The following is a 60,948-nucleotide window of genomic DNA, read 5'->3' as shown; positions in this document are numbered from 1 at the left end:
ATCTGATCTTTGACAAACCTAAGAAAAACAAGCAATGGGGAAAGGATTCCCTATTTAATAAATGGTGCTGGGAAAACTGGCTAGCCATATGTGGAAAGCTGAAACTGGATCCCTTCCTTACACCTTATACAAAAATCAATTCAAGATGGGTTAAAGACTTAAATGTTAGACCTAAAACCATAAAAACCCTAGAAGAAAACCTAGGCATTACCATTCAGGACATAGGCATGGGCAAGGACTTCATGTCTAAAACACCAAAAGCAATGGCAACAAAAGCCAAAAGTGACAAATGGGATCTAATTAAACTAAAGAGCTTCTGCACAGCAAAAGAATCTACCATCAGAGTGAACAGGCAACCTACAAAATGGGAGAAAAATTTTTCAACCTACTCATCTGACAAAGGGCTAATATCCAGAATCTACAAGGAACTCAAACAAATTTACAAGAAAAAAACAACCCCATCAAAAAGTGGGCAAAGGACATGAACAGACACTACTCAAAAGAAGACATTTATGCAGCCAAAAAACACATGAAAAATGCTCACCATCACTGGCCATCAGAGAAATGCAAATCAAAACCACAATGAGATATCATCTCACACCAGTTAGAATGGCAATCATTAAGAAGTCAGGAAACAACAGGTGCTGGAGAGGATGTGGAGAAATAGGAATACTTTTACACTGTTGGTGGGACTGTAAACTAGTTCAACCATTGTGGAAGTCAGTGTGGCGATTCCTCAGGGATCTAGAACTACAAATACCATTTGACCCAGCCATCCCATTACTGGGTATATACCCAAAGGACTATAAATCATGCTGCTATAAAGACACATGCACATGTATGTTTATTGCGGCATTATTCACAATAGTAAAGACTTGGAACCAACCCAAATGTCCAACAATGATAGACTGGATTAAGAAAATGTGGCACATATACACCATGGAATACTATGCAGCCATAAAAAATGATGAGTTCATGTCCTTTGTAGGGACATGGATGAAATTGGAAATCATCCTTCTCAGTAAACTATCACAAGAACAAAAAACCAAACACCGCATATTCTCACTCATAGGTGGGAATTGAACAATGAGAACACATGGACACAGGAAGGGAAATATCACACTCTGGGGACTGTTGTGGGGTGGGGGGAGGGGGGAGGGATAGCATCAGGAGATATACCTAATGCTAGATGACGAGTTAGTGGGTGCAGCGCACCAGCATGGCACATGTATACATATGTAACTAACCTGCACATTGTGCACATGTACCCTAAAACTTAAAGTATAATAATAATAAATAAAAAATAATAATAAATTTTTAAAAAGTGGTTTATTTTGAGCCAATATGAGTGACCATGGCTTGGGGAAACACAAAGTGTGATGGAGGAAGTCAGGTTATAATGTGGTTTTGTACATTTCTGGGAGACAGGAATTGCAGGTAAAATAATAAATCAATACATGAGAGTTATATATTGGTTTGGCCCTAAAAAGTGGGACATCTCAAAACAGGAACTTACAAGGCAAAGATGGCTTTTAGGGATTCTTTAGTTGGCAATTGGTTGAAAGGGTTAAGCTTTATCAAAAAACTTTAAGTCAGCAGAAAGGAATGCCCAAGTTAAGATAAGGCGGTTTGTTACCTGGCATGTGATGCCAAACTAGGGTCAGATTGGAAGTAAGCCACACTACACTGGACCAAAAAAATCTGTTTAAGGAGATTTTATGGCTTATAAGGTGTTAAGTTTTCCCAGACCCATTGAAAAGGATTTTGAGCCAGGAAAAAAGGTCAGAGTTCAGTCTTCACAAGCTTTCAGTACTGTGTGAATTTTTCCTTCCTCAGCCTCAAACTTCACCAATTTTTTTATGGGATGGAACTTTTCAGAGTGTACTCTGCTAAAGTTCTGCCCTTTATATGTCCTAATTGAGCTCTGAGATTTATCGTCCCTGCCTTAGAATTGAAAAGTGGAATGTGGAAGGAAGACTGAAGGATAAAGACAGTACTAATCTTTTAGGTACTGGTCCTAGTTCTTAAGTCTGCAGGAGATGATAAGGAATGAAAGAAACACCTACTATTTCGTTAAATATTGAACCAGGGCATGGCACAAACTGATCTTTTTTTAAGTATTATATTGAGTATGGACGCATTAGAAATCCTAACAGTAACGTGTCTATAAATTCCAGTTTCTAATTCTGGGAATTTTCTCTTATTCTGCTTCCTTATGAGTATTTTAGTGAGAAGCTGGGAGAATCTGCATTGGGAGCTACTTACCAAGCAGCATTCTGAAGAAGAATTTTATAATGATGGTTGTTAGTAACCCTTTCGTAAAGATGGTCAAAATCATCAAATCATCATGCATTGATCGGTAAGTAACCTTAAGTATTGTCCAGTCCAGTGCATATACCTGAGATATGGATCTAAAATTTTAGAGAAGACTCTAAAATTTCACTCTCAGCCCCTCTCTCTACTCCTTGCTATAGGTCAGGGCTGCATCTGCAATGTCTCAGGGAAGTTGGGTCCTGATTGTCCTGACAGCTTTCCTCAGGGATCCTGGTGCATTCTGTCACATCTCACAGTTGCATCCTCTGTTCACACCAGGAAATGAATTCGTGTCTCTACCTTTCCTTTCCTCCTCATTCCCCCTCCCTCCCCAACTCCCACCACCCCCAGCAAAACATGCTAATCTCTGACAAAATTATTTCCCATTCATAATTATTTCCATTCACACTTGCAACATTCATATGAGAAAGGGTAAGAAGAAAAGTTGAGGCAGATCCTTGAGCTCAGTTGTAGGAAAAGCAAGTGAAGTGACACATTTGTTTATCTGTGTACATTTCCATGTTCCTCTTCTCAATTAGACATGGGGATGGTGCTTAGGTTCTCAGGCTCGTGTGCTCTCTGTGTGTTCTTTCTGTCTCTCTCTCCCTCATTCTCTTTCTTTCTCTCTGTCTCTGTGTCTCATACACACATACATACACACAAAGAGTTATTAAGGATTGCCTATCCCTGTCATGACCTTGACTGTCTTATCAGAGCAGAATAAAGTATCCAGTGGATCGTAATCCAAAGTGCACGGGATGTTAATATATCTTACATGGAAGCAAAGAACAGTCTCTTAAACAACAACGAATGGTGGTAGAAAGAGGCATGATGGCAAAATACATTTAGGAAATGGTGATTAAGCAGGAACAGTCCTGGTAGCAGGACTATGCTAATATGCCTTGAGATGCTCCCAACCAGGGTGGAATGAACAATGCTTCCTAATTTATTGAACCATGAATACCTCACAGGGATTGGGGCTTTTGCCCAGGACAATCATTTTTCAAAGCAGTGGACTAAATATCTTCCCCAGTTTCCCCCAAACCTTCTATATTTTTGGACTTTAGAATGAGAAAGAGCTGCATTTAAAACCAGATTAAGCTACTTGCTAGCTATGTGACCTCTGGCATGTTGTTAAATCATGCTAAGCTTCAGTTTCCTTTTCTACAAGAATTTAAATAATAATATGTGTTTCATTGGTTATTGTGAGCATTAAATGATAAAAATTTCACTCAAGTACCTAGTAGAATGCTTTATTCCTTTTCCCTGAAGCAAACATTTCTGATTAAAAATTTTCAGATATAATAAATTTGGTTGACCCTGCTCAACACACAGATGTCCAACAAGCAGCTAGTCTTTGAAGAAAATCTCCCATGCTCCCTCAGACCTCTATGTATTTGCCAAGGTGCCTAGACACTTCATATACTGAACATTTGTGCTACAGCATTGAAAACGATGCTAAAAGGTAGAGGCCCTGGTGAACAATAACAGCACTTATGGGTGTCAGCTTCTCAGATCAACATCTACAAACCCACAAGGCCCCTACAGAGGGAAGTGGCTGAGAGATCCTCTGTGTGGGGCCAGCACTCGGGGGCAGATTTTAAATTCTTACTCTACAACTCACTGGGTGGGGATAGGGTGACCAGTTCTTCCTTGTCCGCCCAAGTCATTCCTGATTTCAGCATTGAAAGTCCTGCATTTCAGCAACCCCTCAGTCCCAGGCAAGAGGGAAAATTGGTTCATCCTAGATGGGGATCTGAGGCCCATCATTAAACTCCTGAAGTCTTGGTATCCCATGTGAAGATAGGGGTCTAAGCCAAACAACCTCCAGCAACCATTCGGGGGCTCAACTTTGATGTTCTGGGACTTTTTTTTTTTTTTTTTTGAGACAGAATCTGGCTGTTGCTGCCCCAGCTGGAGTACAATGGTGCAATCTCAGCTCACTACAACCTCAGCCTCCCGGGTTCTCACAATTCTCCTGTCTCAGCCTCCAGAGTAGCTGAGATTACAGGCGCCCGCCACCATGCCTGGCTAATTTTTGTATTTTTAGTAGAGACAGAGTTTCACCATGTTGGCCAGGCTGGTCCCCAACTCCTGACCTCAGGTGATCCACTAGTCTTGGCCTCCCAAAGTGCTGGGATTACAGGCGTGAGCCACCGCACCCAGCTGGGACTTTTTTTGTTGTTGTTGCAAACTAGAAAAGAATTCAAGTTTGTCAGGGCTCAGAACACGGTACCCCAAAAAGGATGGTGCTTTCGTATGTGGAATATTTTTAGCTGAAGGAGATTGGAAACATCTCAGAAGCAAGAAATTCTCTGATCTTCTCCTCAGACATACACCTCTTTCTCTTTTCCTCATCTCTCCCTGAAGTTGAGTCATAGAAACTAGAACTCCTCCCCGCTAAAGCAAGCCATAAAACCTGGGAAGGTAACTCTCTGACCTCCTCTTGTTTCCCTTGAAGGTTCTCATGTGACAGGCGTCCTACTCCATTCCTGGGGAGCAGTGGTGGGGAAAGGAATATCATACGGACATGCAGGAAACAGTCTGAAGAAACAAGCCTTGCAAAATTCCCCCCAGTTTACCATTAGATCATATCCTTTTTGTACAATCACATTTCTCTACAACTATCTGCTTCTTTCATCAGACTTAGCATAAAAATATAGTTTTCCCTGGGTGTTGGAGTCTTCATTTCTGTTGGCCCCTGTGCCACCTAAAACTTTGTACATAAATTTATTATGCTTTTCTCTTGTTAATCTAGCTGTTGTTTTAGCGGTGTCAGCTGTGGACCTTGTAATGGGTGAAGAAAAGATATTACTTTTTCCTCCTTACATGTTCTAGCAGAATTTATGAATATAGACAGGATATAAAGTGATTTACTTTCAAGAAAACCTCGTTGGCTTGTGCTCATCAGCATGATGGTTTAGAATAAAGCCTTGATCCTATGACGACTGCTCTGTGACACTGGACAATTCCCCTAGCCTTTGCATACTTTGTTTATGGAGACTGATTGATGTATAAAACTCTTTAGCGTACTACCTAGTACCTTGTAAGTACTAGATTTTAAAAGTATGTATGTATGTGTTATTATGTACTCACTGATCAATCAAATATTTATTGAGCAATAACTGTGTGCCAGGCACTGGGGATACAATTCTTGCTCTCATTATATGGAAGTGTTCACTGAGAAGTCCATGCACAGTTTGAATAGTATTAGAATATCCAATCTTAAGGTTGCTATAATTCACTCCCTACCATCCAATGATTGAATCCACTTCACATATTACCCCAAGGGGTCTCCCAGGCTCTGCAGGACATGTGAATGGAAATGGGGATCACTCCACTTTCCAAGACAGCTGATTCAAATGTAGAGGCTATGGTGGTGGTATCATCTCCCTGCCTTCAAGGGAATCCATACCTCCAACACTGCAGATTTTGCCTCGCAAAAATAACTGGCATGTGCATGTCAAATACCCTTGACCCATGTTAAAAATCACAGCCAGCATATTCCTTCCTATCTTTTTTTAACAGTAATTCATAGCCAAGACATTATCTTTACCACCTTTCCTTTTGTGTGGTACCACTAGGGACCTCTGCCCTTCTTTTGTGTCAAATAGAGCTGATGCCACAATTTCTGACTTGATTAACTACAATGTCCACATGGCTGTTTGATTAACTGCAAAGTCCGCTTGCCCTCCTGCACAGCAAGGACTTCCCGTTATCATCATAGGATGCAGCAGAGAGTGTTTATGCTCACATCAGCGGTGAGGTCCGCTTCCCTAGGGGACAAGGTAGCTGTTTACTGCTGTGGAGCCAGAACAACAGAAGGAGAGCCGTTGTCCTTTGCTTATTCAGGGTCCTCATGGCCTCCATCAAAAGGAGCCCCAGGATTTCTATCTTCCCCTTTAGTGAAGGTATGGAAAAGCTAAGGTGGAGAAACAGGGTAGACATGCTAAGGATCTGGAAAAACTTTTTTTTTTCCATATTTGGAAGGGACAAAGATTATTCAAAATATTTTTTATGAGCACAAATGTTGATGTGCTGCATCATCTCCTGTCTTCTTTTTTCTCTACACTCAGACTCAGCACCCACTGGTGGCCAAGAACTTAGATCAAGTCTCTTTTCCTTCCCTTACACTTCCTCATTTCTTCTAACAATGATTGGCCAAACATTAAGGTTGGTTGATTGGGCAAATGAGATTTAGGAAGATTTGAGAATTTCAGGGCTGTTATCTCATAGGGCCAATGTGACTATCAGTGACTGGGATCAAATTCTGGTTTGCTCTTGGCTAACTATCTCATCTTGAATTGTAGTTCCCATAATCTCATGTGTCATGGGAGGGGCCCAGTGGGAGGTAATTGAATCATGGGGGTAGTTACCCTCATGCTGTTCTCGTGAACTCTCGTGAGTTCTCACGAGATCTGATGGTTTTACAAGGGGCTTTTCCCCCTTTGCTGGGCAATTCTCTTTGCTGCCACTATGTGAAGAAAGACATGTTTGCTTCCTCTTCTGCCATGATTGTAAGTTTCCTGAGGCCTTCCCAGTCCTGCAGAACTCTGAGTCAATTAAACCTCTTTCCTTAATAAATTATCGAGTCTTGAGTGTGTCTTTACTAGCAGAGTGAGAACAAACTAATATCCCCTCTAACACTCTCTGTTTCCTCACCTTCAAAGTGGGGGTAATGAGAGTACACTTCATAGAGTTGACCTAAATTTTAAATATGGTAATTGGTGTAAAACACTTAGAATGGGACCTGCCACTCAGTGAAAGAGTAGTAAATACATGTGCTTAATTCCTCCAAGAAGCTAGAGTTGAATTTGGAATCTCTTATCCTTTTACCTATATGCACCAGCTGCTTTCCCCTTTTAAACCTCAATAACATTTATAGAAGTTCATGGGCATGATTGATGCTGAGCAAATAAGTGTGGCCTCAAGGTCAGGATGAGGTTAGAATTAAGCCAAGATCACTAGGCTGCCTCCCATACCTCTCGAGTACAGGGCAAGGAGCTTCTGCCTGGCCTGGGCTCCCCTTCCTCCTCACAGCTCAGAGTGGACTGTTATTTAAAAATCTAGCTTATTTTGGGTTGATACTGTCTCCAGTCTCATAAAGGGGATGTGAAGTGGCTTATAAAATGAAAGCATGCAAGTGGGACAAGAGGAGGAGAACTAACATTTGTGGAGCACCTATTATGTGACAAATACTTCCATGTATATTGTGATATTTTATTCTCAAAATGACTCTGGAAGCTGTGTTTTAATAACCCCATTCAAGAGAAGAGAGAACAGTGGCGTGAGAGAAATGTTACTTGCCTGAAATAAAAAAGAAACTGTGTTCCAGAGTGAGGCTTTTTGTGGTTGTTGTTGTTTTTCTTTTTCTTTTCTTTCTTTCTTTTTTTTTTTTTTTTTTTTTTAGAGACAGGGCCTCACTCTGTCACCCAGGCTGGTGTGCAGTGGCGTCGTCGCAGCTCACTGCAGCCTCAACCTTGCGGGCTCAGGTGATGCTCCCTTCTCAGTCTCCCAAGTAGCTCAGACTACAGGCATGTGCCAACATGCCTGGCTAATTTTTGTATTTTTTGTAGGCATGGGGTTTCACCATGTTGCCCAGGCAGTTCTCAACCTCCTGGGCTCAAGTGATCCACCCACCTCAGCCTCCCAAAGGTCTTAAATTTAAGTCTGAGTCCAAAGTCCAAATTTTTGTCACCGACCAAGCTGCCTGACCAACTAAAAGATACTGAATGAAGCCATGCCAATTGCTAGAAAAGACTGAACTGTGAGGAGCCAGGAGAGCTGTATTTGTGCAGCTATTATCTCTTAATCCTGACACTGTCCCATAAGAGAAGTGTTTGTTGTCTCGTAGATGAGGATACTGAGGTTCAAAGAGGTTAGGTGACTTGCTCCGTAGGCAAAATGGAACTTGGTCTCAAAGCCAGTCCCCTTGAGAGCTGTTTCCTGGATCAGTGCTACTAAAAAGTTATATAGATTACTCCAGGAAAAAATCTGTCACTGACAAGGAAAATCCACGCATGGGAGGCCTCAACTTCCTTATCTGAGACAAGAAAATAACACTTCTCTCATGGGAGAGTGTCAGGATTAAGAGATGATAACTGCACAAATAGTTTTAATCCCTAAAGCACTTTATATGAGCATAAAGGATTACTAGTACCATTGCCATTGTGGTGACTCATCTGGGAGTCTGGGGGCAACAGCTGTTACACAACAACAGGAGCTCCCTTTTTGCCAAAAAGATAAGGAACGTGTAGAGGAAGTGGCCAAGTCCCCACTTTCAGATGCAAATAGAAAAGGAGTGGCCTCAGTTCATCATGGAAGAACTATTCCTGTTGCAATGTGCAAAGAACAATGAGGAAACAAAGAGGCTTTGAGGAAATGGCATAAATGAGCATGCCTCAGCCCAGCAGTCTGAGTTCTTCAGAATGCAAAAATTTGACTGGTGATTCAACCAGGGGCAGGAGCAACGGGAATTTCTCCTCATATACTTACAGTTCAGGTATTCATTTGATGGCATCCTTGATCATATTACCTCTTACTCAATTACTCTGCCATCATTGTACATGCAGCAGATATTTAACAAGTATTTGTTATGCTCCAGGTTTGGAGTAAGGGAAGTGAACAAGGCCAACAAAGTTCCTGGCCTCATAGAATGTACCTTCTAGTAGGGGAGGATGAACAGGAAACAACCAAGCAAATAAATAAGAAGAGGGTTTCAGGTGATAGTAAGAGTTATGGAGAAAACACAAGATGGTGGAGTTGAATCCAACAAGGGATTGGTGAAAGTCCTCTGCATCCTGAGGAGATGGGAGCTAAGCAATGGGCAGGAACTTGACCAGTGAACTGGCAATGCTCCACTCGCCCCATGCATGTGCCTTCCCTGCTCTTCTCTAACTCCACAAATAGCACCATTGCCTGGATCACTTACCAGCTGGTTTCCAGTGACTTTGGTCAATGAGAGACTCCAGGAGGCAGGAGGAGGGACAGGTGAGGACCTTGTTTCTCCTCCTCTTCCCTGCTTAGGAGTGTTTGGAGAGACTGTGGCCCTCTGGGACTGTAGCTCCCATTGAGTGACCCCTCCTCTGTGACTCCAGCTCTTTCTGGGCTCCAGTGGCATAGGTCCTCCCACTGCTACCCTAGGCCCTCTGACCATAGAGGGAGTAATGGCTTCTCACTGTTGTTACTCTCTGGGCTCTCTCCTTTCCTGGTTGTTCCCTTAACCCTACCCACACTTCTATCCCTTCATTACAGTATCTGCCTTAAAAACTGTGGAGTAGATTCTGCTTCTTGCTGGAATCTGGACTCATACCCCTTGTGAAGGAATAGGGATGAGCATTCCAGAGAGGAAACTATTATTTTATGGACAAAATAAAGAGGATAACTAACCTTTGTGTATTTTTTTTATAGATTATGAAGCATTTCCATAATGGTATCTCATTTAAATCTCATGACAACATAGAGAGCTTGGGCAGGTGTTATTCCTGTTTGTTTATTTATTTATTTATTTAGATGGAGTCTCACTCTGTAGCCCAGGCTGGAGTGCCGTGGCACGATCTCGGCTCACTGCAACCTCCACCCTCCGAGTTCAAGCGGTTCTTTTGTCTCAGCCTCCTGAGTAGATGGGATTACAGGCGCCCGGCTAATTTTTTTTTTTTTTTTTTTTTTGTATTTTTAGTAGAGACAGGGTTTCACCATCTTGGCTAGGCTGATCTTGAACTCCTGACCTCGTAATCCACCTGCCTTGGCCTCCCCAACTGCTGGGATTACAGGCATGAGCCACCACACCCGGCCCGTTATTCCTGTTTTACAAACAAGGTACCAGAGGTTCTGAGAAGTAAATTATTCACCAGATGCTATGAGTGGTCAATGCTAGAACCTAATCTCAAACCCAGGTTTCTGGCTCCAAGCCCAGGTTTCTTCCCCCGACACTGTGACCTAGCAGGCAGGTGGTAAGGAGAATCTAAGGACACTTAAGAGACCAGCTTACCAGTTTCAGTAACAGCTTATGGGATCTGTCACAGACAACAAATCACCAACTAGACTCTAGTTTAGTCATAGGTCACATGGATAGGAAACTCCTCTCAAGCTCAAAAGTGATCAAGACAACTATCAATTCTAATTATGGGGAAAGCCATATGATTAAACCTCACAAGTTGACACTTTTGTTTCAGAGTACCTGCATCTCCACCTTACTCAAAACATTTCTTTCTCCTAACAGGTATGAATTGTCACAAATCACCTATTTCAGAGGAACCAGAGAAGCTAGAAGTTTATAAGAATCATTTGGCCTGGTGCGGTGGCTCATGCCTGTAATCCTAGCACTTTGGGAGGCTGAGATGGGCACATTGCCTGAGCTCAGGATTTTGAGACCAGCCTGGGCAACATGGTGAAACTCTGTCTCTACTAAAACACAAAAAATTAACAAGGCATGGTGGTGCGTGCCTGTAGTCCCAGTTACTGACTGAGGCTGAGGCAGGAGAATCGCTTGAACCCAGGAGACAGGGGTTGCAGTGAGCCGAGATGGCACCATGCACTCCAGCCTGGGTGACAGAGTGAGACTCCACCTCAAAAAAAAAAAAAAAAAAGAATCATTTGATTAAAAATTATTAATAGAACTTTAAAATTCAAACAACTACCGTATGTTAAATTTATTTTGAACTTAAGATTTTTGTATAAATAGTTTTCATAAAGTGGGTCATATCTTCATAATTATAAGGCTGCCTTTATGAGCAATAGAGTATAGATCTAGGATTAACAGAAGAATTTATTCTTAAAAGCAAAGCCACAGAAAAATCCAATTTTCAGCAGTAGATCATTCCTTCTAAGATGTCCAGAAGCCACCGTCCAAATGAACTTATCATTTGCAGTTTAAAATATCTACATGCACCTCTGCAATACACCAATAGTTAGTCCTCTGGGGGTTTAAGAGCCAGATTGAACATCTGGATTTTGCAGCAAATCCTAAAGGTCACCAGCTTCAGTGTGGTGGAAGTAGATGGATAGATGGGCACATGACAATATGCAGCCACTGGGACAAACTGCTCCTGCTGGCCCAGGCCAGCCTCTGAAAGCTTAGATGCATCAGACCACATGGATGTCTGCTGAAGGATGAATTGTTATATGGCTTTGGAAAAAGTCAGTGTTTCCATTTCTTTCTCTCCCACTTGGCATTTTGGAGCCTGCTGTCAGGATTCACACCGATTTTTGGCTTGGTTTCTAAAGGCTTTTATTTTTTTTCCTACTACAGTTGAGCTTAAAGAAAAATAGCACAAAGAAATTGTTCAGAAGAAAGAAAATTATGCTCCAGATGGTTTTAAAGAACTCTAAACTGACCCAGAGCCCAAGTAAAGGCCTTTCCTTTATAAAACATCGAGGAAAATGGTATTGCTTTCATTTGGTCATAAAAGCAACAACTGAAATTGCCCTGTACATCCATAAGAATGCACCCTAGCATGTGTGTATATGTGTGCACTTGTACATCTATGAAGAGACAATACATATGTCCTATCCCAGGGACCTCATAGAATCTGTGGAGAATACCAACTTACAGTCTTCCAATTCCTTAACTGCTGCTCTGATAAAGGCCATCTCAAAAAATTGAGAGACAGTCAAATTCAGTTTCCCAGTAGTAGAAGTTTCTGACAAACATGCTTTGGAAAACATGGACTTTTCTTCAGCATATTTAAAATATGTCAGGGAAGATGAAGTCCCAGGCAATGTGGGAATATGGGAAAGGGTGATCCCTGGAGGTCGTGAGGAGACTGGGAAGCTGCATTTTTAACATGTTTTTAATTACAGATCACAGAACCTGAACTCAAACAGGCTTAAGCAAAACAGTAAGTAATATGGACTTATCAGAAGGTTTCTGGCGTAATGCACGGAATGAAGGAAGCAGGGCAGCATCCCAGGGCCAGAGCCTGGGACGGGAAACTCACCACCATTCCAGCTTTCCATCCATCCAACCTTTCTATCAGCCAGCCTGTTGTTTATTTCATTCTCTCCCAGTGTGTACACATTTTCTCCTTGAGGCAGGGAATCTGGCCGCAGGGAGTTTGGGGTCCAATTACGAAAGAGGCATCATCTTTCCTGTTGGTTCCGGTTAGAGTAAACCTCAGGGAAGTAATCTGATGCGTTCAACTTGGGTCCCAGTTTCTTCTGTTGACCCATCACTAAGTCCAAGCCATGACTGCCCAGCCTGGGTTCCCCAGGGACAGAGATCAGTCAGCACACAAAAAAGCGACAATGTGAGAGAAGCAGTCACAAAGGATGGTGGTGGAAGTGCACAGCAGACATAAAAACAAGTGTCCAGGCCAGATGCAGTGTCTCACACCTGTAATCCCAGCACTTTGGGAGGCCAAGGCAGGCAGATCACCCGAGGTCAGGAGTTCAAGACCAGCCTTGCCAACATGGTAAAACCCCATCTCTACTAAAAATACATAAATTAGCTGGGCATGGTGGCACATGCCTGTAGTCCCAGCTACTTGGGACGCTGAGGCAGGATAATCACTTGAACACGGGAGGCAGAGGTTGCAGTGAGCTGAGATCGCACCACTGCACTCCAGCCTGGGCCACAGAGTGAGATTCCATCTCAAACAACAACAACAACAAAAAAACCAAGTGTCCACCATGGCAGCTAAAGGAGGCATCTCTGGCAGAGTGGGATTGTGCTAATCACACTCAATATCCCAAATCATATACAATTCAAATATGGTGCACATGTTTTGAAGTAGGGAGCATACGTCTCACCGTGGCTTACAGATGCTGCATGATGTGGCATGCTACCTCGTCAATCTTGCATGGCATGTTCCCCTCTGCCTAATGACACTGCTCTCCATTCAGGTCCTGGACCACACACAGCAGGCTCTTTCCCTCCTAGGACTTTAATGCATTTCATTTCTTCTGCCTATCAGGGTTTCTCACTTGTTATTTGAATTGTTAAGACCTTGTCATCCTTTAGGGATGGTGTCCTCAGGAAGGGCTTTCCTGAACACCCGATTTAAGTAAACCTTATTCTCTTCTTGTTTATCAGAACACTTAGTTTAGTTTTCCTAACACTTCACAAGTTTGATACATTTATTTGTTTGCTTAATTGTTCATTTTGCCCTTTCCACTAGACTGTAAGCTCCTTAAGGGTAGGTACCCTGTCAGATTTCATGGATCGCTACTCCCAGCATCTGAGAATGTGCCCTACCCATAGTAGAGGCTCGATAAGTATTTGTTGAATTAATAGATAGACAGATGAATTCATTGTCCAGATGAATGCAGCAGCAAGTGAGAAAGAAAAAGCAAAAATGAAACCGCCCCCGCAAAAAAGTTAAGTGGGGTATACCGAGTGGATGGGCCAGGAGGGCCTGCTGCAGGACTCGCACAGGGCTGCTGCGCCCCCGAACACCAGGGGGCGCCATTGACATGGACTACAATGATACCCGGGCTCCTTGGAGTTAGTATGTCCAGCCCACATCCTTTCACGGTTCGGTACATCTCAGTTAGAAACAAATGAATCAATCCTAGAAAACCACAGAGCTTCGGGGTTGCGTTGAATTTCAGAGCAGTGCTTCCTAAGCCATCTGTGATGAAGGAACATTTTTGTAAAATTATTTCTAATCCATTGCTCACCAAAACTCTTGTAAACTGCGATACTAAAAAGAAATTGCTTAAAAAAAGGAAATAACAGAAGACATACAAAATTAAAGCCCAAATTTGCAAATGGGTGGAACACACATAAAATCATTCTGGCCAATTACTATTAAAATATAGAAACACTTTGACCTTCTGTATATTCCAGGCCAACTACAGTTTATAGAGTGCCACTGGTCACTAATGACCAGTAATGTAATGTCAATGAGAAGGGCAGCAAGTGAGGTGAGTCGGGTAAGAGCAGAGTCGGGTCAGATACTGTCTTTATTTACAATTTTAAAATTTTGTTCATCATGGATTTTTTTCACCAATTTTGATTTTTCCAAAAAATATTGTATTAAGATATTTTCTTGATTACTGAATTTTTGGTGCTTCCTTAATTTTTGTGTCCAAGGTAAATCCCTCAGTCACCATTCCCTAGTCCCAGCTGTGGGAAGAGCATAAGATTTTCTATTATACACAGAGAAAATTAGGCTAAAAGAGGTTAATTGCTCAATATCAGTGGATAAGTTTCAGGGGCCTTAACACAGGTCTAACCCCAAATCTATACAGGTTCCATTGCATCATACAACCTCCCATGCTGAGCAAGCGCTATTCATTCATTCATTCACTAGCAGTGCCCCCGAAGATCTACTTTCAGTGTGCAGGACCTGTGTAACTGGGAATGAGTACATCTGGAGCAGTAAGTAATGGGTAAGTGACAGGTGACCTTGAATGTGAAGCTGAGGAATATGGATTTTATCTGGAGTTTGTAGGTTCTAGCTACTGCATTCCAGAAGTGGTAGGTCAGATTTATATTTAGAAAGTTCATTCTGAGAGCAGTAGGGTGAATGAGTAGACTGGAGTGGGCAGAACTAGAGGCAGGTGCCCAAATAAAAGGATACAGTAATCCAGGGGAAAGATGACAAGGGAAGTAAAGATGTTGGCCATATTGGAAAGGACCCTTATCATTGGTATCATGAGGGTTCAAGAGAAGAATGAGAATGAATCACCCCTGCTACCCCCAGGCTGTGCCCGGGCATGCTCATTGTGGTAAGGAAACACAGCATAGGTCTGTTGGAGAAACCAAGCAATATATAACTATGTGTATAGGGGGTGGGGAGGGATAAGAAGGAAAACACAGTAATGAGAATCTGAAGTAAGGAAAACGGGTACAAGGAGACATGGAAATGCAAGAAAATGGTGAAGGAGAGAGCAGAAGGCAGGCAGCATCTGCGTGCTCAAGGACAGGAGGAAGGAGGAAGGCGGGAGTGGGCGGAAACAGCAGTCAGATTCTCAGCAGCACTAAAATTGTCCCTGCCACTTGGCAGGAGGCAGTTCAGACATCGCAGATCCAAGAGCCTTGTCCTTTCCTCATTCATGTAACTGCACAGGGAGCCAATTGGTGAGATTCATGGACCAAAGGATCCCTTGGCAAATATCAGTTCTATCCTCGGTGATGTTTTAAGCCCTCAAAGCTTTGTTTATCAAAGTGATGACAATGACAATGAGTTATTTCTGCTAGAGTAGACTATAAAAAATTTAGTCTGGCTGATAAAAAAGTTTATGAAGTGCAGTTCAAACATATTTATAATATCTCTTAGGAAAAATTAATTTAGAATAAAAATAAATACATAATAGATACTGTGAGTCAATCTTTAGAGACCCAAATGGCACTCTTGATTAATGACCATTTTTCACCCATATTATGCATTTGATTCTTTCAACAGTATTATAAAATAGAAAGGGCAGGGATTATTACTTCCATTTTGTGGAAATGAAAACTGATGCCTAGCAGGGTGCAGAGATTTGCCCAAGGTTACACATATGCAAGGTGGCAGAACTGGCCCTAGGACCTGGCTGTCTTGACCAGAGCATTTCTTCCACTAATTTCCAGGATTCCACCCAAAGCAGCCTGAGTTTGTGGCTTTCTGGGAAGTGCATCATGATGATCATTCATTATCCTCTCCCGAGGATCTGCTGAGTAATAGTTTTTAAAGGATCACATTGCTCCCAGGGAGGCAGCTGCAGAACCATGGACTCACAGTCAAAAGGCTTAGATGCTCCCACACTGTAACTTACCATCCCTATGGCTTAGGGCAAGACACTAAACCCTGGACTCTCAGTTTTCTTCTCTGCAAAAGAGTGGCAGTTGTCCCTATCTCATTAGGTTGTTATAAAGTGCTATTTTCCATCATAATAGCAAATAGGGGACAAAGCGGTGGAACAAAGGACCCAGCAAATATGATTGGGGGAAAAAAAAGCGAGAAACCCAGCATATTTAGGGCCCCCAGGGAGAGGCAGACCACCCTAGGTGTATGAGTGGGGAAGGAGGCACTCAGAAATATGGTTTGGAATGAGCATGAGTCTTGTGATCATCTGGAGGACAGAAGGAAAGCATACTTCCTGAGTACCTACTGTGTGCAGGGACTGTGCTAGACACTTTCGAGTACATTTTTTTAAAAAAGTATTTATTTCAATAGGATTTTAGGGAGCAGGTGGTGTTTGGTTCCATGAATAAGTTCTTTAGTGGTGATTTCTGGGATTTTGGTGTACCCATCACTCAAGCAGTGTACACTGTACCCAATATGCAGTCTTTTATCTCTCACCCCCTCCCACCCTTCCCCCAGTCCCCAAAATCCAATGTATTATTCTTATGTCTTTTTGTCCTCATAGCTTAGCTCCCACTTATGAGTGAGAGCTTACGATGTTTAATTTTTCATTCCTGAGTTACTTCACTTCGAATAATGGTCTCCAATTCCATCAAAATTGCTGTGAATGCCATTATTTCTATCCTTTTTATGGCTAATAGTATTCCACAGCGTATACATATATATCTCACATTTTCTTTATCCACTCATTCATTGATGGGCATAAAGGCTGGCTCCATATTTTTCAATTGCAAATTGTGCTGCTATAAACATGTGTGTGCCTACCTGACTTCAAACTATACTACAAGGCTACAGTAACCAAAACAGCATGGTACTGGTACCAAAACAGAGATATAGATCAATGGAACAGAACAGAGCCCTCAGAAATAATGCCGCATATCTACAACTATCTGATCTTTGACAAACCTGAGAAAAACAAGCAATGGGGAAAGGATTCCCTATTTAATAAATGGTGCTGGGAAAACTGGCTAGCCATATGTAGAAAGCTGAAACTGGATCCCTTCCTTACACCTTATACAAAAATCAATTCAAGATGGATTAAAGATTTAAACGTTAAACCTAAAACCATAAAAACCCTAGAAGAAAACCTAGGCATTACCATTCAGGACATAGGCATGGGCAAGGACTTCATGTCCAAAACACCAAAAGCAATGGCAACAAAAGACAAAATTGACAAATGGGATCTAATTAAACTAAAGAGCTTCTGCACAGCAAAAGAAACTACCATCAGAGTGAACAGGCAACCTACAACATGGGAGAAAATTTTTGCAACCTACTCATCTGACAAAGGGCTAATATCCAGAATCTACAATGAACTCAAACAAATTTACAAGAAAAAAACAAACAACCCCATCAAAAAGTGGGCGAAGGACATGAACAGACACTTCTCAAAAGAAGACATTTATGCAGCCAAAAAACACATGAAGAAATGCTCATCATCACTGGCCATCAGAGAAATGCAAATCAAAACCACTATGAGATATCATCTCACACCATTTAGAATGGCAATCATTAAAAAGTCAGGAAACAACAGGTGCTGGAGAGGATGCGGAGAAATAGGAACACTTTTACACTGTTGGTGGGACTGTAAACTAGTTCAACCATTGTGGAAGTCAGTGTGGCGATTCCTCAGGGATCTAGAACTAGAAATACCATTTGACCCAGCCATCCCATTACTGGGTATATACCCAAATGAGTATAAATCATACTGCTATAAAGACACATGCACACGTATGTTTATTGCGGCACTATTCACAATGGCAAAGACTTGGAACCAACCCAAATGTCCAACAATGATAGACTGGATTAAGAAAATGTGGCACATATACACCATGGAATACTATGCAGCCATAAAAAATGATGAGTTCATATCCTTTGTAGGGACATGGATGAAATTGGAAACCATCATTCTCAGTAAACTATCGCAAGAACAAAAAACCAAACACCGCATATTCTCACTCATAGGTGGGAATTGAACAATGAGATCACATGGACACAGGAAGGGGAATATCACACTCTGGGGACTGTGGTGGGGTCGGGGGAGGGGGGAGGGATAGCATTGGGAGATATACCTAATGCTAGATGACACATTAGTGGGTGCAGCGCACCAGCATGGCACATGTATACATATGTAACTAACCTGCACAATGTGCACATGTACCCTAAAACTTAGAGTATAATAAAAAAAAAAAAAAAAAAAAAAAAAAAATAGGAGAGCAAAAAAAAAAAAAAAAAAAACATGTGTGTGCAAGTATCTTTTTCATATAATGACTTCTTTTTCTCTGAGTAGAGATGCAGTAATGCATTGCTGGATCAAACAGTTTGAGTACATTATTTATTCAATGACTGCTTTTTGACAACTTACCATGTGCTGAGCTCTGTTGTGAGCACTGGCAATACCCAAGTTGGGAGAGAGGGGTTGGGATGGCCCTGGAGGCCCCCCTCTTCCCCTTGCTGTGGGTTAGCAAAGAGAGGTTGTTCCTGAGACAGTGACCAAAGCACACAGCCAAGCACTCTGGAGGCTCCACCTCTCTGATGAGGCTGCTTCTCTATTAGGGAGCTTTTACTTTACAAGATCACCCATTCTTACAAATATGCAGGACAAGGTGGGAGTGGAGGCTTTCCCTCTGCCAGAGACCTGTCTATAGTCAACCTGACCTGGGCACCCTTCTTCTCTGTGGAATAATGAACTTGGAGGATTATGAACACGCAACAACTCTCCTGCTTGTGATTTTCTTTCCAAGGGGTTGCTGTCTTGCTACAAGTCATAGGAATGGCTATCTAAGACTTTGATTATTTCAATAATTCTATAAAATAGAAAAGGCAAGGATTATTATTTCCATTTTGCAGAAATGAAAACTGAGGCCTTAGATAGAAGGTCCTATTTCTATCACATGCTATCAGTGGCAAGTGTGTCTATGCCTTTGTTGTAGAAAACAAAGCTAACATGAAGCTAATATCCCTGTGGATGAGGCAGACATTCAGCAGTTAAGTGAAATATACCATGCCATAAAAACCTCTCGTCTTTACAACTGTGCAGGTTTGAACCCCCTCAGGTGAGAGTTGTAACTCTCACCCAGCTACGTCCAACGCAAAAGCACAAACTTTCTTTCCCCTGCACTAGCCAATGCCAAGGGGTTCAGGTCTTGTTGCGGATAGTTTGGAGACCCTAAGGACAACCTCTGCCAACCTGACAATTTGGTGGCCAACTGACCCTGAAGAGCACACTGCAAGGCCTCCTAGGAGCATCTCTAAAATGGTCATTTATTTGTGGGCAGCAGATTTAAACACTCTCAGAGCTTGGACCTCAAGTCACCTCAATGATCATTGTATATGAGGAATAAAGTGGCCAAGACATGACTAGTGCATGAACAGTTTACAAGCTAGTAAAGAGAAATCATGTGATTTGAATCTCCATGTTCTTCACATTTCTGCCTCAGGTCCCCAGGTCCCCTGGGCATTCTCAGCTGCTCCTATGACTTCTGCTGTCATCTACAGGCTTGATGAATTCCCAAAACCTTTATCCCCAGCCTAGGTCTCTCTTCTGCACACCAGACCCATCCACTCAGCGGCCTCCCAGGTATTTCCACGTGTATTCCAGAGACACTGCAAATTCTGCCCTCTCCCTATTTTCAGTCTTCCCTTACATAGTCACCGTCAATCCTGCCACCAAGCTAAGAACCAAGAATCAATTACCCTCAATTTTTCCCTCACCCTTTCTTCCTCCAGCCACTCCGTTACCAAGCCCTGCCAAGTCTTGCATCTCTGGACTCGTCCTCTCCCTTTCCACACCTCCTCTGCCTTAGATCCAGCCCTAGCCCTCTGACCTCAGGCTCAGAATAGTTTGCTGACTGATGTTAAAGAAAAAATTATTCATGACACTTGTTACAGATGTCAAGAAAGACTTTATTCGGAGGTGGGGGATTGCGGGGTAGGTAGGACATTTCTGCAATGAGGTCTCACAGTTGGGGAGAGAGACTGGGCTCAACTCCAAATACAACAAGGACAAGTGGAGATTTATAGCCAGGGAGCAGGGTGGCAGTCAGTGCATGACAAATTACTAAGAGGAGACATCCATGTAAGGGGGATTCCAGCTAAGCTGAGGACAGGATGATTGCTGAAGACAGGCCAGGATAATAAGATATCAAGAGAAGGGCAACAAGAAATTTGATGAGATTACCAAGGGTGGTCAGACACCAAGATGTGGGGGATTTTTGCTCAACCAACCCAGCATCTTGCTTTGCTAAACCAACCCAGTATCTTGCCCAAACTGGACAAAATGGACAAAGCCACTGGATTAAGGGTCAAGCCCACTTCAGTTACCCCACTCTAGTCCCCCCTCCACCGTGCGCCACTGGGATCATCCTGTAGTGTACCTTTAGCAGTTATTCTCCTGTGCCCAGAAGCTTGTAGAAAGGCCACACTCCCAAATATGGCTCAGCAGTCTCTCTCTTTCATCTCCTCTCTCATTCTTCTTCTGGAAGGGACCTATGTCTGGCTCCATTAAACCCCTCACCGATCTCCAAACATAACTTGCCATTTGGGGGCAAGTTATGTTTGGAGCTATATTTGCAGACTTAACTTGCCATTTAAGTCTGCAAACCCTTCCTAGAAGGCCTACCCTCTCATCAGCCTGAAGAACTCCTCCCATCTTCTAAGACCCAGCACCATCCCATGGCTACTAAAATGCCTTTCCCATTCTCCCCCTGGCTAGGGAGAGTTGGGCTTCTCAAAAATCTCAGAAAAACATAGTTTAATTTATCTTCTTAACATGCTTGTTCCTATTCAACTTTGAGCTGTGTAAAGAGCTCTTTGTATCTTTAGGGCCTAGAAGTTTTTATATAATAATAATATTAATAGGAGCTGTAATAACCATAATGTCTATCACTTATATAATAATAGACTACTGTGTTCCCGGCAACATATATGTGCAGGCATGCATATATATTCAAGTAATCTTGTGAGGCATGATTCCCATTTTACAGATGAAGAAACTGAGGCAAAGATGTTACCTGACTAGGAGAATATCACACAGCTAGTATGTGACAAAACTGAATTTCTAAGTCAAGACCAGCATCCCTGCTCTTTAGTAAGAAGTTTTACTACATCACACAGGGGTGCTCTGTGACTGTATCTAAGATACAGCTGGCTGTCTGAGCAACTAAAACATGAGCCACAGGGCGATGAGGATAATGAAAATGGTTAAAGCCAAGAGACCAGGAGCTATGATGCACCTCAACAGTGGCACGTAAGTGGGTGACATTAGAGTGTTTGCCGAGTGGAGAAGATGGTGTAGACAGAAGGAATGGGGCAAACAGGCAAAACTTGGGAAAGATTGCAGCACATTTAGGAGAACATTAGGGAATCAAGTGTGGCTGCAGAACTACAGAGCAATATTTAATTCAATAAAGGGAATGTCTCCCTTGGAAGTTAGAAGTGTTTTCATTGCTTGGCACTTCTCTCAAGCCTGCGGTATGACTTTCGTGGGCCCTGGGCGCTTTTGCCTTTGTGGGCCCTTCTCCTATAAAGAGCATTAAAAATTATATTTTGTGACTGCATTGGTATGAAGATAAACATATTAAAATTATATATTAGGGGCTGGGTGCTATGGCTCATGCCTGTAATCCTACCACTTTGGGAGGATAAGGTGGGAGGATCACTTGAACCCAGAAGTCCGAGACCAGCCTGGTCTATACCATAAGACCTTATCTCAACAAAAAAATTAAAAAGTAATAATCAATTAAAATTATATATTAAAATATTATATTTAACTTAAAAGTTCATTTTTTCCCTGATGTTAAAATAATTTAAAATGGGCCCTGAAAAGATTGTAAGCCCTAGATACTTTGTCTTTTGTGCCTAATGAACAAATTGGCCCTGACTTCTCTCTTAATGGTACAAATTGACAAGGCCCTCAGTTGTGTCTCAGGACTGAACTGAAGGTAACTCTGACTGAGTTAGTGTCCTCAAAGGTCATTGCTTATTATTAATGTTATTACTCACAAAGTAAGAAAATAGGCTGTCTCAGCTCTGTGGAGCTTTCTGACTAAAATGTCTCCTTTGTCATTTGTGAGGTACTTACCCGCTCATAAATCTCTTTTAAGCTTATCGTCCAATGTAATTCTCACAAATTCCCATTATTCATGTAAGGAAACTGAGGCTGAAGAAGGTAGGCTGCCTGGTTTCACAGCTCGCATGTGGCAGAGGATGAGGCAAGCCCAGGTCTTCTCACTCTCACCCCACGCTCAACATCAGTGGGTTTGTCCCAAGAAATAACCACTGGGATAGAAGAGCAGCTGTTTAAATCCACACATGGTTTTAGGTCATGAACTTGGAGCCGGCCACGTGGTATAGGGGAAATCGACCTGGGATTGGTGTCGGGGCCCTCAGCTTCTACAATATCATAGCCATGTGCCCTGGGGCATGTTGCTTAACCATTCAGGGTACCATTTTGTCTTAGTCTGCTTAGGCTGGAAATCTGAGATCAAGGTGCTAAACGATTGGCTTCTGGTTGGGAGCTGTCTTCCTGGTTTACAGGTGGCTGCCTTCTCTCCGTGTCCTCACATGGCCTTCCTCAGTGCGTGACCTGAGGGACAGAGACAGCTTGCCTCTCTTCCTCTTCCTACAAAGCCACTAATCCCAGCATGAAGACCCTACATTTATAACCTAATCGAATAAGGTTACATTACCTCCCAAAGGCTCCATTTCCAAATACCATCACATTGGGAGTCAGCTCTTCAACATATATAGTTGTGAATTCACATATATATATGAATTGTGTCCCCCCCTGCCGGCCCCAACATATTTGGGGGTGGGGCCCACAATTCAGTTCACATTGCTTAACATTCTGAGCATCACTTCTTGTGTTGGTCAGGGTGAGCCAATTAGCACTTCTTGAATCCAAGATGCGGGCATAACAGAACATTTGGGAAAAAAATAAACTGAAATTCAATGAGCAAATAGATATTTTTAAAACTACCTTACTAAAGAGTAGATATTTGACTTTAAAATGATTAATTTCTTAGACTTTATCTTTGCTGGTGTTCTCGTGGCCTGCCCACCGGCAGGTGATAAACTGAACTCAGGTACTAATCCCTCATCTAGTCTTCTTCCAGACCAAATGCACCTGTCCAAATCCTCAAACATTTCACTTTACAGTACTTAAAATGTATCGGGCACCATGCTGGACCGAAGCAGGGCAGGGGAAGGAGAGAAAGGTACACAGCCGCACACTAACACTGGCATGAGAGTCTACACAGAAAGCAGGTTTTGACAAGAAGAGAATGACCAGGATTATATTGGGTGCTGGAGCCGAGCTGGAATAAGGAGGAAGGAAGAGCAGTGAGAAGGAAAGCCCGAGGTCTTCTCTCCTTTCTCTGGGGCTGGTATGCTCTTCCTCCTTGCTTCTTCACCTCACAGAAAGAGAAATCAGGAACAGAAACTACTAATACAAAAAGAAAGATTTGTTTCTATCATTTCCTACGAAAACCGTAAAAGCTGGCCTGATCTGAATCAGCTGAATGCTCCTCCCCCTCACTGTTGGCTGGGCTAATAACAAAAGCATTGTATTGAGGAAGTTTAGGCATGAATTTTATCACTCCCTAGACATTTCTAAGCAATAGAAAGGGAGGCATTACTATGAAGTTTTAAAACGCATACTACTTTGAAATTATCACGTAAGAATAGTCACAAGGGAACCCAGTAAGACTGCAATTTCTCCTTGTTTTACACCACAGGACTGAAAAGGGAGTTGAAGGAGATTAATTACATTCCCTGCTAATCAATGCAAAGACATATTTTTCTGCTTCTCCATCTCATAATTTTTATTTCATCTAGTTTGGGCTTTTTTAGGGTTGCCAGATGTCCCAGTTTCAGTGGGACAATCCTGCGTTTTGAAGGTACGTCCCATCTGCTCTTGAAAATATTTCTGTTCACTGATCTCTCATCGACTGTAGGGTTTTTAGAGCTGCCAGCCAGAGTACGGCTGCTGGAAAGAGGATGATAAATTATTGTAACACTATAAAAAAAAAAATCACTCACATCTACCGCTACCCCACCTCAGCAATGCTGTGAATTAATTCTGCAAGAATGTTTGTCATGAAAGGTGAATCTCCACGTCTCCATATGGGAATTTGAAGCTCTTTTCACAATGGCTTTGAGAAGATGCTACCAGGCAGGAAAGAATGCATGGAATGAGTCCTGGACTAGTCCTCAGAACATCTGGCTCTGCCATTTTCCTGAAAAGTAACAGTGGGCCAGTTACTTAAGAGATTGTTTTCTGAGCACCTACTCTCTACTCAACGCTAGGCACTTTAGATAAAATATCCAATTCATGTCTATAATAACTTGCATAGCAAGTTTATAGATAAGGGTGTTGAGGCTCAGATCCGCTGAATCCAGAACTCACTGGTGCTTTTTCCACTACAGACGTCTCACTTGCTTCATCTGTTAAGCAGCAATAATAATAACAGTAATAATAATTTATACCTTATAAGATTTGAAACAGAGGTTGATGAACAGACTCTCTAAAGGTTTCTTCTAGGGCTTCTATAACAGGGAGTAGGGGAACTTATCAATTAAGTTCCTGTCCATGGGAGGTTTTAAGTGGACAGGTTCCACTGAGCCAACATTCTTAGTGCTGGTCTACGTACTTTTTAACTTGGCCTCAGGGTAGATGCCAAGGCCAGCTCCATCACAGATAAACTGAGTCACCTTAGTTAGGACCATGGAACCACAGTGTCTTCATGCTTGGTATTCTCATATTCCTCATTTCTCATAATTGAAGCATTGAAACTGCCGCTTCAATTCAGCTGTCCTCTGAATCAGGCCACTTATTACATTATTAACAGCCACCGTAACTTACTGAGAGTGAGTTTATCATAATTATTCTAACAGAACAAGGCCCTGACAGCAGAGGCCAGGCAGGGCAAACACTAGCGGTGCTTGCTGTCCCGGGCAATGGGGTAATGTCTGGGAGGCACACTTTGCAGGGAAAGCTCGTTACGCCAAGAGGCAAATGAAAATGTTCCAGAATCCTGAGAAAAAGCACTGGATGATTTCACTAATATTCATTGCCTAGTTTTCATCACACCAATAGCTTGGTGTTCTTTTCCGGGCCCATAGCTTTTTTTATTGCCATGCTTTAATAGGCCTCAATGGAAGGAGAGTTGATAATCATCTCAAATATGAGCCTTTGTCAGTGTATCTAAGTAACAAACACGCAGGAGGAGAGATCCTAAAATACTACAAGCACGTCAGCTGTCATCACTTAGGATGTTTTGCTGGTAGCGGCATCACACGGCCTACTCATTTTGTTGTTTTTCCTCTTGCCCTTCACAAAGGCATTTTCTCCCAGTAATGATGAAAATCTTTTTTCTTAGATTTCAGTTCCTTAAACTCTTACCTGGTCTCTCTCTGCTCCTTATTGGGGGCAAGGAGTTTTTGTCTTATGAACTATGGAAGACGCTTCAGGAGGTCAATAGACCCCTTGCAATCTTTTCAAAAGCATGCATACATGTGCATATGCACATTTCATCAAATTCTCAGAGGGATGCATGATATCAAAATGTTTAGAAATGAGTGCAGTAAAATATCCCTTTCTCTGGGGTTACAGGGCCAGATATAAGAATCTGGATGGGAGGTTGAAACCACAGCTAATGTTCTACTGGTAAAGAGATGAGGAGTTATTTCGAATCCTCATTGCCTATGTTACTATAAGCAAATTAGTTTAATTCCTCTGTTTTCTCAGCTGTAAAATGGGCTCCATCTGTCTCTCCCACGGACTCCACGGCCCTTTGTTTTCCCTGTAGCTGTGTTCCTGGCACATGAATTTTCTCACCAATTGTGAATACTCCATGCCTCATGGCCCACGCTGTCACATGGTGGTTTCTCTACTCCAGCACAGGGTGAGAAAACTACACTTTTCACATGTTCCCAGCTGGTCCTCTGGCATGGTTTGGTTAGGTTAGGCAGAGATCTGGCTATTAGTGGGTTGGAAGAAAACTGAAAACTCTTCCTGAGATCAGAAGAGGGTCTGTCAGGGCAGGACAGAAGCTGAAGAGCTGAGGGAACTGTTCATTTCCTTGAGTGTCCTCTGGCAGTACCGTGCAGATGCCTCCACCAACAGATGGCAGTGCCCCTCTGGGCTCTTGAAAACTCATTTCTCAGGGTTAGCCCTGGGATGGGCTTCTGCTGTGGGGTAAGACTGCCAATGCCAGGGATTTACACTAGGTGACCTCTGGCAAGCACATGGTTCTCCACCCTATTTCTCAGCTCATCCTGATTTGTGGAGAGAAGGTCGTTTCAAAGGCAGGACGATGTGTCTGGGTCTCCAGGGCAGTTGTTGCTTCTCACACAAAGAGTGAGATTACAATGGCGGGATGTTCAGTGACTCGACGAGTCACGTTCCTCCTTGACTTGTTTTTAATTACAGAGGCAATACATGTTTTTGTAGATGATTTCAAAAAAGGCATATAAACAAAAATAATTTTTAAAAGTCACCTGAAATCACACTACCCACAGATAACCACTGTTAACATTTAATGCATATCCTCAAAATGATACTGTTTGGTAACCTGCTTTTTCTAACTTAACAATATAACAAGAAGAGATTCCAGGCTAGGAAGTGCATATAAATCATTTTGGAAAGTTACATAGTGTTATCGTAGTTCATTTACAGATAGACAGTGGTTTATTTAACAAACCCCACATTGTGGGACAGTAAAGTCATCTCTCTCTCTCTCTCTCTCTCTCTGTGTGTTTCTTTTTCCTTCCCCCCCTCTTTAAGTGTCTTTGTCTTTTATGGCCAACTCTGGCAAAGGCATTCTTACAGTTAGTTACATTCCTGAGTTAGTTACTTAGTTGCCCTTTCTATCCTTGTCCAATCATTTCCTAGAGTGTAAATTCCTAGAAGTAGAATGTCTGGGACAAAGTTATATAGAAAATTACAAATGCTTATCACCTTCTGGAAAGTTTGCCCTTTTTACCCACACCACCAGTGAATGAGAGGGCCCTCCCTAAAGGGACCCTCTGAAGTCTTCTGAGAATCTGTCCTGCTCCTAGTCTGGCAGAATTCTGTGCTAAATCAGCTAAAGGAGACAGGAATGGTGGCTGTGGAATGCCTCCACAGAGGGGCCGTCAGTCCTGCCAGATCCTCACCAAGGATTCTGCAGGGCCAGTCTTCTCATCCCCTCCCACCCCTACCCTTGGTGAGGGGCTTGGGAGCCTGGAAATTTACTGGAAGTCCTCCAGAATTAGTCTGAGAGAAGAAATGTGGGCAAGGCAGTGTCACCCTAAGCAGTGGCTGATGTAAATTTGATGTCCACTATATCGCCTCGTCATCTTTCTTTTGGAGAACAATTATGACGATTTTTCCTTCCTGCCACTCTCAAGTCCCCAGGAATGGGCAGTGGGAGAGTGACCAGGACTTTGTGCATTGCCCCATTGTAGGTTATGAGGGTCCCAACAACATTTATAGACAAACTGTTGGACTATGTTTTATCCCAACGAAAAAGGGACAGGGGATGCAGGGAAGATATGTTTACCCTGGCAGGAACTGAAATTCCATATGGCCATGAGGTTAGGATAAAGGAAATGCACAAGGTAACAGAAAACAGCAAAAGTCATAGGAATGAACCAGCCAAAGACCAAGAAGTAAAAAGAGGCAAGAAAGTTGCCAGAGGATATCAGAGGCAGCCGTCAATGTTGGATAGAGAGTCCAAAACCTGAAGCCAAGAGTCCAGGAGAAAGGACAAGTGGTTGGAAGCCCTGGGCACAGTCTAGAGTGTCTTGTTGCTTAGAGTTTGCTTTAATCAGCCCACATGGACTCAGTGCTTGGATGGATTATGCACTGCCTGGCTTACACAAGCTCACAGGCCCGCCTGTGCAAAGGCATCACGGCAGAACAAACTGGCAGATACAGCTGGATCCTCCACATGCATAATGCAATGGTCATAATGAAATCACCAAGTAGTGGAACTGACCTTTGGTAGCCAGGGTACCTGGGGTGGGAGTAGGGGGCAGGATATTTTATAGAGTTAGGCAAAAACTAGCAAGGAAGAAATGTCTCTGGCTAAGGAGAAAATCATTTCTAGATCAAGAGAGGTCATGTACAAGCACTCCTATCCAATTCTGCAGCTCAGCTACAGGACATTGGCCCCAAGGAACAGGCCCCAGAGAGTCAGAGATTTACCCTAACAGCAAGAGGTGTTACTCAGGCCAGGCATTTTTGCAAAGTGTGCTGGAGACGAGACAGGGCTGGGTGTGGGTAGGGAGAGTCCAGGCCCTTGTATACCCCTGAGTAGTCTTCCATATGAATATATATTTCTCACAATTAAAAAAAAACAATTAAATTGGTTTCCCAAACTGTTTTCATAGAATTTCATATAATTTTGCATGCTGTAACAACATATTGTTGAGAAAAACAAAGCAGAGTATAAAATTATGTATATGGTATAATTTCAACTCAGCAGAAATGTTTATACATGTATATAGAAAGGGTCTTAGCAGGAAATAAACTAATATTTTAACAGGTTGGGCAAAATATTGAACTTTGATCTATTTTATCCACTGATACAAACCATTCTCTACCATGGGTGATAAGTCTCCTGTTTAAGGAAGAAGGAAGCAATAGCCCCGTGCTGCCATCCACCTGTGATAAGAACTGAGTTGAGCCCAAGCAGAAGCATTTGTCGGACCTGGGAAATGAACAAAGAGGCACAGTGCTCTGCCAGACAAAGCCACATCCTTGGTGAAGTATGAATGAGAACTGCTGTGTTTTCCTGAGCTTTTTCTTATGTCTTATTTTTGCTCCCTCTGATTTCTTCCATAATATTTTCAGCTTGTTAAACTGTTTGTACCTTTTTATAACCAAGCTAGATATCAATTAACTAATTGATTACAATGAGGCAGATGTGGCAAATGATGTCAGCAGGAATATAACGATTACACTTAAGTTAATTGAAGAGTCAACTGCAGCTAGCTCTTATCCCATGATGCAGATTCAGCCACTTTCACATAATCTGTCTTTGTAATTCTCTGTTTAAAAGACAACTCCAAGGGTTGTTAGAGATATCTGGACTGGGAGGGGAGGCAGAACTGTGTGATGAGAAGCAGCTTGGATAGAGCAGAAAAGATCATGCATGAAGAGGAAAGATTTGGGGTTTGATCCCAGCCCCACCCACTCCTGCCAAATTAACAGCTGTGTGACCTGGGACAAGTCCCAGACAGTCTCTGAGCCTCCATTTTCTTATTTTTGTAATGGGGATATAGTACCTATTCTCTGGGTAAATAAAATTTATATAAAATGAGAGCTAGAGCAGGGGTCCTCAGCCCCCATGCCACAGATCAGTACCAGGGCGTACTGGGTCACACAGAAGGAGGTGAGCGGCAGGTGAGTGAGCAAAGCTTCATCACCACCTGAGCTCCGCCTCTTGTCAGATCAGTGGATGGCATTAGATTCTCATAGAAGGGCACACCCTATTGGGAACTGCGCATGTGAGGGATCTAGGTTGCATACTCCTTATGAGTATCTAATGCCTAATGATCTGTCACTGTCTCCCATTATTTCCAGATGGGACAGTCTAGTTCCAGGAAAACAAGCTCAGGGCTCCCACTGATTCTACATTATGGTGAGTGGCATAATTATTTCATTATATATTACAATGCAATATTAGGAATAAAGTGCACAATAAATGTCATGTACTGGAATCATCCGGAAACCATCCCCCACCCCCTAACCCTCCCAAGTCCACGGAAAAATTATTGGTCCCTGGTGCCAAAAAGGTTGGGGACCACTGAGCCCCACACACATAGCAATTTCCCCTCCAAGTTATTGAAGTTAAGACTATTCCTGAGAAGACAGCCCTCTGTTCAAAGTACAACTCCTTGGCCCAGAGCTTCAAAATGGGAGCCTTCCCTCTCTGCTCCTGTGTGCACCTGGGGCTGGATTTCTCCCTGTGGAATTCACTATGAACTAGTTTTACCCCCCGTAGGCTGAAGCTTTAGCTTTGCTAAGTCCTACGTGTCAGGCCTCTGAGCCCAAGCTAAGCCATCATATCCACTGTGACCTGCACGTACACATCCAGATGGCCAGTTCCTGCCTTAACTGATGACATTCCACCACAAAAGAAGTGAAAATGGCCTGTTCCTGCCTTAACTGATGACATTATCTTCTGAAATTCCTTCTCCTGGCTCATCCTGGCTCAAAAGCTCCCCTACTGAGCACCTTGTGACCCCCCACTCCTGCCCGCCAGCGAACAACCCCCCTTTTTCCTTTACCTACCCAAATCCTGTAAGATGGCCCCACCCCTATCTCCCTTCTCTGACTCTCTTTTCGGACTCAGCCCGCCTGCACCCAGGTGAAATAAACAGCTTTATTGCTCACACAAATCCTGTTTGGTGGTCTCTTCATATGGACACGAGTGAAATTTGGTGCCCTGACTTGGATCGGGGGACCTCCCTTGGGAGATCAATCCCCTGTCCTCCTGCTCTTTGCTCCATGAGAAAGATCCACCTACGACCTCAGGTCCTCAGACCGACCAGCCCAAGAAACACCTCACCAATTTCAAATCTGGTAAGCGGCCTCTTTTTACTCTCTTCTCCAACTTCCCTCACTATCCCTCAACCTCTTTCTCCTTTCAATCTTGGCGCCACACTTCAATCTCTCCCTTCTCTTAATTTCAATTCCTTTCATTTTCTGGTAGAGACAAAGGAGACACATTTTATCCGTGGACCCAAAACTCTGGCGCGGGTCACAGACTAGGGAAGGCAGCCTTCCCCTTATTTCCATGCTGCAACCCCTTCTCTGCTTTTCTGGAGGGCAAGAACCCCCCACCCCTTCTCCGTGTCTCTACTCTTTTCTCTGGGCTTGCCTCCTTCACTATGGGCAAGCTTCCACCTTCCATTCCTCCTTCTTCTCCCTTAGCCTGTGTTCTTAAGAACTTAAAACCTCTTCTACTCTCACCTGGCCTAAAATCTAAGCATCTTATTTTCTTCTGCAATGCTGCTTGACCCCAATACAAATTTGACAGTAGTTCCAAATAGCTGGAAAACAGCACTTTCAATTTTTCCATCCTACAAGATCTAAATAATTCTTGTCGTAAAATAGGCAAACAGTCTGAGGTGCCTGACGTCCAGGCATTCTTTTACACATCCGTCCCTCTCTAGTCTCTGTTCCCAATGCAACTCATCCCAAATCTTCCTTCTTTCCCTCCCACCTGTCCCCTCAGTCCCAACCCCAAGCGTCGCTGTGTCTTTCTAATCTTCCTTTTTTACAGACGCATCTGACCTCTCCCCTCCTCGCCAGGCCGAGCTAAGTCCCAATTCTTTCTCAGCCTCCACTCCTCCACCCTATAATCCTTTTATCACCTCCCCTTCTCACACCTGGTCCGGCTTACAGTTTCCTTCCATGACTAGCCCTCCCCCACTTGCCCAGCAATTTACTCTTAAAAAGGTGGCTGGAGCTAAAGGCATAGTCAAGGTTAATGCTCCTTTTTCTTTATCCCAAATCAGATAGTGTTTAGGCTCTTTTTCATCAAATATAAAAACCCAGCCCAGTTCATGGCTCGTTCGGCAGCAACCCTGAGACGCTTTATAGCCCTAGACCCTAAAAGGTCAAAAGGCTGTCTTATTCTCAATATACATTTTATTACCCAATCTGCTCCTAACATTAAATAAAACTCCAAAAGTTAAATTCCGGCCCTCAAACCCCACAACAGGACTTAATTAACCTCACCTTCAAAGTGTACAATGATAGAGCAGATGCAGCCAAGAAGCAACATATTTCTGAGTTGCAATTCCTTGCCTCCACTGTGAGACAAACCCCAGCCACATCTCCAGCACACAAGAACTTCCAAACGCCTAAACCGCAGTGGCCAGGCTTCCTCCAGAACCACCTCCCCCAGGAGCTTGCTACAAGTGCAAGAAATCTGGCCACCAGGCCAAGGAATGCCCACAGCCTGGGATTCCTCCTAAGCCATGTCCCATCTGTGCGGGACCCTACTGGAAATTGGACTGTTCAACTCACCTGCCAGCCACTCCCAGAGCCCCTGGAACTCTGGCCCAAGGCTCTCTGACTGACTCCTTCCCAGATCTTCTCGGCTTAGCGGCTGAAGACTGACGCTGCCCGATCGCCTCAGAAGCCCCATAGACCATCGTGGACGCCGAGCTTTAGGTAACTCTCACAGTGAAGGGTAAGTCCGTCCTCTTCTTAATCAATACGGAGGCTACCCACTCATTACCTTCTTTTCAAGGGCCTGTTTCCCTTGCTTCCATAACTGTTGTGGGTATTGACAGCCAGGCTTCTAAACCTCTTAAAACTCCCCAACTCTGGTGCCAACTTTAACAATACTCTTTTAAGCACTCCTTTTTAGTTATCCCCACCTGCCCAGTTCCCTTATTAGGCCGAGACACTTTAACTAAATTATCTGCTTCCCTGACAATTCCTGGACTACAGCTACATCTCATTGCCGCCCTTCTTCCCAATCCAAACCCTCCTTTGCGTCCTCCTCTTGTATCCGCCCACCTTAACCCACAAGTATAAGATACCTCTACTCCCTCCTTGGGATCATGCACCCCTTACCATCTCATTAAAACCTAATCACCCTTACCCCGCTCAATGCCAATATCCCATCCCACAGCATGCTTTGAAAGGATTAAAGCCTGCTATCACTCGCCTGCTACAGCATGGCCTTTTAAAGCCTATAAACTCTCCTTACAATTCCCCCATTTTACCTGTCCTAAAACCAGATAAGCCTTACAAGTTAGTTCAGGATCTATGCCTTATCAACCAAATTGTTTTTCCTATCCACCCCGTGGTGCCAAACCCATATACTCTCCTATCCTCAATACCTCCCTCCACAATCCATTATTCTGTTCTGGATCTCAAACTTGCTTTCTTTACTATTCCTTTGCATGCTTCATCCCAGCCTCTCTCCGCTTTCACTTGGGCTGACCCTGACACCCATCAGGTTCAGCAAATTACCTGGGCTGTACTGCCACAAAGCTTCACAGACAGCCCCCATTACTTCAGTCAAGCCCAAATTTCTTCCTTATCTGTTACCTATCTCAGCATAATTCTCATAAAAACACACGTGCTCTCCCTGCCGATTGTGTCTGACTAATCTCTCAAACCCCAACCCCTTCTACAAAACAACAGCTCCTTTCCTTCCTGGGCATAGTTGGATACTTTCGCCTTTGGATACCTGGTTTTGCCATCCTAACAAAACCATTATATAAACTCACAAAAGGAAACCTAGCTGACCCCATAGATCCTAAATCCTTTCCCCACTCCTCTTTCCGTTCCTTGAAGACAGCTTTAGAGACTGCCCCCACCCTAGCTCTCCCTGACTCATCTCAACCTTTTCATTACACACAGCTGAAGTGCAGGACTATGCAGTCGGAATTCTTACACAAGGACTGGGATCATGTCCAGTAGCCATTTTGTCCAAACAACTTGACCTTACTGTTTTAGGCTGGCCATCATGTCTCCGTGCAGCGGCTGCTGCTGCCCTAATACTTTTAGAGGCCCTTAAAATCACAAACTATGCTCAACTCACTCTCTACAGCTCTCATAATTTCCAAAATCTATTTTCTTCCTCACACCTGATGCATATACTTTCTGCTCCCTGGCTCCTTCAGCTGTACTCACTCTTTGTTGAGTCTCCCACAATTACCATTGTTCCTGGCCTGGACTTCAATCCAGCCTCCCACATTATCCCAGATACCACACCTGACCCTCATGACTGCATCTCTCTGATCCACCTGACGTTCACCCCATTTCCCCACATTTCCTTCTTCCCTGTTTCTCACCCTGATCACACTTGGTTTATTGATGGCAGTTCCACCAGGCCTAATCGCCACACACCAGCAAAGGCAGGCTATGCTATAGCACAAGCCACTAGCCTGCCTCTTAGAACCTCTCATTTCCTTTCCATTGTAGAGATCTATTCTCAAGGAAATAACTTCTCAGTGTTCCATCTGCTATTCTACTACTCCTCAGGGATTATTCAGGCCCCCTCCCTTCCCTACACTTCAAGCTCAGGGATTTGCCCCTGCCCAGGACTGGCAAATTAGCTTTACTCAACATGCCCCGAGTCAGGAAACTAAAATACCTCTTGGTCTAGGTAGACACTTTCACTGGATAGGTAGAAGCCTTTCCCACAGGATCTAAGAGGGCCACCACGGTCATTTCTTCCCTTCTGTCAGACATAATTCCTCAGTTCGGCCTTCCCACCTCTATACAGTCTGATAGCAGACCGGCCTTTATTAGTCAAATCAGCCAAGCATTTTTTCAGACTCTTAGTATTCAGTGAAACCTTTATATCCCTTACAGTCCTCAGTCTTCAGGAAAGGTAGAACAGACTAATGGTCTTTTAAAAACACACCTCACCAAGCTCAGCCACCAATTTAAAAAGGACTGGACAATACTTTTACCACTTTCCCTTCTCAGAATTCAGGCCTGTCCTCAGAATGCTACAAGGTACAGCCCATTTGAGCTCCTGTATAGATGCTCCTTTTTATTAGGCCCCAGTCTCATTCCAGACACCAGACCAACTTGGACTGTGCCCCAAAAAACTTGTCATCCCTACTATCTTCTGTCTAGTCATACTGCTATTCACCGTTCTCAACTACTCATACATGCCCTGCTCTTGTTTACACTGCCAGTTTACACTGTTTCTCCAAGCCATCACAGCTGATATCTGCTGGTGCTATCCCCAAACCGCCACTCTGAACTCTTAAAGTAAATAAATACTCTTTGCTGGCAAGGCTATGTTGAACCTCCTTAGGCACTAATTAGATGTCCTAGGTCCTCCCAATTCTTAGTCCTTTAATACTGTTTTTCTCCTTCTCTTATTCCGTTTAGTTTTTCAATTCATACAAAACTGTATCCAGGTCATCACCAATAATTCTAAATGACAAATGTTTCTTCTAACAACCCCACAATATCACCCCTTACCACAAAATCTTCCTTCAGCTTAATCTCTCCCACTCTAGGTTCCCACGCCGCCCCTAATCCCACTCAAAGAAGCCCTGAGAAACATCGCCCATTATCTCTCCATACCACCCCCCAGAAATTTTCACCGTCCCAACACTTTACCACTATTTCATTTTATTTTTCTTATTAATATAAGAAGACAGGAATGTCAGGCCTCCGAGCCCAATCTAAGCCATCATATCCCCTGTGACCTGCATGTACACATCCAGATGGCCAGTTCCTGCCTTAACTGATGACATTCCACCACAAAAGAAGTGAAAATGGCCTGTTCCTGCCTTAACTGATGACATTATCTTCTGAAATTCCTTCTCCTGGCTCATCCTGGCTCAAAAGCTACCCTACTGAGCACCTTGTGACCCCCACTCCTGCCCACCGGAGAAAAACCCCCCTTTTTCCTTTACCTACCCAAATCCTACAGAAGGGCCCCACCCCATCTCCCTTCGCTGACTCTCTTTTTGGATTCAGCCCGCCTGCACCCAGGTGAAATAAACAGCTTTATTGCTCACACAAAGCCTGTTTGGTGGTCTCTTCACACGGACGCGAGTGAATTAGTCCAGGGTGAGTGCCACTATCTTTCAGGTAGGTAGAATGCCTTTTCGAAGAAATAAATTGGTACTCAGAAATACCAAAACTTACTGTGAATATTTTCTTTATTTGACAATACTAAAAAGTAGTAAAGCTGTCATTGCTACTAAAATATATATTAAAATACATATTCCATCAGCTAAAATATATATTTCATCAGCTCTGAATTTCCAAAGACTAGTTCACCTGGTATGAATAATCATGTCCAGTAATTTACCCTTTCTTTTAGCAATTTTTTTTCCTGTGGAAAGTTGGAGTTTTCTGCCCAATCATCAAGCTAGATGTTTTTTCCCTCCTTTTTCCAGAGACTCCAGTCTTAGCCCCCAAACTCTAATTCTAGTTGATAAGCAATGGAACTGCTAATATCCCTTGTGGGCTGGCTACAGTTCTGTAGTTTGAAATGTAATTCACAAAGCAACCTTCAACAGTCCCATTTGCTTACAGAAATACTGAGAGCTAGCCTTGCCTATGTATCAAGTGCCTGAAGACAGTTTCCAACTGGTCCTGATTGTTTGAATAACAATGACGTTGACATGAATAGTGCTGCAACAGTTATTTTATCACCATATCAAGTACCTTTTAAAGAACAATAGAGGGTTGGCATTCAAGACACTTCTAGCAATTAGGAAGACAATCACCTCTTTCTCATTCTCCATCACTGCTTTCTTTCACATTCAGTTTCTACAGGCAGTTCTGCTTTAGTGATCATTGTCAAATCCACTCAGAGGTAGAGACCAATCCAAACCTCTTGGATTGTTTTAAGGCTCTGGTATATTAAAAGATGTATCAATAAATGTCAAAATAGGTCACAGATATGATGGTATTTTTAAAATATTTACATTTAACAAATTGATGTTTCATACCCGAAATATGATCTAATATAATCATGCTGTTGTTCACAAGTGTCTGGTAGAAATAAAAATAAAAACAGCTTACATTTACTGAGTGCTTACTGTATGTTAGACGCTGCTCAAAGTACTTTTTATATATTATGTCATTTAATTTTCCCCTCAATCTTATCAAGTAGATTCTATTACCGGTATTTCAAAGACAAGGAAGCTGAGGCAGAGATGTTCATCAGCTTGCCTGGGCTGATAAGCAACAAAACAGATTTTCAGTTTTCAGCTGACTTTTTTCCAGTCCTGCTTGTATACTTCTGAGGCTGTGATTTTGGACTCAGTGAGAGTCAGTGATGTAAGTTCAAATTTGAGACTGAATGTGAAACCTGCGCCTCCATGGGCTCTGGTCATTTGCAATAACCAGGAGGCCACTTACTTTGCAGTAATGCCAGGACCTCACCCTAGTCCCCAGTTGGCACGTGACCTCTCAGTGGAGAGCACACCAGCCACACACTTCCTCTTGGTTCTGAGTCCTGGCATGGACACACGAATTAGGTCTTCCCCACATGAGACCACAAATACTGCACTGAAACTCTTTGCCTTCTCAAAAGGAAACACTTTAGCCCATTTCCTCAGTGGCTTTCCCAACTCCAAGCATCATTCCCAAAGACTTGGAGCTGAAACTGAGTCCAGGGAAGTCACCTTTTCTGTCTCACCTTTTTTCATCAATCCAGCAGGAAAATTGTTTCTTCCTAGACACCTCGAGATATGTCTCAAGCTTTCTCAACAAAGTGAGTGAGCAAAATGGAGAATGGCATGGTTTGATTCTTTGTAGCTTTCAACCAGAGAAGGAGGGAGAGAAAGAGGCAGAACAACAGCAAGAGTGCATTTCTGCCGTTTTTATCCCACCCACTCCTCAACCTACCCCAGCCTGTCTCTTTCCTGATGACCTCTGTGATACTTAATCTAATGAACATGTCTCTGTTCTCATCTTATTGTACCTACTTGTAGCTCTTGACTCCACTATTGCTTCTTCTTAAAATAATCTTTTCCCTCAGCATCTGTTCCTGACATAGTTCAGGTTCTTCTTCCCCAGCTCTCTGCCCCCAGCCCTTCTCAGTCACACAAGCAGACCTATCTATTCTACAAGGATTGGTGGCTGCCTCTTTTCTTCTCTCTCCCGTATTTTCTTTGCTTAGGTGATCTCATTGATGACTAAGACCTCAATCACTGATTACACACAGGTAATTCTTTCAAATTCTTGTCTCCAGACCAGACATTTCCTTTTATCTCCAAATGCATGTGTCAAAAAGATTACTTATTACATCTCCTTTAAAGCACTTGGGATTCAACATTTTATGTGCTTCTGAAATCAGACTTATAATATTCCCACCATAAACCGAGTTCCTTTTTGATGTTTCCTTTACCAGTCAATGGCCAGAATTTACCATGTTCCTTTCTTTCCCAAGATGCTTGACACATGCTATTCCCTCTTCCACATTAATATATGTTACGTAAATATATGCATGCATAAATATACGCATAAACACAAATGTCTACATACAAAATGGCAGATCAGTAGAAATAAGTCCCATTTTATCACTTGCTAAATTTCAGTCTTAATGACCACTTTCATTTATGTACTGAGGTAGTTAAAAATCATTTATTACCAAAAAGTAAATGTAAACTTGGTGTTGAATTCTACACACATAAAACGTTGATCTCAGCACACATTGCAATTCTTTCCATCATAATCATCATAATTTCAGCTGAAATTATAATCTGCTATTGCAAACAACTGGTTGAATTTTTTTTTCTATTTCTTGTTTTCCCACTCAGTGGACAGCTGTTTACACTGATGTTTTTCTGATGGAATTATACCAATAATTTTTTTGCTGCCACAGGTCAGCTGTCAGTCTGTTTCCTAATCTAAAAATAAGGATTAGAAAGGAATGTATGTACTGGCTTATTTCAGTTTAAATAGAAGCACATGAAAAAAAGATTCCAAAGGCCCAATTTCTCACTTTTATCCAGATGTAACCCTCAAGTGCAACTTCATCCTTCCAAACACTTTCTAAATATTTAATTTCCCATTTACTTCCACCATCTGTACACAGGACTGGCTAAGTAATTTGCAGGGCCCAGTGCAAAATGAAAATGTAGGACCCTTGTTAAAAAAAAGTATTAAGAATTTCAGAATCCCAACAGCCGAGCATTAAACTAAACGTGAAACCTTCCAAAGCCTGGGGCCCTGTGTGAGTGCACGTCACTACCCATGAAGCAAACACTGCCAAAACTTATACAGAGTTTTCTTTTAATTCCTTATATTGCAAACCTCATGTTTCCAATTCTTTTGAAATTTTCATACCTTCTTCAGCTCCTTCCTATATTAATGTACCCACATTTTATTTATTCATTCAACAAACACTGAATTAATGAATAGTTTTCATATGTTAGGACAAAGTATCTGAGTGCTGCAGATGCAGAGATAATAGTTTTCGTATGTTAGGACTAAGTAGCTAAGTGCTGGAGATGCAGAGATAAATTAGTGATGAATCTTACCCTCAGAGGTCTGGAATCATTCTCCAGAGAACTTCAGGTCCCAATCCTTGAGCTAAAGTCTCCTCATGAGGTAACAAAAGTGTTGCAACCCTTTTGCTCTTAGAAGGTCAATAAGAGCATGATATGAAGCTCAAAGGTGCTCAACATGAAAATTAGATACTTGTCATGAAGTCCTCATAAACTCTATAAAGGTAAAAATTGGAATTGCCTCCTAACTACTGAACCCATTTTCTTCTTTTTCCTTTCCTTCCTCTTACCCTCTCCAAAGTTCATAAACAATAAGGACTAGGTTATGTTGCAATAATAAAAGACCCCTAAATCTCAGAAGCTTCTAGCACAGAGGGCTGTCCTCACTCATGCTAGGACCCAGCACTGGCTGCAGCTCACTCCAGTCACCTCCACTCTAGAACCTAGACTGATGGAGCAGCCTAGGGCATCGCAGCCTCCATCCGGCTCATGGCAGAAAGAGAAGAAAACATGTCAAAGGCCACACAGCTCTAGAACTTCCACCCACAAGAGGTAGATATCACCTTTGCTCAGGCTTCATTGCCCAAAGCAATCTCATGGCCACACCTGATTTCAAGAGGAAGAGATGCATCATCCTCCTGCTGGAGAGGATGGTGAATCTGGTGAATAATACTACAAAGAACAACATGAAGAATCACAATTAGCAGCCCAGACTGACAGCAAGGTCAAGACCTAAAGTAAAGGGCCAGCATGGAGAATAGGCAAGACGGCAGAGCAGAGAGTCTAAACCAGCCAGACAGTGTTTTTTTCAAATTTTATTTTAGCTTTTGATGAAAGCCCACATACCAGCTTTTGCAGAGACGATGAGGGAGATCAGAAAATATTCTACAGAAGCAGTATAGTTCAGGGAAAAAAAAATCAAGAGACCAAGAATCAAAAAACTAGATTTGTAATATTGTTTGTTATCCTCTCTAAAGCAGCACTGTTCAATATATAAATAATTCTAGGCACATATGTAATTAAATTATTAGTAGACACATTAAAATGAAGTACAAAGAAACAGGTAAAGTTAATTTTAATAAATTATATTTAACTCAATATATCCAAAATATTATTTCAATGAGCAATCAATATAAAACTTATTGATGAAATGTTTGCATTTTTATAGTCTTTTAAATCTGATGTGTGTTCTATGCTTACAACATGTCTTGATTCAGATGCTAAATCTTCCTCAGAAATAATCTGTATTTAGATTTACAGTTGAAAAAGTAGATTAACAAAGCCAAATTGCTCCAGATGTACTTAAAGTTTTTCAATAACTAAGTAAAATATCAGTACGTAAATTGAAATTAATTAAAATAAAATTTAAGTCAATTTTTTAGTTACTTTCGTCACATTGCAAGTTCTTAATAGCCACAGGTGGCCAGTATCTACCTTATTGCATCAGTTGCCATCTTGAAAATCAGGTTTACTGACTTGATCATGGGGTGATTGGATTCATTCTTTGCTTATACAACTTGGGGTTCTGTCACTTGGTAATTCAAAATGACAAACAAATCAGAATTACAGAGCATCCTCAGAATCTCCTCTTCACATCCTTGAACAATCGCTGGGCTGGTTTCTGTATCAATGAGTTTCAGATATTTCTGAGAGTATTTCAGAAATCTGAGGATGCTACTTAGAAGTGAATAGAGCCCATAAAATATTTTCTAAAAAATATCTGCAAAATTAATCTTGAAGTCATTCTATCATGATCTTCGAACGCCTTTTTGTTCTTGTTGTTATATATTTAAGTGTTTGCCCTAAACTTCTGGAGATGTGCAAGGTAGCTGTGCCAGAATCAGTAAGGCCTGGAACATAACACAAACCACCGCCAATTGCTTCCCAATATCATTTGTCATCTGATCAAGGGCGGTTCCATTCCATCTCCACATGAGCTTGTTTTCTACTTCACCTACCTGTCCATATGGGTTAAATTCAACTTCTAGTTTTCCATATTATCTAAGAAGCCAAGAAAATAAGTTCAGAGCCAAATGTTTTTGCTTTCATATTAAATAACTATGTGCAATAACAGCCTACCTAGGGCTCACACTCTATACATTTTGAAAATAAATCATCTCACTTGAACATTCAATATTCATGTCAATATGAATGACAGGAAGAGAGCAGTTTAAAATCAATCATGCAGCCAGTACATAGAAACATCTATATTACAAAAACAGACTGTAAAGTGTTTGTCTAATACCTCACCCTACATCAGCCACATTGGGTTTCTGCTGGGACTAACATGACTCTAATTCCACTTAGTACATGATCAACTCTCAATATGGGCACTTTCTTCTGTGTTTGGATGCGCTGCAAAGAGCAGCCTTATAAAAAATAGGGTATCTTTCCACTGGTTTCAAAGTCACACTTCTGGCAAGTTCTTTCAACTCTCCACAATAAAGTCCTGAACCCAAAATAAAAAACAAATAAACACAAAATATTCTATTACTTGCTACTGAGCAACAACCGATTAAGTGGCGTGTCAGGCACCACTGTTTCCAAGGAGTTGTCACTTGGAATGTTCCACAGCATAAAACAACGGGGAACATTTTCTAACTCAAGATTCAAAACAGGAAGCCACCCTTCCCTCCTGTTGGATGCTTTTCTCACAAGAAAAGAGCATGGGAAAGAAGAGGGTACAGAGGTACAATCAGGGACAACAAACCATCCTTTATTCCTGAGCAAAAGGAGCAGGATGAGATGAGGCTCGCTGGAGGTAATGGAGTGGTCCCATGAGTGGGGAGACTTAGTATTCAGCCCGTGCTTTCAGCATCCCAACAAATATGGGATGCAGTAAGTCAAAGGAGAAGTAACAACCATGTCTTCTCATCACCGCACCATTTGAGAGAGCATAGACTTAGAGACTTCAGGTTGGCGAGACAGAGATACAACTTATCCCAGCTATTTCAGAATAAAGAAGTACATTAAAGGCCGGGTGCAGGGGCTCATGCCTGTAATCTCAGGACTTCGGGGGGCCAAGGTGGGTGGATCACTTGAGGTCAGGAGTTTGAGACCAGCCTGGCCAACATGGTGAAACCCTGTCTCTGCTAAAAATACAAAAATTAGCTGGGTGTGGTGACGCACACCTGTATTCCCAGCTACTTGGGAGGCTGAGGGAGGAGAACAGCCTGAACTGGGGAGGCAAAGGTTACAGCCAAGATCGTGCCACTGTACTCCAGCCAGGGCAACAGAGTGAGATTCTGTCTCAAAAAAAGTAAGAAGCACATTACATTTGTATGTAATAATTGTCTTAAAGCTAGAAAGGGATACAGTCATGCATTGCTTAAACAAAGGAATATTTTCTGAGAAACTATATTCTGAAAAATGCATTATTAGGTGATTTTGTCGTTGTAAGAACATTATAGAGTGTACGTACCCATACCTAGATCGTATAGCCTCCTGCACACCTAGGCTATGTGTTGTCACCTATTGCTCCCAGGCCACAAACCTGTACAGCATGGTACTCTACTGAATCCTGTAGGCAACTGTAACACAGTGGTGAGCATTTGTGTGTCTAAACACATTGAAACATAGAAAAGATACAGTAAAAATACTGTGTAAAAATTTAAAAATGGTACACTTATATAGGACAGCTCCATTATAATCTTAAGGGACCACTGCAATATATGTGGTCTGTCACTGACCAAAACGATCCTTATGTGATGCCTGATTGTATTATTAAAAAAAACTCACTGCCAGGCGCGGTGGCTCATGCCTGTAATCCCAGCACTTTGGGAGGCCGAGGTGGGCAGATCATAAGGTTAGGAGATCGAGACCATCCTGGCTAACACGGTGAAACCACGTCTCTACTAAAAATACAAAAAAATTAGCCAGGCGTGGTGGTGGGCTCCTGTAGTCTGAGCTACTCGGGAGGCTGAGGCAGGAGAATGGCGTGAAGCTGGGAAGTCGGAGCTTGCAGTGGAGCCGAGATCACACCACTGCACTCCAGCCTGGGCAACAGAGTGAGACTCCATCTAAAAAAAAGACAACAAAAAAACCCTGACAATTACAGTAAAATTAACAGTATTAATGATAATGATGACACCAATGACAGTGAAATATTGATTTCCTTTCTTCTTTTTTTTTTTTTTTTGCTTACTTGCAGTTAGTGAACTAAGGCAGGTCTGAAAGGTCCGGATCAGGTCAGCACAATTACCCCATCCTAGACATTGTGGTGAAGTTTGCTCTGACTACTCCACGGCCATCTGGCTCATCTCCAGGCAGTCTTTCCTTGCCATTGGAGTAGGAAGATATGGAGGACTTGAGAATCATGTGTGAGCTTAAAGGAGAAGGGAGCACAAGAGGTTGCTCAATTGCTTTAGTCTAGGCCAGTCTTCTGCATGGTTCAGTCTAACTCCCCAGAAGAGTCTATTTTGATTTGGGTCCCAAACAAGTTCCCATACAATACCCAACACAAATCCCAACTTGCCTTGAAGTGCCTCCTTTCCCAGTCTTGTCCTCTGTGCAGATGGTGTTTTGGTGAGCAGTGAGATTCTGGCAGGACAGACCTGGTGATGGGTTCCTGGAACCTTTGGTGAACCTCCAAAAGACCAAGGTTATGTATGCACAGAGGGCTAGAATGTGAGCAGCTGAGTCCCACATTTTGGCAGGTACAATTGGCATTAGGAGAGGCCTCCAGGGCCCTGTTTCCAAGTATTATCCACAGATTTCTAGGTGGAACTACCCTGAAGATGGGCAGGGAGGCTGTGTATTTAAGGCTCTGGGCCAATTACCCTTACTTCAACCAGAGCAACTCTTTGTAATTACTTTATACATTGGCCACCTAAGAAAGATTTTATTTGAGTATAGGATTCTATATAATAAAGCAAGATGAAACAAAAAGTCCTGAGAACCACTTCTTTAATATTTGCACCCCCAATGGCAAACTGTATTATGTCCTTTTATTTTCTGTATTCTGATGCTTTGACATCTGGGATCTTGCTGACTTTGAATGGACTGCCCCGCCTGTTAGGAGTGTGCCTTTCGTATGCAAACCAAGCGAACGAAATTAACCAACATCCCTAACCTCTTCTTTGTTAGACTATCATGTTCCAAGCTACTATTTCCCTGCCCTAATCACCCCAGGGCCAGGTACCAAATAACTAGGGTCTGACCCTACACCCCAGCACCAGCCAAAATTATTCCAACTAGCTAATCCTAAACCTGCATACCCTGCCTTGCTTCTTACTTCCCATAAAACCATAATAAGGCTCTTGCACACATTTCCCCTGCCCCCAGTGCGTTGTTCAAATATTGAACACGTATCCATGCTATTGGTTCCCTTTACTTCATTTGATTTTTCAAACTTGATGTCATGATGCAGTTTCCCTAATTAGCTTCTTTAATGATAAAGCTTGGAATGTTATTTAGAATTCATCAATTCAAAATATATTTTCAATTTTTTTTCTTTAAATAGCAGTGCTTATACAGAACAGGGAAAAAAATCCAAGCAGGACACAAGGATATAGAAAGATATAGATTTCTGACATCTGTTCTCAGCCCCGTTTTCCCCACTTTCACCAGTTTCGTGTATGTGATCCTAGAGAACAAATATGCTATTGCTGTTGGTTGTACACATCTTAGCCACTGTGTCTTTTAGCTATGCCACAATCAGGGAGGGGAGGGGTGCCCATGCGAACAGCATCTGCTATGGGGAAGAACAAAGATGCTTTCCTGAATTCACATCCTACCCTTTGCTCCTGCTGCTCCATCATCCTTTCTCTGCTTTGCCACAACTGTAAATTACTTCCTGAAGGCCCAGGTCAAACATACCCAGCTGGTGATGGTGGCCTCCCTGCCCACTAAGTCCCGCCTGCTGCTCTAACTCTCCAGGAAGAACCAACGTCTCCCTTCCAGTGCCCCACTCCTAGCTCTTTGCATGTACCAGTATTCTAACCTATTTTTCCAAGAGTCCTAATTGTTGAAATGCTTGTCCTCCCCCTGTTTGCTCCCTGTAAGTTCCTTGATAGCTAAGACCCTTCATTAAAAATCTTTGTGGTTGTACATAGGAGAGTGCATTTCACATAGTAGGGGGTCAGTAAATTTTTAATAAGTAAAAGAATGAGGCACAGACAAGCCCTTCCCGCCAGTGAGTGGAATCTAATTGAGATGTGATTGAATCCTAAAAGCAAACCCTGGCTGGGTTTCTTGGTAAGAAACTGTGATTTTCTCACTGTGGCTCTCTGGAGGGGCCTGCTTCTCAGGGCTCAGTGTGTGGTCTAGAATCATGTGCACCGACATATTGCAACGCGGTATTTTAATGATGCCTTAGGTAGGAGGCAGCGCTGTCACATATGAAATAGATCGAGAAAGAGACGGCTCTTCCTCTTCCCATTTTGAAAGTTATCAGATATTTTGGAGGAAGATGCAAATATCAGATCCCTTTCAGACACACAGACATGGGCAGAGACACATACGCACACGGAAACGTTGTGTCTTTGCTAAATATAAACCTTTGTAGCGACAGTATCTCAATAATTTTAAAGTGAAAAGATAACGAAGGGGAGCCAAGTCTTTCATAATGAATGCGAGCCTATAGCTTTTAAACAGGGCTAACATATGGGCCACTGATGTGAATGTGAATGCAAATTAGGTATTTTTGATTGCTTGAAATAAAGTCAGCAGAATCAAAGCCTCACACAGCAAATGGTGCAGCTTTAACTACGTCGGTGCCAGGTTGGAAACAAGAGCTCTTAACACATCCTTGATGGGGGGAAAAGGGCTTTCAGGCTGGCATTTTGGATTGAGGCCTTTCTAGGTAGGACAAGGATAGGGAGTGCCCTTCCCTTGATTGCCATTCTGGTTCTTCTTCTATGAGAGTCTTTCATTTTTACCACACAGAACTAGACTAAAGATCAACTTGGATCTCTAACCTTCCTGTTTTATTGTAGGTTGTCACAAATCTTGGGGTGATACGGAGTCTTTGGAGGTATTTTATCCAGCTCCTTTTACCTTCAGGTTGGTAAAGTCTTATGCCCACTGTGATAGGCACTTTCCTGACTGCTGGAGAGCCACAGGGGACTAAAACAGTCACTTTGTTCAAGGAGATTTCTACTGTTGGGAGAAATGAGACCTCCTGTCTCACTCTTGTGTTGTGTGATGCTGTGGTGGAAGTGTTCCTAGAATGCAATAGGGGAACAGGTGTGGGCCATCTCCGAAGTGTGTGTGTGTGTTTGTGTGTGTGTGTGTGTGTGTGTGTGACATGGAAAGCTTCCTGAAGGAGTGACTACTGAGATAAACCTGGAAGGATAATGAGCAGCCAACCAGTCAGAGGAAGAGGGACTAGCCTGTGCAGAGATACGGAGGTGAAAGAGGGGCCCATGTAGTGGGACACAGTTCCCTATGAGGTAAAGGATGAGAAGTGCTGAGTAGGCAACCTGTGTCAGGGGAGCTAGCCCTAATCCCAGCACAAGCTACCTGACCTGGTTCCCAAGAGCAGTAGGTACGGGGCCAAGGTCAAGATAAAACCTCTAGGGGGTGGATTGCATGAGCTCAGGAGTTCAAGACCAGCTGGGCAACATGGCGAGACCCCGTGTCTACTAAAAATACAAAAAAGTAGCTGCGTGTGGTGGTGCATGCCTCTAATCCCAGCTATTCAGGTGGCTGAGGCACGAGAATCGCTTGAACCCAGGAAGCAGAGGTTGCAGTGAGCTGAGATTGTGCCACTGCACTCCAGAACTCTTGCCCCCTCTAAAGAATGAAGTGCCTGTCAACTAGGGTGGCCATTAGGGTGCCTGCCCAAGCTCAAGTGGTTAAAACCTGAGAGTCAGAGCCGGTCAAGCAGCCCCTGTCCTCTTGTCCTTTATTCCCAGGCCTGAATTGCAGCCTCCAAAGTTTACCACTAAGAGGGACTAACATTGTCAAAGCAGGCTAACACTTCTGTCCCCTTCTATTATAGTAAATGCAAGATTCTCCCCATCCTACCCTCTAACTCAGGGTTTCTCAACCTTGCTACTATAGATGGTCCCTGACATAACTGTGGTTTAACTTAAGATTTTTAGATTTCACAGTGGTACAAAAGTGATATGCATTTGGTAGAAATTGTATTTCAGGCACTCAATCATCATTCTGTTTTTCACTTTCAGTACAGTATTCAATAAATCATGTGAGATATGCAGCATTATATTATACAATAGGCTTTGTGTTATATGATTTTCCTCAACTATATGCTAGTGTAAGTGTTCTGAGCACATTTAAGGTAGGCTAGGCTAAATTACGATGTTCAGTTGGTTAGGTGTATTAAATGCATTTTTGACTTACAATATTTTCTACTTATTAATGGATTTATCAGGATGTAACCCCATCGTAATTCAAGGAGGCCCTTTATTGACATTTTGGACTGCATACTTTTTGTGGTGGGGGGCTATTCTCTATATTATAGGCTGTTTAACAGCACCCCTGACCTTGACACACTAGATGCCAGTGGCACACATACCTCTCCCCCACTGATTGTGACAATCAAATATGTCTCCAGACATTGCCTGACGTACCCTGGGGGTAAGTCATCCCATGTTGAGAATGCTGGCTCTAGCCAATACATACAGATACACTTTTTGGGGGGGCAAATGCTTATTTCTCTATTCCAACATTCTGACCTTGATGGGGACTTCTGCGCCTCACAGACCTCTCCTCCTATCCCAACTATGCTTGAGGCTGGATTCCTGGTTTGAGCTGTAGCAACCGGAGCACTTCTGAAGTACTCTCTTGGACCAGGGAGGCTCTCAGTTTCTTCCAGGAGCAACTCTGGATGACATCAGCCTGCTGGTGGCTGTGCTACCAGCGACAGCCTTTACTGCTCCAAGGTAGTCAAGTGATGAGGCAGAGATGTCACAGAGCAAAATTCTAGTGGCATTTGAGCACCTGGTTCTAGTTTCCCTAAGACCACTTATATTCCCTGTTCATCCTGTGGTTTTTCTCCATGAGCACTACTCTCCCCTTTATACTGATTTAGTTTGAGTTGAGTTTGTATCATTTACAACCAAAACAGACCTAAAGAATACACCATGCCAGGATGAGAAAAGTCCAGTCCAAAGAAAGCCAGATAAGTCAACAAGATGAAGGGAAGTGAGAATGAGATTGTGTTTCTTTCCATGTCTAGAGCACAGTGGGTGGCCCATATCAGGCTGGTTTAGGCATGGCTGCTGGCTGGGGTTCATCTTACCTCCCTGGGACGAGCAAAGAGACAGCAGTGAGACAAATAACCAGGAGTCAATTCTTGAGTGGGATCAGATCTTTAACCCTTTTGCTTATCCCAGTGAAAGTTCCTATTCCCAGAACTCTTACCTAATGAAATGTATGATGATTGGAAGTATCCTTGCTCAAGGGTCAAGCAGAAAATACCTAGTCTCCCAAGGATAAACCATACTCACACTGCAATGTAAACTGCTAAGAATTGCTCATGTTAACAGGAGTGCGTACTGAAGGAGAAAGGAATAAGAGCTGTGCCACTATGGGGCCTGATCTGGGATGGCATTCACCTCACAGTATTGAGAAATGATGTCCTCTCTGCTTGGGTGGAGCAATCCTACACAATGGCCCTGCAAAAAAGAGTATGTGAGAGGGAAATTCTAGCACCATTTGGAAGCTGGGATAGGACAGAATTATCTTTTAAAATTCCTGAAAATTGTGCTTCCTAAGTGGCCAACTGTATACAACTATCTCCTAGTGGTCATTTTTCCCCTCCCCCACTTTTTTTCCTTAGCAATAGGAATGTTTTAACTGAGTCTAAGACCTTCCAACTAGAAACTACATTTTCAAGCAACTCCTGATGGAATTAGGCCAATGAAGTTTGAATACAAGTGATCCTGTAACTTCTGGGTCATCTCCTTAAAGAAGCAGCCGCTTGTCCTGGATCTCTTCTCCTGCTATCTGGGAAAGAGTGATGCTTGGGGCAATTGGAAACTACGTGTTGAAGATGGCAAAGGCATGTGAGAGAGTTACTGCATTTTGAAGTCTCTGGTACAGCAGTTTCACATGTGACCTGTCTAAATGACTTCCTTTTCTCTCTATTGCATTCTGATTCCTTATGATAATACCCACTGCTGTTCACTCTGGCTGAAGCCAAGGACGAGACATGTCAGTCAATTTGTCAGCCATGCTCAGGTTGCCTGGGAGCCCTGGCTTTACCATTTACAGTGTGACCTGGGGTAAGTTACTTAGTTTCTCTGTCTCATTTTCCTCTTCTATGAAATGGGGATGATAGTATTATTTTATAGGGTTGTCATATGAAGCAAATGGGATGGTGTATGTAAAGTGTGTGGTGTAGCCTTTGGAACACAGTAAGCATTAAATAAGTGCTAATTATCATTATTATTAGTAGTAGTAGTGGTACCTTCACAGCTCTTGCTCAAAAAAAACAGCCCAGGGCTGCTATTTGCACTAAGATTGAACAAAAGATGAAGCATGGGAAAAGGCCTGTACATGGACTTGACATGGAAATCAGACCTGTATGGCCTGATTCAAAATGACGATCTGTGTGCATTATGTACCCTCTTTTGGAATCTGAACAGAATCACCAAATAAAGTTGCCAGTCAGATGGGAAACTTCATCTTATATCCTATAGATGAATCAGAGAGGTTAAGAGGAAGTAGAGAGCAGAGGCTAAAGTACCTGTCCCGAGAAAATGAGAAAGAGAGAGAGAGAGAGAGAGAGCACAACCTTGCAGCTTCTATTAAAGGTAGTCCAGGCTCCTGGCCATTTTCCAGTCCCCAGCAGTCCTGGCTGTACTATGGATTCTGTCCTTTGATTTCAGTAAGTGTCCTTTGTGTGACTTTATAATAAATGTCCCCATTTTGAAGCTGACTTGAGGGACTTTCCATTCTAGTCATCAAAAAGATTCCAAATACAAATTAGTTGCAGACATGTCTCTCTCCACCTCTAAACTATAGACTGTGATCATCTTTAAGTAAAGCATGAAATCACTTTTCTATTACTTATAAAATATTTCAAACATAAAAATGAAAAATAATGAATGTGCATTTACGAATCCATACTTAGTTTTAATGATTATTAAATAATTTTGCCATATTTGCCTCACCATTTTTAAAACATAAATGAGACATTTCAGATGAAACCTTTCAGATACTCCTCCTCAATTCTATTCCCCATTCTCTTCAAAAGTAGCCACTATTTTGAATTTGGTATTTATCATTCACATGTGACGTGTGTGTGTATGTGTACACACATTAATATGCACACACACACATACATACACACATATACACACACATATATATGATTTTATTTTGCATTATTTGAAATTTGCAAAAATGATATAATTCTGTAACTTCATTAGACAGGTTGAGCATCCCTAATCCATAAATCTGAAATCAGACATGCTGCCAAATCTGAAACTTTTTGAGTGCCAACATGACACCACAGGTGGGTGATTCCACTGCTGACCTCATGTGATGGGTTGCAATCAAAACAGTCAAAACTTTGTTTCATGCAAAAAATTATTTAAGATTTTATTTAAAAATTTCCATAAAATTATATAAAACTTTCTTCAGGCTGTGTGTATAATGTGTATGTGAAACACAAATGCATTTTGTTCTTAGACTTGAGTTCTATCCCCAAGATATCTCATCATGTATATGCAAATTTTTAAAAACCAAAAAAATAAATCCAAGGGATATTCAACCTGTATTATGTTTTTGAGAATTATCTATGTAGGTATATAAGACTCTATTTCATTGTATGACTAAATCATAATTTGTCTGTTTTCCTGCCAATCATTTGGGCTCTTCCTAGATATTTTTACTATTATAGAAATGTTTCAATGAATATTATTGCACATATTTTCTCATAAACATTTTGAGGCTTTCCCTAGGATAGTTGCTTAAAGGTGGATATTAAGTTCTTCCATCTATGAACACGGTATACATCTCCAATTTTAAAATCTTCCATGTCTTTCTGAAGTATTTTATTGTTTTTGTAAAGATTTTTCACATTGTGGCAGTATATGGATAGGCTACTAAAAACCATTCAAATACATTTCCTTCCTGGCTTTCCTCTGTCTTAGACAATGAAAACCAGAAATACTTAACTACTCAGTCTCCCTTACCTAAGAATTATCAAAAGACAGAGTTTGGTCCTTGAGCTGAAAAGCCTTTGGAAGTTTTGAAAACCATAGTGGCAGGTCTGTCTCATATTTTTAAAGTATTACTCTGGCTGCTGTGTTGAGAGTAAACTGTATGTAGGGGACAAGGCATAAAACAGGGAGAACACTTCAGAGGCTTTAGCAATAAACCAGAGCAGGAATAAGGGTGCTGGATCAGAGTGGTAGCAATATAGGTGATAAGAGATAGTCAGATACTCAACATATTTTGAATGTACACCTGATAGGATTGCCTTGTTGTATGTGGGATGTGAGCATTTATGAAAGAAGTTAGTGATGGATGCCAAGCTTCATGTCTTGAGTAACCAGATGGCTGGAGTCATCATTTACTAGAATGGGAAAAACTATAAGGAGAGCCAATGTGAAGGGAATTTAGAAGTTCTCTTCTGGACATATGTTTAAGATGTATCTTGGACATCTAAGTGGAAAGGTCAACTCAAAAAATGGGTTTATTAGTCTAGAATTTAGAGGGGAGATCCAGAATCAAGATACAAATTTAATATTTATGAACATAATTGGTATTTGAAGCACAATACTGGAATACATCAGTAGGGGCATGAGTATAGACAGAGAAGGAAAGAGTTTCTAGAGCTGAATGCTGTGGCACCCCAACATTAAGAAGTTGATGAGATGAGGAAGAACCAGCAAAGAAACTTTGAAGACTTGGCCAGTGAGATGGAAGGAAAAGCAAGAGAATGGTATATCCTGGAGGTAAAGTGAATAAGTGAAGGTCTTCTCAAAGAAGAGGGAGAGACTGTGTCTAAAGCTGTTGCTGGGACAAGCACATTAAGAGTAGAGAATAAACCACTGCACTTAGCAATGAAGAAGTCACTGATGACGTTAAGAAGAGCAACAAGAGAGAATTATTTTTTATGTGGTAGAAATGATAATATGTTGATACGTCAATAGAGATGATCCAGGGAAGAGGGGGGAAGTGGTGTTAAAGGATATTGGGAAGGAAGACAATTTATGGGGCAGGAATAATGGGACGGAATCTAGGGCGCAAACAGAGGGATTGGCTTTAGCTGGAAGCATAAACAGAAAAGACAGCCTGAGAGGCAGGTAACAGAGCCACTGATGGGCACAGGCGAGAAGATGGGGGTGGTGAAATCTCTCCTTTAATTGCTTCTACTTCCTCTTTGAAATAGGAAGGTCGGTCAGCAATTAAGAGGGTAAGGGATGATGTGTTAGAGCTCATGCCTGTAATCCCAGTACTTTGGGAGGCTGAGGTGGGCAGATCACGAGGTCAAGAGATCGAGACATCCTGGCCAACATGGTGAAATCTTGTCTCCACTAAAAATACGAAAATTAGCTGGGTGTGATGGCACATGCCTGTAGTCTCAGCTACTTGGGAGGCTGAGGCAGGAGAATTGCTCAAACCCAGGAGGCAGAGGTTGCAGTAAGACGAGATCACGCCATTGCACTCCAGCCTGGGTGACAGAGCGAGACTCCATCTCAAAAAAAAAAAAAAAAAAAAAAAAAAAGAATTGCTACTCTCTTCTTTTGATCTGATAAGTTTTTGGGTTTGGAAGGCCAAAGTGAACCAAGAAGAATGTTCTCACTGTTCTAACATGACCTGTGCTTTAGGATACTGGAAAGCCTAAATCAGTTTCACAGTTAATTGAGAGGAATTATTTTATAGATTTGTATATCCACTATCCCCATAAGGCTATTTTCTATAATCTACCATTCATTTTCCTTGTACAGATTTCACTCACATACAACCATAATTCATCCCTCACACTCTGCAGTAGGTTTTTAAACACACACACACACACACACACACAATCATTTTATTCCCCATATTTGCCAGCTGGATGAAAGACTCTTTGAGAGGCAATGTATCATTAAGCACGAGCTTTGTAGTTAATAGACCTGAGTTCAAATACCACTACAGCTAATTACTAGGAGTGTGAATTAAGGAAATTTACCCAACTTCAATGAGGCTCAGTTTTCTCATCTATAAAGTGGGGATAATAGCCACCTCATAATGCATCCATTAAAATTAACAATTATGCATGGAAAGATTTGAGCATACTGTCTGACACAAAATAGTTGCAAATCAATAGCAGCTATTATTATTATTGACCTCACTCATTATACCCTTCAAGCCACACAGCCTCTAGTCACACATGACTACTTGCCAGTTTTGAAACATGCTTTTTCATGACTCTCTGCTTTTAGCTATGCCTTTCCTTGTACTTTAAACAGCATGCCCTCTTCTCTACCTGGTCAACACCATTGGACAAGTTTGGGCTCAAATGTCACCTCTGTAAATGTCTCACTAAACCAAACTCCCAATTCTGACAGCTAGAGTTAATTTCTTCTTCCTCTATGTTCCCATGATACTTTGTTTAGGCAGCCTCAGTGGTGCTTATCACATGGTATTTAAATTATCTGTTTGTATGTCTGTTTCACAAACTGGACCCTGAGCTGTTCAGGCACAGCTGTCCACAGTGTCTGGCACACAGTGTATGTGAAATGAATACTCATTGAATGAGTAAGGAGTAGGGAGCTATGTTAAAACCCTCCACCAAGCAGGGTTCCTGGAAGAAATGTGCTTAGTCTAAGAGTCATTCTGTCTCTTATTAAAGCATATGTGTAGATTTCAGGTGGTCTTTGTACATGCCCATGCGGCATCTAACCAAGAGTTTTGGAGAAAATGAAGCTCCAGGGCATGTGCCCACTGCCTTCATTTCCTCCTTTTTTTGGTGCTTTCAAGACAAAGCTTGGGTTTCTGAGCAAAAGTTCAAGACAAAAGTTCTCATTGGCTGACAACAGATCACGTATGCATCCTATTTCATTTATAATGTTCTTCCAGCAGCACACAAAGAAGAGAGGGAAGACATCTGTAGTTAAAGTTAGTATGTTTTAGAAACCAGTTATTCAAATAATCAATATTTACTGAGTACCTATTTTGTGCCCCAAACTATGGCAAGACAATGGTAAGAGCTTTCAGCCCCTGGGTGTCCTGTGGGGTGATGTTTGCACTCGTGGGCATTGGACTAAGACAGATGTGGGACCAAAGACTGTTTCTTGATCTTCAGTAGCTGTGTGATTGTGAACAAGTGCCATAAGTTATCTCTGTGTGAGGTTTCTCTTCTGTGAAATGAAGTATTGTGAGACATCAACAGCAGAATGTGTGTAAGGAAACTTGCACAGTGAATGACCTAAATAAGTGGTAGAAAAATAAATAAATAAAATTAAAACAGAAAATACTTATAACCCTGTTGAAGTTTGAAAGGTAAAAGTGAACTCAGGGTATCATCATTAAAGGTCAACTGGTTGCCCCAGAATCTTACAAGGTTGGATTTTTACCATAGTGAATTTATATGATCCAGAAATGTGCTTTTATCAGCACAATGAAAAATCTACATTGTGAAGAATTTACATTGTCCCAACTCACAAGAGCCTAAATAAAAATGAATGAAATGTATTAATTTATACTAAGAAACGTATCCATTAGATGGACCTTAATACTTCATATCATCAGTGCACGTGATGAATGAAAATTTAAGGGAAACTGATGTTTTCATAACTGTTTTTCAGCTAAACTAGTTTGTAGCATTCTGCTCTGTTATATATTGCCGTGTAACAAATGACCCCAATGCCTAACAGCTCAACGCAACAATCATTTTATTTTATCTCGGAAATTTATGGGTCAAGAATTTCGGCAGGGCTTGGGTGGGTTATTTCTCTGCTCTGAGTGGCATCAGAGGTCAACCGGTGTCCAGATGTGCAGTCTAGAAGGTCCAAAAGGATTTCTCATACACACCCAGTGCCTTGATGTGGATGGCTGTAAGACTGGTCTCCACTAGGGCTTCCAATCAGAGGGCCCTCATGGAGCTTCCCCTAGATGCTGGTCTCAGGATACTTAGACTTCTTACATGGCTTCCACAGACAGAGTTCCAAAAACCCTGGGTAGAAGTCCCAGACTATTACCTCTGCTGCACTCACTAGGGCCAGTCTAGAAACAATGGGTGAGAAATCAGATGCCAGCCCTCAAGGGGAGAAGTAGCAAATAATTTGTGGCCATTTGTAATCTACCACACACTCTTTCCCAGAACAAGACTTGCTTTTCCAGTGACCCCAGATTATCCAACAGCTCTTGGCATGAACCCCTCTTCCTTGAACAGTACTCTGACAGGCGTTTCCTTTAGAACTTAAGAAGTTTTTGTGTCTGTTTCTGGAACTGACCTTCTAGGCAACACAGTCTATCTATACAGCTGTTACACGGCTGTGGTTTTGTCTTGCTTTGGCCTAATAGCCTATCAATTAGTCTCTTTTAGGTGATTTCATTTATCTATAGATTTTCACAAATCCATTTAGCACCTTAATCAATTTATCTCTTCTATATTGTACTCACCTTGCCTTTTCACTGCTGAATGAATGGAGGGAAAAGGTAATAAAAAGAGAAAGAGAGGAAACAATATTCTCTCACATACCTGAAAATGGCAGTAAAAACAAACAAAGGCATATTGATATTCTAAAGTCTATTGAACACATCTCAAGGCATTCTAATGAATGAGATTAAGAAAGATTGAAAAACTCACAAAGTTCTTATGAAAGATGTAAGACTTCAGCTAAGTTTAAAGGATGGACAAGAATTTAAATAGACCAAATTGAACTTTCAAGAAGGACAAAATGAACTTTAAATCTTGAATTGAGTCATTTTAAATCAGTAGGTGACTAAGTGATCCTTCTAAATGGTAAACCTGTTCTTTTCACTCCTTGCACAAAGACTTACAATGACTTGGGGTCTGCTGGCCTGGAATGCACTGTTCAGAACAGCACTCAGAAACTCTCAATATGCTGTATCTAAGTTGCTTTATCACCTGTTCTCTTTTATGTATTCAAATCTGCAGACACATGAAAATGTTCTCTTTCTCTCCTGTCCTCATAATTTTGGTGTAATGCTCTAGTGCCTTCCCCACCCGATCTGAATGGCGAGCCTCTCTTCACCTTCCATAGCAATTCTAACATGAGCTCTCAGATGCAGCTTCTTGCGGGGACTTTCTCCTCTCCTCCCACTGCCTCTTGTTTCTACCACCATCAAATTAGTCATCCAAGTATATTGTAATTAACTGTTTGCATGTCTACCTCACTCACTCATAAAGAGATCCTAGAATAAGGGTCAGCCAACTTTTTCTGGGCCCTAAATTCTCTGTCACAACTATGCAGCTCTGCTGTTGTAGTGCACAAGCAGCCATAAACAGTACCTTGCCACATGGACATGCCTGCGTTTTAATAAAATTTTATTCATCAGCACTGAAATTTGAATTTTATATGATTTTTACATGCCAATAAATATTATTTTTCCTTTATCTTTTTTCAACTATGTAAATATGTCAAAACCATTCTTAGCTCACGAGCTGTACAAAAACAGACAGTGGGCTGGATTTGGCTCACATGTCATAATTTCTCAGCCCTTGTTCCAGAAATCTGAGATCAGGCCTCTTCCGCTTTGCATCTGTTTTGCCCGTCCAAGTGCCTGACACATAGTATGTGTTTATCAAACTTTATTTGAATAAATTAATGAAGAAACGAGAAGGGGCAACAGGAGTAAATAAGTATGTCTGCTCTCTCTATGCACAAGATATAGGGCCCAAAATGTTCAGCCTGTTGAGTTACTAGAATATAAACAAAGTATACACACAGCCTAGGACCAGCGTCCTCTAGGATTCTCTTCTCAGTGGGGCCACCAAAATCACTGAAACAGGTCAGAATCAGGTTAGCATCCCCAAAGGAGTCAAAACAAGAAGGCAGTGCCTAGACGTGGAGCTTAGCTGGATGGAAAAGGAGGAAAGTTCATGGGGTCCATGAGCGGACTCAGAGCAGCCCTATCGCAGGATTAAGCCTGGGAGGTTAATATGATGCATCGGTAGCTGTCACGGCCTTTATTTCTCTCCTACAGCTGCAGACAGTGGTGTCCCGAGTCCTTGAGAGAACAGCTTGGGAAATGAGGCTTATGTGAGATGACAGGAAGAGTCATTGCGGCAGAGGGATGGGACAGAGCAAGAAAAATTGTGAGATGGCTGACATGGTGCCAGGTTGGAGGGAATTTTATAAACCAGGCAGAGGGTGTTAGACATGAAATATTATCAGAGAGGCAGAGCCATGAGAGTTTTTTTATTGGGGTGAAGACATGATTGAAGAAAAGTTTTGTTGCCACTTATAGGATTGGAGGGGACAGAAGTAAAAAAAAAAAAAAAAACCTAGAAGTTTCTTAAATAAATTCAGGTGTGACATGATAAATGTTGGCAAGGGAAATGAGAAAAAAAGGGTGACTTTAAGAGAGACTTCAAAGGAACAATCTTTACGACTGTGCATAGCCTCAGTAGGTAGAGAAATGTAAACCAAAGCTGATACCAAGATTATATGCTTAGCTGACTGAAAAATGCACCATTTCTGGCCAGGCACGGTGACTCACACCTGTAACCCCAGCACTTTGGGAAGCCAAGGCGGGTGGATCATCTGAGGTCAGGAGTTTAAGACCAGCCTGGGCAACATGGTGAAACTCGTCTCTACTAATAATACAAAAATTAGCCCAGTGTGGTGGCGCGTGCCTGTAATCCCAGCTACTCGGGAGGGTGAGGTATGAGAATCGCTCAAACCCAGGAGGCAGAGGTTGCAGTGTGCCGAGATCGCACCATTGCACTCCAGCCTGGACATCAGAGCAAGACTTCATCTCAAAAAAATAAAAAGAAAAATGTGTCATTTCTTTCTCAAAAGAGACAGAGGGTAGAGAAGGAAAAGGAAACAAATGTGAGACTCAGGTTTTACCTTTTGCCAGTACAGTTTGAGATGGTCATGATACATTCAAATAGTTATGTCTATCAGGCTGAAAGTTAGAACTTGAATGGAGAGAGGTTTACTGGTATGCTGATAAATGTTTAACAACTGGCTCTCCAGGAAGGAAAGCACCCTGGTTTATATCATTTGCCAATTCTGCGGCGTAAATGCTTCCACCATGGCTGATTTTATGCTGCCAACCTGAAGTCACTGAATGCAGAGTTGGGAAGAACTGCCTGTGGGGACTGATGGGAGGTGACCCCAGAACAGCACTGGAAGATGACAGGGATGGAGACTTGAAAATCAAAGAAAACATAAAGTCAAGTCCTGCATTTTACGATGATGAAACTGAGACTGGAAATGGGACAGAGAAGAGAGCTGAACTCTTGAAAGCAGTAGGATGGTTTAGAGGCAGAAGACCAAAGTGTCAGAGATTTAGCCTTTATCTCTATACACAGAGCTTGGTGCTGCTGCAAAAACAATTCATTTGAAGATCAGGAAGATTATGATATTTAAGGTAAGAGAAATATAATTCCCAATGATTATCAGTAGATAGAAGAAAGATAATGCTCAGAGGGTTGGTTGCAATTTTCTATTCTACCTAAGTTCTGATTGGCCTATTGTCTGTCATCCTTAGCTGCTAGCACAAATTACTTCAGGTACTAATTTTCTGAGCTTGTATGCACATTCTGTTTGGCTTATTTCTGCAACAGGTCAAAAGAAGGAAATGAGCCTGTGTGTTCTTATCTAGGCATTCTCAGAGAAGGCTACAAACCCATTACCTCTCACATCCATTCAGAGCACTGTGACACCAGGAGCATGGTGAGAGCTCATCTGTTGTCTTTGGGGATCTTAGGGATCTTTTCTTACTTCCTCATCATGACTCCTAAAACCTTATTCTAAAGAGCCTGCCTTGGGAACACTTGCAGCTTTTACTGCCCCCTAGTGGATATCACACATTACTTCATCCTTCACGGCTTTTATCTGCTGAGAGGGATTAGAGATCTCATCAAGCTCTAGGGTTCAAGGAAAGCCCAATAAATAGCTTTCTCCTGATAACTTAAACTTCAATAATGCGACGGTTCTCAATAATCTTAGCACTCTGAGTATGCCCAGCATTCCTTTTAGGGAAATACAGGTTCATTCAACTTCGTGTGTGACACTAGATTGTCCCCCAAAAGTCTCATTTAAATGTTGTTTTAGCCTCGTTTCTTATTCTAAAGCTTTTTAATCAATTGAGAGCATCTGAGAACTTGACTTTAAGAAGGAGGAGGATCTCTTGTTCTATGAGTATTCTATGGGTTTCTTTCCATTTTGTGGAAATAAAAATAATCACAATTTTCTCTTTAAGCTTTTGACCTTTGTGAGATTAGACCCTGTAGTCCATTAAGAGATCTCAGACACCAAAGTTGATATGGCCTTCAGAAACTTAAAAAGCCATATTAAAATTTTAAGTGTACAAAGACTACATTGTTCACCGGGCCCTCTTTGACCTTGCTAAGAAAATGTTTATAGGGAAACATCTGCAGTCTTGTGTGCAAATACTTAGGAGCGTAAATCAAATCTACAGATAACGTCTTTGAAACCCACTTGTAACTCACTCATTCTTTATTATTGGGTGTTCCTCTCAATTGCTCAATCAGCAGAGTCAATTTACTAGTTACAACTATGATTTTACTTTACTTATGCAATCGGAATTAAATTGGCCTTTTGACTATGACTGTAAGGCTTATTTTATCATACACAAAATACCCATCCTCACATCATCCCACCCCCAACACACACACACATATCTACAAAAGCTTTAAAGGGGAATATAGCCCTTTTCTGAAGGTTTTCTTAGAGATGGGTAGGATGTCAAGGAAGGGATTATACCACACTTTAAATAAAAACCATCTTAACTGCATAGCAGGGTTTCCAGTCTCCTTTCATTCTCAAACTTCCCCTGTCCCTCCGTCTCCTCTCTGCTCTCTCATGTTGGTCCTTCTGGCCTCCTCTCTGTTTCTTTCCCTCTCTGCCCATCGTTCTTGCTAAGGTGATCAATCTGGTCTGTTCTTGGATCCTCTCAAAACCTTATTCATACAAAGCCCATTTGAGAGAAAATGTACTAAATATTTTCACTTTAACTTTTTGTCCTACGATAAAAAAAACTTCTTTGTGATGATTATTGTGCAAACACGAAAGTTTGCCCTTGGACCAAATTACTGATGTCATCCACATGGAAGTGGCAAATGCTGATGCTTCTGCTCCTCCTTATTTCTTCTCCTCCATACAACGTGTCTCTAGACATTCCTCCGGGAGCCAGCAGAGTGGAATCACTGCATTATCTGTGGGCTCTTGTACACAGGCCACTTGGGTGTCTACACTGAGGATAGTCCTGATCTCACTGGAACTTAGACAGGAAGGAATGCTTCTTTTCAAATTGTTCCTAATACCACTACTCTCTTTCCTCTAAATGAAGACAGCTGTACTAGTGTATTTTCATTTATGGGCCGTGACCCACTGGGAGATCATAAAATCAACTTAGTGGGTCACATTGGGAGTTTTTAAAAAATGAAATATAATAGAAGAAAATATCAGGGTGCATCACCTAGGAAGGGTGACTACCGTTTTATGCAACTTTTCAGTCTTATCTAATGCATAGCATATCTCCTACTGTGACCTGGAAGTCAAACATATCTGAAAGTTTGAAAGACACTTTTTCCAGATTTTTTTTTTATGTGAAAGTTCAAAAATTGTCTCCAAGTAGACGTGGGTGGGGGAAATTAGGCATTGTCCTGATCTGTCCCTCGTGTGCCTTGTATCAAAGTAAAGTGTCCCACTGGGTCTTTAAGGGAGACAGTTCTCAAATATTCTCCCGGCAGGCTTTCAGAGGGTGTTCCGCTGGGATAGCTGTCATTACAAAACTTTTCTTTTCTGCATCCCACAGGCCTCTCCCTTTAAAT

At 42.1% G+C, this 60,948-nt stretch overlaps 4 annotated features.

The window, feature by feature from the left end:
• Positions 23,641 to 23,730: an enhancer, noted in NCBI's record as "active region_25823". NCBI's record gives its function as "activates an Ori minimal core promoter by ATAC-STARR-seq in GM12878 lymphoblastoid cells {active_cell/tissue: GM12878}" and the evidence as "EXISTENCE:reporter gene assay evidence [ECO:0000049][PMID:35858748]".
• Positions 23,713 to 24,912: an enhancer, noted in NCBI's record as "CDK7 strongly-dependent group 2 enhancer chr7:31517206-31518405 (GRCh37/hg19 assembly coordinates)". NCBI's record gives its function as "activates an origin of replication core promoter dependent on BRD2, BRD4, P300/CBP, MED14 and CDK7 cofactors, with strong dependence on CDK7, by STARR-seq in HCT116 cells {active_cell/tissue: HCT116}" and the evidence as "EXISTENCE:reporter gene assay evidence [ECO:0000049][PMID:35650434]".
• Positions 35,081 to 35,791: an enhancer, noted in NCBI's record as "OCT4-NANOG hESC enhancer chr7:31506327-31507037 (GRCh37/hg19 assembly coordinates)". NCBI's record gives its function as "activates a minimal SCP1, AML or CMV promoter by ChIP-STARR-seq in naive H9 embryonic stem cells {active_cell/tissue: H9 hESC(naive)}" and the evidence as "EXISTENCE:reporter gene assay evidence [ECO:0000049][PMID:30033119]".
• Positions 35,792 to 36,503: an enhancer, noted in NCBI's record as "OCT4-NANOG-H3K27ac hESC enhancer chr7:31505615-31506326 (GRCh37/hg19 assembly coordinates)". NCBI's record gives its function as "activates a minimal SCP1, AML or CMV promoter by ChIP-STARR-seq in naive and primed H9 embryonic stem cells {active_cell/tissue: H9 hESC(naive and primed)}" and the evidence as "EXISTENCE:reporter gene assay evidence [ECO:0000049][PMID:30033119]".

Source organism: Homo sapiens, chromosome 7 (assembly GCF_000001405.40).
Source record: "Homo sapiens chromosome 7, GRCh38.p14 Primary Assembly".
Classification (NCBI taxonomy): Eukaryota; Metazoa; Chordata; class Mammalia; order Primates; family Hominidae; genus Homo; species Homo sapiens.
This window is presented reverse-complemented; position numbering and strand designations above follow the sequence as displayed.